The sequence below is a fragment of the Monodelphis domestica genome, chromosome X (assembly GCF_027887165.1).
Source record: "Monodelphis domestica isolate mMonDom1 chromosome X, mMonDom1.pri, whole genome shotgun sequence".
NCBI lineage: Eukaryota > Metazoa > Chordata > Mammalia > Didelphimorphia > Didelphidae > Monodelphis > Monodelphis domestica.
The window spans coordinates 21,437,943-21,510,031 of record NC_077235.1 but is presented as its reverse complement, the minus strand read 5'-3'; positions in this window follow the sequence as shown (position 1 = coordinate 21,510,031).

The following is a 72,089-nucleotide window of genomic DNA, read 5'->3' as shown; positions in this document are numbered from 1 at the left end:
AGAAGCCCAGACATGACTAGACACATGAATAACAGGGAGAAAAACCATTTGGCCTGGGGGCAAAGCGATTGTGCAGGTCAGTGGGGAGAAATAAGGGTGAGAAAGTATCTTGGAGTCAGATCACGAAGGACCTCGAATACCAAGAAGTTAGGGATTTCTTCTAGATAATGAATGGGGCATCATATACTGAAACCTTTTAAGCAGAGAATGAGAGAATTAGAACAGAGCTCTGGGAATTTTAATCTAGTAGTTGAGCAGAGAATGGATCAGAGGAGGTGAGAACCAAGCATTACTAGTCAAATAATGACATTTATGAAAATTTTCTTAGATATTACTGAATGCTACTTACATAATTTAATTCAATTCAACTTGACAGGTACCTGCTTTGAACCAAGGGATGGTGTCATATGCTAGGGTTACAAAAACAAAAATAATTCCTACTCTCAAAGATCTTACATTCTATTTGAGAAAAATTTAAAAGGTAAAAGTGCAAACTAATCAAGTAAATTCATACTGTCATGAATGGGCCTAATCTGAAAATAGAACATTAAACCTTCTGAGGAAACCAATCCTTGCATTTAATAGTTCAAGAGGAATTGGCTCCTGTCCTGCCTCTGCCCCTTCCACACATGCATACATACTCTATTTCTTCCAAACTTGAACACAAACATAAAGGAGTAGACATCTTAGTTAGCATCAATATTTTACACACATGTGCGAGCTTTGCTCTCTTCTCCTTTCTGTATTTATAAAGAGCTTATCACCATAATGCTAAGGCACTCTGACACATGGGAAATCAAGTATGAAACAATATAATAATAGAAAGGCAGAAATAATGCCTGCCTTTACATGACACTCTAGGTAGCTCAGGGAGAGTCGAGTAACTCATTCAAGACACTTCAAAAGCCTATGTTGAGGTCTGGATGCTCACATCCTTTCCTTTCTGTCATGATGGATTTCCAGAAGCAGTTCCAAAAACTCAACTAGAAAAAGGACTCTAGGATAATTCCAGGGAGATACAAATTACCAAGCTTAAGCCAAATGTGCTGCACCTGCTCCAGGAATGGGGAATCACTTCATGATTCTTCCACTGCAGGTAATAAAAAAACAACTAGGCCTAAAGTCAGTCAAGAAGTCTGGCTCACTTTGCATTTGCACAGCATCCTACAAAATGATTTTACCAGTGTGTAAGGGGATGCAGATGGGGTGGGTGGAAGCAATGGGGGCAGTTGGGAATACAATGTATATGCCTCATACTTCCTCTATCCTCTCATGGCTTTTTCAGGGGGCAGAATATATGACAACACAAGACATCATAATTACAATCTATGGGTCTTACAAGTACAAATGAATGTATTCAAAGCTTTGGTATATGCTTCAAACAGCATTGGAAAAGACACTTACGATGGAGGCACCCATGTAGGTGATACAGGGGACTGCTCCTTTTTTCAGTGGCTATATAACATAGTAGTTGGAATGAGCTACATCATTATAACTACCAGAATTGGACAGCTGCTTTCTGTCTTTTTGGCAATAGTCTAGGAGCTGAAAGTTCTGTTTACATGAAGTAAAGACACAGGAACTGAGCTAAGTGTTGGAGAAGGGCTATCCTTACTTCCTGCTCCTCTCCCTTCTAGGTCCCATGGCCTAATGAGATTCAGTTTTTATTTGTTTTATTTGCCCTTTTCAGTTCTAGAAAAAGGTGGTAGAACCACCCCACCCCCAAAACTTGAGCCATAGTGACCTTAGATCCAAGATTACATACTGGAAGTGGTTGCCAGTCCAGCAAAGTATATAGATGTATAAAGTGATAAAGGATGAAAAGGTTTGCAATTTGCAAAACTGTGCAAAAACTGAAAAATGCAAACCTAGATATGATTGACAGTGGCACGTGACCAAAGGTCACATGGGAACTAGAGCCTGAGGGATCTAGGTGAAGATTCCATCTTTCCCAACAGATCTTCTGGTCTCCTGAAGAAGCTGAGAGGAAGGCACGAAGATTTCCCTGTGTTCAATCTGAGTTCCTGTATCTGGCTGCAGGCAGCATCAGTCTTACTGAGACATCAAGACTTGCTTGGACATCTAACAACAACAGATCCTGGCTCTAACTGTTTTGGACTCCAGCTGTGAGATTTGGGTATTTGGTTAAGGTTTTGGTTTAGTAACCTAGTTAGTATAGTTTAGTTAGTTTTAAATAAGAATAAGCATAAGCAAATCCCTAAGCCCTTATTCCTTTCCCTTCCAAAACAATAAAATAGATTTTTATATGTTTTTTCCTCTTGTGTTTTGTGAATTTTAAAAGTCTCCATCTTGGTCTAGCACCCAAAAATTGTGCACACCCACACTACACGGGCATGTGCTAGTCAATGACAAATCAGAAATAACTAACTGCCCACCTGGTCTGTCCTAAGCCAAGCTAGAGCCAACCATTGGCATTTGTGAGACACAGGAAGTGAGGTAGGGAACAGCCTCTGGAATTCGCTCACTTCCTGTGGAGAGAGCAAGACGGGGGTTGGTGTTAGGAGCTTGAACAGGGAGGAGGACGCCCGCAGACAGCTTTCCTTCAGATCACTCACGTGAGTTAAGGACTGATTCTTTCCACCTTAGGCCCTTTGGGCCTAAAACTCCCTCTGCCTTGGTCAGAGGTTGAGTAGCCTCTTTCCCTTTTCTCTTCTCTCCTTCTCTCCCTCTCCTTTCCCTACTCCCAGTGTGATTAAACCTCCATAAACTCCATTCTGACTTGAGTGTTTCATTTTAGGAATTTCATAAGTAAATTCCTTGGCGGCCATTGTTCAATATTACATAAATCCTGTAGCCACACTTTAACCATTACAATATTATAACCTCTCCCAGAAAACCTGAAATTTCTACCATTATTTCTACCATTACAGTTTCCCTTACCCAAATCCTATCTAACAATGCCCACGTGAGACCAAGTATAGGAAGCTATCTAAATTGTCACCCTGTTTCCCCTTCTTCTACACAAGAGAGAGAAGTGGTAATGAACAGGATTATGCCCCTCCCCACAGGTCAAGAGGGATGTTTATATGTTTGTTCTCTCAATATCTTTGAAGTAAATATTCTTTAATCAGAGTAAAGTGGTTAAATTACTCTCTGGGGAGTAAAAAACAGGTGGGACTTGTGCCAACAGAAGAGAGACTAGGACCAATTAAGGGTATAAAAGAACCCTGTAGGAAGCATGAAGTATAACATACCTGACTCTCAAATAGTGATAATCTGATCAGTCACTGTTGCATACCAAAACCCAATTTGGGAACCCCTAGTCCTTTCTACCCTGAGGAGATATCAAATCAGCTACTGAACACATCTGATAGCCTAGATACTACACTAGGCCCTAAGAATACACAACAAAAATGATATGCTACAAATTTTCTCTCTTCTTAGCATCTTCTGACTTTCTCTAAAAGGGCTATGGCCATTGGTTAACTAAGCCCAATTCCGAGCATCAGCCAGAGTCCTCACAAGAGATGGCATATCTTTTGATAGCCAAGAGTTATCTGTTGCCATTGGTGCTTTTCCAGCCCCTAACAATTGTGCTATGTTGCTTGGGGCAGAACTTTATGTTTCCACCTGGATAAGAAACCCAGTGACGGTCATGGTTTGAAAACTGCTTGGAAATCTAAGTATTTTCTGTCTATTGTGCAATCCATGAAAAAGATCTATTCTAGGACTCCACTGGAATCCCACCACTTGTTACTGAGTAGTCTTGGGTAGGGTGTTAATGAAATTGATAATGCGGGATGTAGGCAAACTAAAGGCTATAACACATGTTCCAATTCCTAGAGGTCATGATGCTTGAGATGTGCACTTTCCCATCTTCTGTGCATATTATGTCTTTCAAAGAAGTAGTATGAATATGAAAAATCAAATTATTTTTAGATTTCATGTCCAGCTTCTATTAAGTTTGGGCCTAAGGAACATGCTGTCAAACAAGAATTTATGAAATAACAAAAGTTCATTCAGCAGCAGCCATCATATAATCCTGATTCATGACTGAATCAATTCTGAGCCAAACTTAAGATCATGTTGAAAGTAACCCATTTAAAACTCTGAATCTCAGGCTACTAATCTCTCCCTAGATCCCTTGTCTCATAAATTTTAGATTATCTTTTCTGATCCCTAATGAGAGCTATGCTTATTCAAATTAAATTTACTACTACCACATGCTAAAAGCATCTTGGAAGGAATGCATGCTTACCCAATACCAACCCAACAAACATCCATATGTGCATTCGCTCACTCATATGAACCCATTTAATTCTGAATGAAGCTAAGCAAATCCTCTCTATTTTTTAAAGTCATGCTTTCTTTTTTTAAAAAAACATTAATTTACTTAGTCATTTCCAAACATAATTCATTAGGAAAAAAATCATTTTCTTTTCCTCCCCCCCCCCCACCTCTCCCATGGCCAGCGCATGATTCCACTGGATATCACGTGTTCTTGACTCGAACCCATTTCCATATTGTTGGTATTTGCTCTAGAGTGTTCATTTAGAGTCTCTCCTCAGTCATATATCCTCCACCCCTGTAGCAAACCAGTTGCTTTTCTTCGGGGTTTTTACTCTCACAGTTTATCCTCTGCTTGTGGATAGTATTTTTTAGATACCTGCAGATTCTTCAGGGACATTGCATTGAGACTAATGGAGAAGTCCATTACCTTCAATTGTACCACAGTGTATCAGTCTCTGTATATAATGATATCCTGGTTCTGCTCCTTTTGCTCTGCATCACTTCATGGAGGTTGTTCCAAACTCCACGGAATTCCTCCACTTTATTATTCCTTTTAGCACAATAGTATTCCATCACCAACATATACCACAATTTGTTCAGCCATTCCCCAATTGAAGGGCATCCCCTCATTTTCCAATTTTTGGCTACCACAAAGAGCGCAGCTATGAATATTCTTCTACAAGTCTTTTTCTCCATTATCTCTTTGGGGTACAAACCCAGAAGTGCTATGTCTGGATCAAAGGGCAGACAGTCTTTTATTTCCCTTTGGGCATAGTTCCAAATTGCCCTCCAGAATGGTTGGATCAATTCACAACTCCACCAGCAATGCATTAATGTCCCAACTTTGCCACATCCGCTCCAGCATTCATTACTTCTCATAGCTGTCATATTAGCCAATCTGCTAGGTGTGAGGTGATACCTCAGAGTTGCTTTGATTTGCATCTCTCTGATTATAAGAGATGCAGAACACTTTTTCATGTGCTAATTAATAGTTTTGATTTCTTTGGCTGAGAACTACCTGTTCATGTCCCTTGCCCATTTATCAATTGGAGAATGGCTTGATTTTTTGTACAATTGATTTAGCTCTTTGTAAATTTGAGTAATTAAACCTTTGTCAGAGGTTTCTATGAAGATTTCTTCCCAATTTGTTGCTACCCTTTTGATTTTGGTTACATTGGTTTTGTTTGTACAAAACCTTTTAATTTGATGTAGTCAAAATTATTTATTTTACATTTTGTGATTCTTTCTATGTCTTGCTTGGTTTTAAAGTCTTTGCCCTCCCAAAGGTCTGACATGTATACTATTCTGTGTTTACCCAATTTACTTATGGGTTCCTTCCTTATGTTTAAGTCATTCACCCATTTTGAATTTATCTTGGTATAGGGTGTGAGGTGTTGATCTAAACCTAATCTTTCCCACACTGTCCTCCAATTTTCTGACCAGTTTTTATGAAATAGTGTATTTTTTATCCCAAAAGCTGGGGTCTTTGGGTTTGTCATAAACTTTCTTGCTGAGATCATTTAGGCCAAGTCTATTCCACTGATCCTCCTTTCTGTCTCTTAGCCAGTATCAAATTGTTTTGATGACCGCTGCTTTATAATATAGTCTGAGATATGGGACTGCAAGGCCCCCTTCCTTTGTATTTTTTTCATTGTTTCCCTGGATATCCTTGATGTTTTGTTCTTCCAAATGAACTTTGATATTTTTTTTCTAAATCAGTAAAAAAAAATTTTCGAAGTTCAATGGGTATGGCACTAAATAGATAAATAAGTTTGGGTAGGATGGTCATTTTTATTATATTGGCTCGTGCTACCCATGAGCATTTAATGTTCTTCCAATTGTTCAAGTCTAGTTTTAGCTGTGTGGAAAGTGTTTTGTAGTTGTGTTCATATAGTTCCTGTGTTTGTTTTGGGAGATAAATTCCTAAGTATTTTATTTTGTCTAAGGTGATTTTGAATGAGATTTCTCTTTCTAGTTCTTGCTGCTGAGCTGTGTTGGAAATATATAGAAATGCTGATGACTTATGTGGGTTTATTTGGTATCCTGCAACTTTGCTAAAGTTGTTGATTATTTCAATTAGCTTTTTGGTTGAGTCTCTAAGATTCTTTAAGTAGACCATCATGTCATCTGCAAAGAGTGATAACTTGGTCTCCTCCTTGCCTATTTTAATGCCCTCAATTTCTTTTTCTTCTCTAATTGCTACTGCTAGTGTTTCTAGTACAATGTCAAATCGTAGAGGTGATAATGGGCATCCTTGTTTCACTCCTGATCTTATTGGGAATGCATCTAGTTTATTCCCATTGCAGATGATATTAGTTGATGGTTTTAGATATATACCGTTTATTTTTAGGAACGACCCTTCTATTCCTATGCTTTCTAGTGTTTTTAATAGGAATGGGTGTTGTATTTTATCAAAGGCTTTTTCTGAGTCTATTGAAATAATCATGTGATTCTTGTTGGTTTGCTTGTTGATGTGGTCAATTATGTGGATGGTTTTCCTAATATTGAACCAGCCCTGCATCCCTGGTATAAATCCTACTTGATCATGGTGAATGACTATTCTGATCACTTGCTGGGGTCTTTTTGCTAGTATCCTGTTTAAGATTTTTGCATCTATATACATTAGGGAGATTGGTCTATAATTTTCTTTCTCTGTTTTTGGCCTGCCTGGCTTTGGAATCAGTACCATGTTTGTGTCATCAAAGGAGTTTGAAAGAACTCCCTCTTTGCTTATTATGTCAAATAGTTTGTATAGTATTGGGATTGGCTGTTCTTTAAATGTTTGATAGAATTCACTAGTGAATCCATCAAGCCCTGGGGATTTTTTCTTAGGCAGTTCTTTGATGGCCTGTTGGATTTCATTTTCTGATATGGGATTATTTAAGAAAACTATTTCTTCTTTTGTTAGTCTAGGCAATTTATATTTTTGTAAATATTCATCCATATCACCTAGGTGGGTATATTTATTGCCATATAGTTGGACAAAGTAGTTTTTAATGATTGCCTTAATATCCTCTTCATTGAAGGTGAGGTCACCCTTTTCATCTATAATACTGTTAATTTGCTTTTCTTCTTTCCTTTTTTTAATTAGATTGACCAGTACTTTGTCTATTTTGTCTGTTTTTTTCAAAGTACCAGCTTCTAGTCTTGTTTATTAGTGCAATAGTTCTATCACTTTTGATTTTATTAATTTCTCCCTTAATTTTTAGGATCTCTAGTTTGGTTTTCTTCTGGGGGTTTTTAATTTGTTTGTTCTCAATTTTTTTTCATTTGCATTTCCAATTCATTGATCTCTGCCCTCCCCAATTTATTAATATATGCACTCAGGGATATGAATTTTCCTCTAAGTACTGCCTTGGTTGCATCCCATAAGGTTTGAAAGTCTGTCTCACCATTGTCATTTTCCTCAACGAAATTGTTTCTATGATTTCTTCTCTATCTAGCTGATTTGGGAGTATCACATTATTTAATTTCCAATAAATTTTTGATTTGGCTCTCCATGTATCCGTACTGATCAATATTTTTATTGCTTTATGATCTGAAAAGGTTGCATTTATTATTTCTGCTTTTCTGCATTTGAGTGCCATGTTTCTGTGACCTAGTGTATGATCTATTTTTGTGAATGTGCCATGTGGTGCTGAAAAGAAGGTGTATTCCTTTTTGTCCCTATTTATTTTTCTCCATATGTCTATTAACTCTAATTTTTCTAAGATTTTGTTCACCTCTTTTACCTCATTTATTTTTTGGTTTGATTTATCTAAATTTGATAGTGGTTGGTTTAAGTCTCCAACTATTATGGTTTTACTGTCTACTTCCTCCTTCAATTCTCCTAGTTTCTCCATTAGAAATTTGGATGCTATTCTGATTGGTACATACATGTTGATTAATGATATTTCCTCATTGTCTATATTCCCTTTTAACAGAATATATTTACCTTCCCTATCCCTTTTGATCTGGTCTATTTGCGCTTTGGCTTTGTCAGATATCATGATTGCCTTCTTTCTCTCAGTTAAGGCCCAAAAGGTCTTACTGCATCCTTTATTTCTAACCTCCTCCTATGTGTTTCTTGAAGAGAACATATGGTAGGGTTTTGGGTTCTAATCCAATCTGCTATTTGTCTACATTTCATGGATGAGTTCATCCCGTTCACATTCAAACTTATGATTGTCACTTGTTGATTCCCTGGCATTTTGATATCTTCCCCTAGTTCTGACCTTTCTTCCATAGCTATATCCTTTTGAACCAGTGATTTACCTTTGGTCAGTCCCCCTAGTCCCCTCCCTTGGTATGCTTCCCTTTCTAGCCCCTCCCTTTTTATGCTCCGTTCCCCTCACCCCTCTCTTTCCCTCCCTTTTTATACTCCCTTCCCCCTCCTTAATTTCCCTTTCTTTCTTACCCTGTTGGATAAGATAGAATTCAGGATCCCACTGGATCTAGATGTTCTTCCCTCTCAGAGTTGATTTCACTGAGAGTAAGGTTTAAGTAATACCACTTCACACTCTCTTCCTCTCCTCATATGAGAGATCTTCCCTTCCCCTTCCCATGGGTATCTTTGTATGGGAAAGATTTTTCTATTTAGTCCCTCCCTATTTCTTGAAATAAGTCTTAGTATTGTCGACACCTCCCCCCTCCCTTTTCCTTTCTTTGCCCCCCCCTTTTCAACAAATCTTCTTGATGCCCAAATCTTTCCCTATGCATGATTCTTCTAACTACTCTTATGGTGCACACAATTTTTGAGAGTTACACATTTTCCCCACATATTAATATATATAATTTGATGTAAATGTAGTCCTTATAGAAGAGAGTTTGACTTAAGGAAAAAGATAAGATTTATCTCCTTTTACCTTTCTTTCATATTTACCTTTTCATGTTTCTCTTGCTTTCTGTGATTACATATCAAATTTTCCACTAAGTTATGGTCTTTTCTTAGCAAATGCTTGGAAATCTTCTATTTTGTTGAATGCCCATACTTTCCCCTGGAAGTATATAGTCAGTTTTGATGGGTAGTTGATTCTTGTTGGAGACCCAGCTCTCTTACCTTTCTAAATATAGTGTTCCATACTTTGCCGTCTCCTAGTGTGTTAGCTGCTAAGTTATGTGTGATCCTTATGGGAGCCCCCCTATATCTGAAGCTCCTCTTCTTGGCTTCTTGTAGGATTTTATCTTTTTCTTGGAAGCTCTTGAATTTGGCGATTACATTCCTGGGGGTTGTCTTTTGGGGATTTAGTATAGAGGGTGTTCTATGAACCCTTTCTATTTCCATTTTGCCCCCTTGCTCCAGAACATGTGGGCAATTTTCTTCTATAATCTCCTGTAGTATAGCATCTAGCTTTTTGTTTATCTCTGGTTTTTCGGGCAGATCAATAATTCTCACATCTCTTCTTCCTCTGTTTTCCAGGTCTGTGACCTTTTCAGTGAGATATTTTGTGTTTTCTTCTAATTCATTAATTTTTTGGCTTTGCTTTATTAATTCTTGCTGTTTTGCATGCTCACTGTCTTCCAGTTGCTTAATTCTGGTCGTTAGGGACTGGTTTTGCTTTTCAGCTTTGTCTGCCTTCTATTAGATGCTTCCAGCTCTTTGTCCAATTGTGAAGTTGTGTCTATCAGACTGCTAATCTTTCTCCCATTTTTCTTTCCAGAAGGTTTCCATCTTTTGGGTAAGCTCCAATTTGAGTTCTTCCAGAGCTTGTGGATAATTTCCATTTTGTGAGGCATGTTTTGATTTTGTTTGGGTTTCATCCTCTTTCTCTTCTTTTCTTTGGATACTCCCACCATAAAAGTTTTCAATATTCACCTTTTTCCCTTTCTTCCTGGAGGCTTGATTTTGGGCCATGTGAGCTATCCCTTTGGTGGTTTTATTCCCCTTTCCTTTTTGGTCTGGGGTCTGGGAGATATGGGTGGGTTTTCTGTGAATTTAGGTTGCCTCAGACTAGTTCTTCCCAGCCTCCGAGATTTCTTAGAATGCAGGCCCCTGTGCTTAGCGCAGCCTCTCAGCATGGCCACCCCTTTGCTCAGCACAGCCTCTCAGTGTGGCCACCCCTTTGCTCAGGGCAGCCTCTCAGCGCGACCGCCCCTTTGCTCAGCACAGGATTTTCCCATGAAACCTCCCTGAGAGGTCATTTCCTTGCAGTCTTTAGATCCCAAGGACCCTGGTGTGCCCCCCCAGACAGAGAAACTCCTCACTCACTCGCTGTCCCAGTGAGCTCTCTGATACCTTACTCTGGTTTGGTGGGGAGGGGCAGCTCAGTTTACATTTTTGTGCAAGCTTTTCTTCCTCCTTATAGTTTGGAAATATTCAAGCCCCACGTACCTTCATTTCTGTGGGGTACTGGAGATTCCCTCTGTTCTTCCAAACGTGATTTTTATGCTCTTTTGAGGTAGTCTATTTCATTCAGTGCTGGGGAGAGGAAGTGATTCGCATCTAGATTGCAGCCATGTTAACCTGGAAGTTCTGAAAATCATGCTAACATTATCCATCCTGTTGCACATTTCAACTGAAGATACCGATAATCAAGAGTTCAGGTAAGATAAATTAATTTAATCATTGCAATTTCATTCAGCAAACATCTAAGAAGTACCTACCAGGTGATGGGCATGCGCACGCGTGCGTGTGTGGTATGTGGTGTGTGTGTGTGTGTGTGTGTGTGTGTGTGTGTGTGAAGAAGGAATAACATAGATAATCCAAAACTGCCTGATTTCAAGGACCTACATTGGACTGGAGTTGTCATGGGTGTCAGTTCTCTTTATCAACTCTTTAACTCATATTTATATTATGATTTAAGTTCCTTGAGGGCAAGAACTGGTTTCTGTTCTTTCTTTCTAACGTTCTAATATCTAGCACAGGATCTTGTATACAATAGGCATGCAATATTTAGTATATCCATTATTCCACAGAACTAGAAAAAATATAGCAATATTCATCTGCAGTAACAAAAGCTGAAGGATGTCAAGGGAAATAATTTTTAAAGTAGGAAGAAAGGGAGTTCCTAGCAATACCAGATTTTAGACTGACTTACAAAGAAATAATCTTTAATTCCATTTGGTACTGTTTAAGAAACTAGGGCATTGATCAGTGGAATATATTAAATACAAAATATATAGAAGGAAACAAGTACAGTAACCCAAGGCTTTATAAACCCATAAATCTCAACTACCGAGGAAGAAATGTATTGTTTGACAAAAACTACTGGGAAAACAGGAAAGCAAGAGGGAAGAAATTAAATTTACATTAGTATCTCATACTATATACCAAGATCAAGAAATATCTCAGTTCAAAAATATAAAGGGAAATGATTCAATGTTATGACAATAAAAGTATTATCCATTTGATAAATGGTCAGAAGGTATGACTAGGCAGTTTTTAGGTAAACCCAAGATATTGTCACATTTAACAATGATCTACATACACTTCTCTTAGAGAAGGGCAAACTAAAACAATTTTAAGTGACCACCTCATGTGTATGGCCCTGGAAAACTGATATTAAAAAAAAGGAAAATGAAATGCTAGAGTGCATGAGAAGAAACAGGTATATTAATGCAGTGTTTTTGGAGCTGAGAATTTGTCTAGTATTTCTGGAAAAGAACTTGTAATTATGTACAAAACAAATTAAATTGTGCATACCCTATGATCTAGTGATATCACTGCTAGGTCCATACCCTCTCCTATAGATAAAAAAAAGAGGAAAAGAACTCACATATACAAAAACATCTATAGTAGTTCTTTTTGTGTTGGCAAAGAACTGAAAAATGAATGGGTATCCATCAGCTAGAAAGTGACTGAACGAGTTATGAAATATGACAATGACAGAATAGTACTGGGCTAGTTATTAGAAATTATGAAGGTGACAGTTTCAGAGAAACCAGGGTTCACTTGATTGAAATGATACAAAATGAACTGAGTCGAACCAGCAGAACAATGTACTCAACAGCAATTTTGTGAAGACAAACAACTTTGAAATACTTAGGAACACTGATCAACATAATGCCCAACCACAATTCCAGAGGACTTGTGCAGAAAAGTACAGCCCATCTCCTAATAAAGAGATAATGAGCCAGATTTCCAAATGAAACATATTTTTGGACACAGTCAATGTGGTGATTTATTTCACTTAACTATACATATTTACAACAGCGATTTGCATTTTTCTCAATTTTTCAGTGTTGGAATGGGAGGTTGGAAGTATAGATGATGGATTTTCATTCGTAAAAAATACATAATCATTCCCCAACAACTTGAACAGCAAAAACTGTGCCACTAAATCTTGCTAGCTATACACATAAACACATAGGGAAACGAACAACATAAGAGAATACCATACTCTTGAAAACATGAAAGATAAGATCCAATTCCTCTAGAAAATGGCATAGAAGGAAAAGGAAATGCTGTGAAAAGGAAAGAGGGTCCTAGTCAGTCAGTTCAGAAGAAGCAAGGAATTTGAGGAAGATGACGATTTCTGTTTTGAACATGATGAACTTAAAATGTCTATGGGACATTCATTTTAAAATTTCCAATAGAGCATTGCTGCTGTGAATCTGAAAACTAGGAGAGACATTAAAACTGGAAAAATAAATCTGTGAATCATCAGCGTACAGATAGGAGTTAATGAGTACAATAAGCAAATTAGTATAAAGGGGAAAAGACAAGAGGGTCCAGGACAATACCCTAGTAATTGTCAGGCATACTCTAGATAAAGATACAGCAAAGGAAACTGAGGAGTATTTAAAGAAGCCATATAGTAGAGTTAAGGGAAAAGTGAAAGGAAGTGGGAGCACTGACTGCAGATGACCCCTTAAGGAGTTTAGTCACAAAAGAGAAAAAAAGATCTAACATAAGTAGCAAGGAATCAAGGAAAGGATTTGTTTGAGTACAGGGGAGACATGATTATGTTTATAAGACAGTAGGAAAGTAGATGGTCAGTACATCATGAGAGAAAAAAATAAATGAGAGAAGAGGGGGCAATCTTCTGGAGAAGATGGGCTGCACCACTGTGTCCATCACTTGTACAGTTAAGAGACATTTGCCTTGTCAAGAACAAGAGACACCTCTTCATGTGAGATAGGTATAATAGAGGAGATATTGGAGGAAATCATATGAATGATGTGAAATGAAGAGGAAGGAAGAAGATGGAGCTTTCAATACACAGTCTCACTTTTTCTATATAAATATGAGGCAAGGTACTCAACTGAGATGGCAAGGAAACTACAAAGGCAGTTTTCCATGACAGATTAGTATCCCAACACAAGTTGTAACTCCACAAATAACACTGGGGAGCATAACACCAGGGAGCTAGTAAAGGGAATTTTATACTGGGTTTTACAAATGGATCTGTACAGCCACTTTCGGAGAGACAAGGCGGCTCAGTTACATAATATGGTTAACTGAGAGGTAAGCATAATTGGCAATGGGGAAATGCTGGAAGCTTTTGAAATATGTATAGAGATAAAGATACTCTTGATGCTCAATATTTTTTTAATAAAAATGCCAGTGAAATAGGAAAATGAAAAGATAAAATTATCCTTATTTACAGATTATATAACTGTTTATTTTAACCTCAGACAACCAGAAAGGAACATTATCAAATAATTAATAAATTCAATAACATGATACAATACAAAGTAAATAATAAAATATAAGTGTTCCTGTACAGCATCTGGAAAAATGAGAAGGAAATGATAAAGAAATTCCATTTGCAATAAGCACAGCCTAAATAAAATACATGGGTGTTATCCTTCCAAGACACAAAGAGGATTTATAAAAATCCAATTATAAAACATTTTTAGAGAATTAAAGATTTAAATGAGCCATTCTTCTCTCTTTTTTTAACACTTATCTTCTGTCTTAGTATGAATGGCAAGAGCTATTAGGAAATTGGTGATAAGTGACTTGCCCAGGTTCACAGAACTAGGAGGTATCTGGGGTCAAATCTGAATCCAGGTCCCCTGGATTCCAGGTGTGGTGCTCTATCCACAGTGCTACTTAGCTGTCCCTGAGCCATTCTTTTTTCATCTTTGATTTAAGTCAAAATAACAAAAACAATGACATGACCAAAACTAATTTATAGAATCAGCATTTTACCAAACTCGAAGAGGTTTCTTTTGGAGGAACAAAGAGTTTTGAATCTGTAGAGATATAACGAAAAAAATCAAGAGAGATATATCATATCCAGATGTCAAACTATATTATAAAGAAATACTCAAACTATTTGATAAATTTTTCAAAAATTTTAAATTTAGCAAGACAACACAGTAGTCTATCATTTGATCAAATGAAATTCCAAGCTACTAATGGAAGGGTGTGTGTGTGTGTGTGTGTGACACACATATATAAACTGGGAAACCAAAAAGCAGCTTGGAAAAAAATAGGTTTAAATAGACTGATACCTTATACAATACACCCAAGTAATTCAAATGGATACATGAACTGAATATGAAGTGATTATATTGGACAAGATGTATTTTCTAAACTACAGCTAAGAGAATTCTTAACCAAATAAAGGATTGAAGTGATCATAAAAGATAAAACAGACTAAGCCAAATGAATTTTAAAATCTTTTGCATGAACAAAAATCAATCCAGTTAAAATAAGAAATTGTCAAGTGACAGAAAAACTTCACATCAAATATCTCTCATATCTAAGATAGATAAGAAATTGACACAAAGATATGGGACCAAAAGTCATTCCTTCAAAGACCAATTGATCATGAGAGTCAAAAGATTGGAAACAAGATAAACTACTGCAAAATAACCCAAAAGCCTTAAATTAATAAGAAAAATGTAAAACCAACTGACACCGAGGTTTCACTTAATCAATAAAAAAAAATATTCAAATATGATTTTTAAATTTTAGTCAATTTAGAACATTATTCCTTGGTTACAAGAATCATATTCTTTCCCTCCCTCCTCTCAGCCCACCCTTCCCATAGTTGATGCACAATTCCACTGGGTTTTACATGTATCCTTGATCAAAACCTATTTTCATGTTGTTGTTTGCACTAGGATGATCATTTAGAGCCTACATCTCCAATCATATCCCCTTGACCCATGTAGTCAAGCAGTTGTTTTTCTTTTGTGTTTCTACTCCCACAGTTCTTACTTTGGGTGTGGATAGTGTTCTTTCTCATAGATTCCTCCAAGTTGTTCAGGCTCACTGCATTGCCACTAATGGAGAAGTCCACTACATTCGATTGTACCACAGTGTATCAGTCTCTGTGTACAATGTTCTCCTGGTTCTGCTCCTCTTACTCTGCATCACTTCCTGGAGGTCCTTTCAGTTCACGTGGAATTCCTCCAGTTTATTATTCCTTTGAGCACAATAGTATTCCATCACCAACATGTACCACAATTTGTTCAGCCATTCCCCAATTGAAGGGCATCCCCTCATTTTCCAATTTTTGGCCACCACAAAGAGCGCAGCTATGAATATACTTGTACATGTCTTTTCCCTTATTTTCTCTTTGGGATACAAACCCAGCAGTGCTATGGCTAGATCAAAGAGTAGACATTCTTTTAGCGCCCTTTGGGCATAGTTCCAGATTGACCATCAGAATGGTTGGATCAATTTCAAATATAATTTTTGAGGGATCCAAACTTGTGATTTCTGTTATAGAAAATTACTAATGAGGAAACTCCCTCTATGAAAGCAGACCTCCAACTCTTCAGCAATTTATAATCTCAGACAGTTGCCTAGGGTTTTGACAAGTGACTTGCTTAGTATAGATTGGAATATATATCAGATAATACTTGAAACTACACCTTTCAGAAGTTGGCTATTTATCGAGCACACCATTTTGCTCGTTAAAAGAATGATTTAAAAAATGGAGACAATCAATTTTGAAGATATGGGGGGAAGGCTACTGATACTATTTTTGTAAAGCAAAGGTCCCAGTAGATGTCTTAGGACATGATAGTCTTCAGTTCCTTACTCTAGTCCCTCCTTCTTCCTCTTTACAGGTAAAGCCCTGGCAAAAGAGCTGTTAAACTGTTGATGGAATTATGAATTGATCCAACCATTTTGGAAAGCAATTTGAAACTATGCAAGAAATCACTAAACTATCCATATCTTTTGATCTGGGTATCCCACTTTGGGGACTAATGACAAGGGGATCAAAACAAAATGAAGAATACTTTGAATTAATGAAAAAAATTATAAAGAGCTTACTAAATGCCAAAAACCATGTCAAACTCTGAGGATACAAAGAAAAAAGAAACCATCTCTGCTTCCAAAGAGATGACATTCTCATAGGGAAAGATAATAGCAAGTGGTAGCCTGGGAATGATATTCTGATACAGGAAGTCAAATAGACAAGAAGCATAACAATCGATGTGACTTTTCCCGAATCAATAAGTGTTTATTTGAGTGAAGATGTTAATGTAATAAAAGCAAAAACCATTAATAAAATTATTAAAAAAAACATAGCTCTAATTGAACAGGGGCATAAGGAGTTGAGGAAAAGAAATATACTTGCCAAAGGCAAGGCTTCGGGGAGCTGAAATTTCTGCAAAGCTAGCTTGTCTACTGAATTAGTTTGTTGACTTACATAACCTATGACAGGAAGTTTGATAAACTAGGCATATGTATCTTTACTTTGTTGGCTCATCTACAATTCCATATTTCGCCATGTTAACTGAGACAGAACCTGTTTAGTATAAACCCTACAAATGAAAAGTTTCTCACAACTCAAATGTTCAATTGAGGACAATTACATGTATCAGCATTAGAAAACATTCTGCTTGATGTAACTCTTTCAGTTAAGGCAGACTGAAATACAAAATGTAGATGCAGAGACCTCATTTGATCATTATTAGACTTATTAAGGAATTTGACCAATGGGGACAAAGGTACATGTGATTGTTCAAAGGTGCTTCTTTAATGTTTTTCTCAGGAAAAAAGAATAAAGAAAACTTTCCCCCTACCAGGTAAAGCAGTATACCATGCAGATCAATTCTTGATTTTCCAATCAAAGTCAGAATGAATAGAATGATAGAATGGATGAAAGGAAACATCTCCTGGAGTACCTGACAGAGTCAATTTGGTAACTGGTAGCAAGTCTGTCAACAATGTAAAATGTATGCTGCAGACAACTAATGGAGACTGTTATAAGGAAAGCAGGAGCAAGAGCTAATGCAAAGAGGAGCTGCTGCAAAGAGCAAAGTTCCAGAATTCTGGGGTTGTGAGAATTTGATTTTGGTTGGTCTGGTTGAAGCTAAGGGTTACAGTGAGTCCAGCTCCTTGGATAGACCTTGTGAGTTTGACTGTATCCCTTATCCTACGGCTGGTTCCTGTGTCCCTGTGTGAGTATCTTGTGGCTGATAGATTTCCAAAAAAGCTGCTCAAGACATCCAAGTGCCAACTGTCACTCAGAACTCTCCTCTTGGCCTGGTCCTGCTACCTTCAATTTCTTACCATCTTTATATATCAACTAGGGTGTGTGTGTGTGTGGGGGGGGGAAGAGTTAATTTAGCTAGTTGTAAGAATTAGATTTTTAGGTAGAGAAGTATTAAATAGTATAGGTTATCAACTTGATTTTGGGGGGAAATGTTATTTATAGTCTTTAGATAGATCATCCCAATTCCCTTCCCTTCCTTCCCTTTTCTTAAATAAACAATTATTTTAGTTATATATATATATATATATACACACACACACACACACACACATATATATATATATATAATTTCAGTATAATATTTCAAGACATACTACAGTCTAAGTGAAATGTCATGTCATAGCTGGGAATTCAGCTTCTAATAGGACCTTTTGCTGTACCCCAAGCTATCTTGCTTATTAGGAAATTCAGCAACCAATACTAAATTGCATTAGTCATTATTACAGGGTCTGCATTCTTTTTTTTTAAACCCCCATATTCAGTCTTGGAATCAATACTGTGTATTGGCTCCAAGGCAGAAGAGTGGTAAGGACTAGGCAATGGGGGTCAAGTGACTTGCCCAGGGTCACAACTGGGAAGTGTGTCTGAGGAGAGATTTGCACCTAGGACCTCCCATCTCTAGGCCTGACTCTCAATCCACTGAGCCACCGGGCTGCCCCCTCTGCATTCTTTTTGAATCAATCTTCAAAAGCAGAAGCTCACCCAATTCCTATTCCTTCAAGCAAAAGTGAGATAAGCTAAATATGTTCTCCAATGTCAGATTATTCATCAGGGAACAATTCTGGCCTATAAAATGCATTACAAACAAAATCTGTTACATGTGGGCTGTTTAATTTTTTTGAGATGATATATCTTGGTAGGTAGCCCATCTCAGTGGGTATAACAATTTAATTTTAATCAGTGAAGCAAAATGCTATTTCAGGCTTACATGGTTAATCTGATGTATGTTTATGCAAATCCCATACTGAATAATACTTCAGAAAATAAAACTCAGTGCAATGAATGGCATAACTTGGTAGAACAGTATGAAGCTGTAATGAAGTCTGGGTCAAAATATTGATCCAGTATGTCTAATGTACATAACAATGTATGGGTAATGAATATACGTGTGTTAACATATGTGTATGTATATCTCACTGTGTATATTTGTGTATCAGTTTTTCCAAATACAATTCATAGTATGGTGGAATAAGCAATGATTCTATACTTAGAAAACCTAGGTTAAAATCACACCTCTAGCACTTGTGACCTTGGAAAAGTCAGTCGCCTTCTCTAATTGTTAATTCCTTCATCTTGTAGATTCTCCTCTCTTCCAGCTATGCAACTAGGTTCCTATAATCTTGAGGTATTTAGATAATTCATTCACAATTCTTTTCAACAGAAAGAAAACATTCTGTTAGGTAATCACAGTAAGTATAAATATTAAAATTAATATACAATATATACTATAATTTACAAAGTTTTGTTAAAAATAACTAAAGCAAAAGAACTGCCCAAATTCAGCCTGGTTGCAGGTCAAAGAGAGCATGGGATGAGCATACATCCACTTAAATACCAATAACGTGATCTTGCCAATGTGGAGACTCAGGAGAGATTTTAGGGAATTTGGGGAAATACTAAGGACTTCTGGGGAATGAAGGCAAAGGTTCAAAACCTCCATTTATACATATCTCCCTGTGATCCTATTGGGAAACCAGTTTCCCCAAAAGGATCAAGGAAACAATCAACTTAAAATTTGCAATACTTTGTGGATAAAAGGAAAAAAAGAACAAAACCAATGATTACTAGGTTGACAAAGAGCCAATATGGGGGCAGTCCTCTTTGTCATAAGAGTATACATTCAAAACAAAGGCATTTCAACCCCCCCATATTCAATTCACATCCCAAAGTTCACTCTGGATCTTCTGGTACAGCATGTGGTCTCTGCAGGCATCTATCTTCATGGAACATTCTGAATTCTGGGAGGTAGCAAGTTTCTTACCCTAAAATTGCTCAAATTTAAATCAAAATTCACAATAATAACTTGGCCCCCCTGAGGAGAATAATAACACAGGGATCACTCAGGGATGCATGGCTGAGTTATGAGGTATATGAAGCAATTTGCAAAAGAAAATCAAAAACATGAAAAAATCTAAAAAGAGATGTGTGGATGAAATACAAAATGTAAGAGTCTTATGTCTAAAAAAATCTAAGTAAAGGAAAAACAAATCTATTACAGGTCCTTGAATCAGGCCCCAATTAAAATGATTTAAGAAATTATTCATTTACCCAATCAGTAGCCAGGACTACAGAAATTTTGCCACACCATGAAAGACAGAAAAGGAACTAGATTTCAGCAGGAAATGGGAGCCCAGATGGCAGCGAAAAGGAGATGCTTCAAAGAATGTGGTTCAAGGAAGTTCTGTATTTAAAGCATTAAAGAGTTACAATCTCGAACCTCAAACAAATTCAAGTCCTCTTGTCTTGGCTCAAAATTATATCAATCCCACTAGGATCTGGTCTCTTTGACCTTGTGCTCCAAAGGCACTATGCAGGTGCTTTGTGCTTCTTTAGCACTGTACAGTGGCTCTTTTGCATATTCCCTTCTTCTGGAATCAGAGAGAATCATGAAGCAAAGTCCCAAAATTCTTTTAAACAATTAATGGCATCATTTTTATAGTCTAAAGCTTTTGGGTATGCATTAATATTAGAACAAATGTATTTTAACCTTATATTACTGCAAAATCAAAAAAACAGATTAAAGAAAAATCTCAATACTGTTGACATGTGCTTCAAATATAAAGAGAAAAACTAAAACTCAGATACTCTATTGCACATGCAAGGAAAACCAATAAAAAATTAAATAAAAAATATGTAGCTTAAAATCAGTGACACACTATGTCAGCCACATGTGAGTACAAATAATTTTCAGAATAAAACAGTAACCCAGTAGATAATGCACAAAGATGTACCAAAGTCCCCCAAATTCACAATAGCAAACAAACCCACTATCATATTTCACATAAGTTGCTGTATAACATAAAAAAACCTATGAACTGATGGATATTTGTCACAATTATTACAGATATAGCAAATCTTTCAACCTTGGCAAATATGTTTTTAAACAAAGTAAAACTTATTTGGGCCTAGAACATTACTAAGGAATCTAGATTGCTCTGGTGGAAGTAAGTTAAACTGAAGAGTTTTACAGGAGCTTTTTTTGACTTTCCTGATTCATAGAAACACCTTGGTAGGAACATTTTTTGTTAATTCAACATTCTTTATAATATATATATATATATATATATATATATATATATATATATATTTTTAAATCATCCATTCAGAAACTACTAGTTACTAAAATTATTTCTGAAGATGCCTTAGAATTACCATTTAAATTCTTAGCTCATTAAATTCTCCAAAGGTTACATACAATTTAACCTGTTTTGTTGAAATCCATCCATCATCATCTATGTGACAATTAACAAAAGCAGTATGTGATCTCTGATGGATCTACTGACAAGGGTTTTGGACAAGATGTTCATGAGCTTATACAGTGAGATATTTTGATCTTCAGCAGAAGTAAAGGTACAAATTAAAGATCAATATTGGCAAAACATAGTAGCTTAAAATGATTCAGTATTACAGAAAGGTATCAACTAGATTAATACAGATAAACTTAAAAAATTTTAATATTAAAGCAATCAGTAAATACAATAATATAAACAAATGAGAAGGTACAGGCAGGCAGTGCAGGTAAAATCCATCTTTACCAACCCCAATAGCCTTGTTCTATATTATAGGAGGAGAATAAACACAAAATAGTTAGCAATAAACTTCCAGATCTCTTTTAAAGTTTTCTTCCCCTTCCCCAGTATTTATCATCCATTTGCATCTTCAGAGCATCAGAGCTCTGAAGTTTCTGATAGAAGCACTGGACAGAACCTTCACTCTGCATGTTGAGAGTATTTAAGACTTTTAGAATTTTGTCAAAATATTTCAGTTTGGTTTGTAGTTTAAGTAGCATAGTTCACTGCATATCCTTGAGGGGAAGTAAGCAGAATGGGAAATATCCAATGAAAATACAAGCTGCTAGGAAGAGATTCAAGCAGAGCCAACGTGTGATTGCTAGCTCAAGCAATTCAAACGTTTCTTTGAGAGTTTGAAGAATTGTTGAGAATAGCATTTCTTTTTCAAAAAAATAAGGCAGAATGGAAAGGAATCAGTTAAGAGACTTGGAAAAGTATTGCTCTTTCATCTCCTCCCTAGTGGCAAATCTTCCAGGGAAAACAATAGTCTATTTGCCAATGATAGAAAAAGTACTGCTCCTTGGTGTTTTGGGTCAAGAGAAAGCAAGGAAAAAACAGGTTTATTTCCCAAAGCTTACTAACACCCTTCTAAACTAGGAGTCCAGGATCAGCTTAAAAAAAGATCTGATTGAAAATTAGAAGGTGGGGAATTATTTTCTCCACGCTGAAAAATGGCTATGGCAGGCTAGAAGCAAACACATGGAGTGTGGAAAGGGATTGGGGTGGAAAGATTTTTATGTCACCCTCTGTGGGAAAAAATGGCTGGGATTGGCAGGCTCTTATAGCAGATCTGGCCTCAGCAAGAGGAGGCTCCATGCTCCTCCAAGGTGGGTGGAGAGCAGTGAGGAATTCTGGCTCAAGCAGATGGACAGAAAAGCGGCAGGGTGGGGCAGAATCTTTACTGTAAGGCTATCTGCTCAAAATTTTTTGAGAATTCGTAACTGCTTTGTGGTAAGCCAAAATGTAAAGACTAAAATTAATATACAATAACGATTACATTTTACAAACTTTTATTAATAATAACTAAAGCAAAAAAAACTGCCTGAATTCAGCCCAGTCACAGGTCAAAGAGAGCATGGGAGGAGCATACATCCATTCAAATACCAATAACGTGATCTCGCCAATGTGGAGACACAGGAGAGATCATAAGGAATTTTGGGAAGTACTAAGGACTTCTGGGGAATTAAGTCAAAGGTTCAAAAATCTCCATTTATACAGTAATAATGCTTACCACACAGTAACGCTTATACTTTGAACAAATAGTAACTTGACAAGTCTAAATTGGACCCTTCATCAGACTCAAATTTTTCTGTTGTAACTTCCTTACCAACCACACCACTTAGAATAGTGTTTTTTAAGTGAATGAAAAGATACGAAGCAAAGCAAAGGTTATTACTAACAGTGACTCAAATTAGATTTGAGAGTAAAAAGTTCCATTGACGCCAAAAAGACTGTTGAGTAGATAAGCAGGAAAGGAGGTGGGCAGGAGAACTAGCCAAGAGTAAAAAAACAACTTTTTAAAGTCTATCTCAGAATCCTGAATCTCTGCTTTCAGACTTGTTCTCTTTAGCTTTTGGTTCCCCCTCTCTAAATAGCTAGCTATCTCCACCAAAGATTTTCTCCAGTTCTTCATCACATTGTGAACATAGCCATGATTTCTCTTTCAAGCTAGAGAACCTTAAAATATATGGAGTGACTGACAATGTAACTTAGGTCTAAGGATAATCATCATATCGATGAGAATAATCTTTAGGGGTAGCAGTGACCCATGAAACTGTCCCCCTGAGAAAGAGTAAACAGTATCCACATCAACGTAATAATGGATTCTTTTTTCCACATTGGATACAAACTTTACTATGTTGTCCTGATTCCCTTTGTGTGCTAAATTACAGATTCCTTTTCTCCTCCTCTTATAAAAGACACAGGTAAAAGATTAAATAAATGTGTATCAGCAGCACAAAAATGGATCTTCAATATGACTTTCTAAATGAATTGACTTTTCTTCATATCCCATTCATGTCTGAATACATCCCTTCCATTTCTCCCTCCTCAATGAACCATCCTTTAAAGTATTTCAAAAAAACCAGCCAAAATGAATACCTGTCACTATATATAACATTCCATACCCACGTAGCCCTCTGCCTTTGCAAATATGTTAGAGATGAATTTTTCCAACTCTTCTCTGAGTGAGGCAGGCCATTAAAATCTCTTAGAGCTCATTCCGTTCTTCTATTGTTGACAATGCTGTAGTGGACGTTTATATTCCTGCTTCTATTTACTTCACTAAGCATCAGTTCATTGAGGTCTTTCTGTATTTCTCTGAACTTTCATGCTAGTCATTTTTTATTCATAAAACTATTCTATTAAATTTATGTTGCACAATAGGTTGAATCATTTGCCTAAATTGATGGGCAACCACTCTGTTTCCAGTTTTTTGTTACATAAAAAAGTGTTGCTATGAATAAGTTTACATCCAGAAAGGATTTGATCTCATTGGGAATGTATACGGTCCCAGAAAAGAATGAAATAGTTCTCCCTCCTCACAGGAGACAAAATAAAAACCGTTATGGGCACAATGTTGTATACATCATCAGATACTAAATCAGATGTTTTTGCTTAACAGCTTTTCCTTGTTAAAAGGGAGGGTTGAAAGGAGGTTGGGAAGGGAGGGATGATGTGGAATTCAAGAAAAGACTGATTTTTAAAAAGGATTCAAACTTTTTAAAGAAAATAAATCTATCTGAGATGGTCAAAGGGCAATTTTATCAGAAAAAAAGGTTAAACAGGCAACTTCTAAGTCCCTTCTAAAATAATTCTGAACTTTCATAATGCTTTTATGAGAAAACTAGAGCAGAGTGGTGAGAATACAAGTCTTGGAACTATAACACCTAAAGTTTGAGTTCTGGTTCAATCATTTAGAAACTATACATCCTTAGGCAAACCACTTAAACTCTATGAATCTCAGTTTCTAGGTCTGTAAAAGGGGAGAGACCGATTAATATTTGTACCATTTGCCTCATAAGGTTGCTATTAAAAATCACTGAAAATTATCAAGTGTAATACAAATATGAACAATTACTGCTGTTTATTCCATTCATTATTAAAAACAGGATAGAGGGTATACTTATATTCTACTAATTCTGTCAGTGTTTATGGCGGGACTAGAGGTTGTCTAGTCTTAGAGGATGTCTGGAAATGTCCTGCAACCCCAGCTGACTTTCAGCATTTTTTACAAAAATGATCTATCCTATTTAAAGCCTGTATTCTATCCCAGAGAAAGCATATCCAGTGATGTTCAACTTCTTTATATCATTACCATTATTGTCAATACAATGTCCCTGAACAATCTGCAGGGATCTAGGAGAAAAAACACTACCCACAAGCAGAGGACAAATTGTGGGAGTTAAAAACACTGAGGAAAAGCAACTGCTTGACTACAGGGGTGGAGGGGATATGACTGAGGAGAGACTCTAAATGAACACTCTAATGCAAATACCAACAACATGGAAATGGATTCGAATCAAGGATACATGTGATACCCAGTGGAATTGCGCGTCGGTTATGGGAGAGGTGGTGGAAGGGGGGAGGAAAAGAAAATGATCTTTGTTTCCAATGAATAATGTTTGGAAATGACCAAATAAAATGTTTAAAAGGAAAAAAATTAAATGCACACAATATTATTAACATTATATTTTCTGGATTACATGCTGATACAAGTATTAGTATTTATTCTCTGATATTTTGCAATACATATTCTTTCCCTTTCTCCCACCTCTTCCCAAGGAGGCAGATCATATGATATATTGTTTGTGTGTGTGTATATATATAATTATTATTATTATACAATATATATTTCCATGTTCATCATGGTGTGAAACAAGTTGCTTACACTAGAGAAAAATTCATGGAGGAAATAAAGGGAAGACTTGAATGCTTTAATCTGCATTCAGACTTCATCTGTTCCTTCTATGACAGTGGATATCCTTTTTTGTCATTAATGCCTTGGAGTTGTAATAAATTTTGCCGTGTCGACAGTAGTTAAGTCATTCTCAGTTGATCATTGTATATTGTTGTTGCTACTGTGCACAATTTATCCTGGTTCTGGTCACCTCGCTTTGCATCACTTTATATAAGTCTTTCCAGGCTTTTTTGTGATTATCTTGTCATTTCTTATAGATCAATAGTGTTCCATTACAATCATATACCACAACTTGTTCAGCCATTCCCCAAATGAGGGACATCCCTTTGCTTTCCAGTTATTTGCCATCCCCAAAAGAACTAGTATTAATATTTTTGTACAGTTAGATTCTTTTCTTCTATCTTTAATCTCTGGGTGATACATACCTAGTCATGGCACTGTTGGGTGGCTGTGCTGAGTTTTATGGCCATTTGGTCATGGTTTCAGATTGTTCCCCAGAATGGTTGTATCAGTTCACAGTTCCACCAACAGTAATTCAGTGTTGAATTTTCCACATCCCCTCCAACATTTATTATTTTTTTGTCATGTTAGCCAGTCTGGTGGGTGGTGAGGTAGTATTTCAGGATTGTTTCATTTGCAATTTTCTAATAATGATAGCATTTTTTTTTTCATTTTGACTGAAGAAACCTTTAATTTCTTCATCTGAGAATCGCCTGTTCATAATCCTTTGACCATTTTGCCAATTGGAGAGTCAGGTCCAACTTCTACAAGATCAGTCCTAGGCCTTCCCATCTCATATCCCTACTCTGAACCCAGATCTTCAGTGAAGGAGTCTTTCATTGAGAAAATCCAGTGAATCCCAGAAAAATGAAGACTCTTGCTTCTCTAAATGGACCTCACATCATGCCTACTTGTCATCTCCATGCCAAGCTGCTTCACTTTAAAGATATGATTCGATCCTCTATGCCTTTTTGAGGAGTATCAAGGTCTTTCTGAGGAAATATTTACTAAATTGTTTTTGTATCAATTCAATGTAGTAGGTCAAAACTGAGCTGCTGCCAGAAGCAGCACAGCAGGTTGAGTGCTCATCTTGGGCCTGTAGGTGGATGGAGGAAATGTGGAAAAGGAGGTACAATAGGAACTGAAGAGGAATCAAGGACCCAAGCCAGGCAAGAAGTGCCAACTTGATGAGGCCATAGGAGCTTTAGTTGCAGAGCCAAGTTCAACTGTAGCCACTTTTAGGATTCAACTCCAGAGCACTCCAGGGGCAGGTCTGGTACCTCCTTTTCTCAGAAGACCATCGATTCTTAAAGTATAAATAACTGTCTCATAAACTAAATAAGCTACCACAAGAGTTATCTACCTATAATAGATCGATTTACCTGTTTTCTCCTACCTTTGCTGGGTTGTTATCATGTCCCATTTGTCAATTAAGGAAAGAGACAAGTCACAGCTTTTTAAAAAAATTATTGGGACCTTTTTTTTTAAATATCATCTGTCTCCAGATATAATACCCTACCTCTTATAACAAAGAAAAGCATTTTGTGCAATGAGTGCATTGGAAGGTGCATACAATGCTTTGCCCTTATTCTGAAGCTTTTCCAAGCAAAAAAAAAAGGAAGCTATGATTGCTGATTTGTTCTCTGGAATTATTACTGGTTTGTCAATTCCTCAGTCTGGCTTCCTTTTAGTGATCTTTATATTTACCATACTGTAGTTATTACATATATTGTTTTTCTAATCTGCTTCCTTTATCTGCATCAGTTCAAGGAAGATTTCCTATTTTGATGATTGTTTCATGTTCATCATGCCTTACTGCACACTACTTCCTCATATGCATAGGACTCAACTTGTTCATACATTCCCCAGACAATGGGTATTCATCCTGTTTACAGTTCTTTGCTACCAGATAATCAGAGACCATGGTGCTAAGAGTAATAGATGAGTGTCAAATACATCACTGAGGTGTGACATGAATGGCCCAAACCCAAATGGCATAGTCTGTCACGTCACCCACCACTACTGACAGGGGACTGAGCTCAACCATGAGACATCAGATGTGGGGTTCTATGGTTGAATCTGTGGGATGCATCATTACTACTCAGAATCCCTCTTTGGCACTCTTTGCCCTAGCTCATAAACAGAATGGGACTCAAATGGGACCATAAGAGGCCTCAAAGTAAACAGGGCCACGTTACACAGGCTCCTGATGACCTGCCTTCTGAATAAGTCATAGGAGCTAAGGCCTCATCCTATATGAGGGAAAACTAGAAGACTTAATTCCACCCACACCTAAACTATGGCCAGCTTTTTTCAAGCTATACCTGCTGTCTCTTTTCCCTCTATCTCCTATTACACATTGCTACTCACACAAGAGTTAGAGCAGTTTGCCCAAAATAGGCCAGTCCTAATGAGAACAAAGACTTCTGAAATAATAACTCCTGTCCTCCTATACTGTACTCTGGCATCCACAATGTCCCTGAATGGTGCCCAGGCCCACATTCCAACTGAGCTTTTCTAGCCCCAGATTTGTTGCTAACAAGGACAACCAAGTGCTGAGCTAGTGATTAGCACTAGTCTTTGAGGACTCTGAGAAGATCTCTGAGAATAGGGTCAGATCCAGAAAATAAGTTCTTAATGACTAAACAATGAGAAACAGCTTATGATTCTGAGCCATGACCCCTGCTGTGGTAAAAAAGAAATAGTAACATTATAGGGTTCTGGAGAGACTTGGTGACCTTTCTCAGGTACAAAAGGTCATTGTGTCTACAAAATGGGGGGGAAGAGTGATTAGGAGGGAGAGGACAAAGACTTGATTGAATTTCAGAAGCTATACTTATTGCATTAGTTGCTTTAGATGTGCAATTAAGGTAATATGTATGCTATAGTAAAAGAAAAGGTGGATGACATGAATTAACATGGGGAAAAATAATGGCATTTTCAGGGTCTTATTTGGATTTTCTATTAAAGTGAATTTCAACCCTGTGAGGAGTGGGTCTACATTTCCCAAAAGTACCTTTGGAGCAATTGTTATGAGGCTGCCCTCTGCACAGTTGTCTAGTTGAAACATGATAGCCAAGCTGTTCAGAATCCCTGTTGGTTTGCAGCAGGACCAACAGAAGCCAAAATGAACGAGGATTCAAGGTAAAGGGCAACTCTATGAAGGGATCATTAGAAATGGAGGTCGGAGGACTTAAGGGCAGTATGTCCAAACCTTGTCTAGCCATTTCTGTTATTGGGGCATTGAAGCACACTTGCCTGGAAAATTGCTTGTGTAAAAAATTCATAAAGAAGGTGGTTCTTTTTCTCTTTACATTCACAAACAATAGCATGGAATGTAAGCTAGTGAAAAGTAGCAAAGTTAAAAAAGATTTCACAGAATAACACACTGGCTACTGGAATTTAAAGTGCATACACATACACACAGAGAGAAGTCATAATGAGGGAGAAGAGCAACATATGACAACTTGAGCCTTCAGCTTTAAATGATTAAAAAAGAAGAAAAAACTGTCCAATTCCAGCTGAGGCAATCTGGCCAAGTTATGGATTTTACAAAATCTTTAGAACTTTGAGTGAAAGTGAAAGTAGAAAAGCTATTTTGTAATCCCAGCACACTAAAAAAATCCCTACATCTAAATCTCCCCTTCTCTCTTTGAAGATTCATTCACTTTTACTGTGAGACAGACTGTTACTCAAGTCTCTCAAGGTTAGGGGTTGTGTTTAAAGGTTGTTCATTGCCAAGTCAAATTTTTTCCAGCACAAATATCTTTATTTCAATATCTAGTAAACAAATCAAAACTTGCTATTGTATGCTACTCGATGCACAAAATCTCAAAGTTACAAATTACGTACATGAGGAAGTGATTTATCAGTGCTGTACACAGCTCTCTAAGACCATAAATTACAGAAAGAATGCCAATCTCTACAGGTAAAGGGAGTCAGAGATGTGGCTCCTATCCTTATATATGTACAAACTGGTTCCCCAGTTAGAATGTAACTCCCTGAGGGTAAGGATAGCTTTATTTTTATCATTGTGTCCCTAGTTCTCAGCACAGTTGTAGGCACATGGAGGGGTTTTCAGAAATTTATTGACAAATTTTTTTCTACAAGAAATTACCTAGTTAAACATTCAATGGAGGTAGTTATTGAAGGCCATATGCCCTGCTGCTCTGTGGTCCTGGAAGAAGCATAAATGACAAAATTTAGGCTATTGTAAAGTCCTTCAAAGCAATAAGCATCAATATGAGAGGATCTTAAGAATGTGGCCAGTGAATAGAAACATTAAGTATCAAACTGCTGCACCAGTTCTAAGTATCACAGATCAGATGGGAGGAGGCTTTGTGAGGATACTTAAGGCTCAAGGATCTTGACGGCAATGCCAGGAGGAGACTATTTTGAGGAGGAAAAGTAGCACAGGCAGAGAAAAAATGGGACATGCATGTAGAAAACAGTATAAACCCAGTAATAAGGGCTTCTGAAGTCCTGGCCCTAGCCTAGTGGATTTGGCTGTACTTTTGACCACAGATGACAAAGGTATGCAAGATGAATAAATGAAAAGCATTTATGAAGTACCTATATGACAATCCACTTAAGATACACACAGAAAAGGGAGAGTCTCAGCCCTCAGGGAGTTTCTATTCTCAAAGAAGTAATGGTCAGGGAGGATTGATCCTACCTCTTCTAAAGGCAGTGCTAGTATTGATTTGATTGCTATTCCCACAGAAGTAGAAAGTTAGAGGACCAAGGAGGGAGCAAGGGAATGAGTAACAGTACATAAAATTGTAACACGTGTAGGCTGGGTCAATATGAGAGTTGGTCAGGGCTCCACCAAGAAGGGAAGCTTTATCTCTGGAGATATGGTACAAATGAAGAAAAGAAGGATCTTTCACCCTCCTAGAAGAGGCTATTTGGTTACCTCAACCACTAAATAGAGATAATGATGCTTATGCCAATCACAGCTGGCAAAGACACTGTGAAGAAAGAACTGAGAAAACTGCAAGACTACAGAGATATCTACTGTTGTTATTCTGCCCTGGGAGGAGAAGGCAGCCTTGGGAACATAGGATAAAAGGCCTCCTGGAGTACATTTCTCTCAGTGAACTCGCTGGGAGCTCTCCTTGGTGCTGACAAGCCTTATTAGTTTTCCTTACATTCTGGATCCTGCCTAGTTGTGTTGTTACTATGTTGATGTAATTGCTTATAGAGTGCTTATAGATTCAAATTACAGGCACTTAATTCTGCTTACTCTTTCTGTTCCAATGAGCCAGGTAGAATAGCCCATCTCCTGTCATGCCAAAGTTAGGTGGCTCAACCCTGCTTCCTGTCTGCCCATGTTTCTGCCCTACATGCTAATGATATTAGAACTGTGGATTTTGACTCTGATACAGCAACACCTTACAAGATACAGGATGCTTTGACCAGACAGAGGATGTTGACACATCCATACTCATTCGACTAGAGCAGAAGACAAAAGGAATCTGGCCTTCTCAAAGAGGGAGGGGACATATGCTGAGGAGTAACTAGAAATATAGTGTTAACAGGGTCCTCTTCAACATGGAAAACACTGAAAAGATACCTCAACAATTTTAAAAGTAAAATTTTTTAAATCTTTCCAAAGGAATTCTAAGAATTCGACTTAGAAAAGAATCATTTCCTTGGTCTCATAGACAAACAAAGGGGCTTTCAGATTTTGTACATGTTAGCAACTAAGTTTTTCCCATCTCACTGCCAATTGCTATTTAGAACAGTGTTATTATTGGGTAAATATGAGTCGTGGAACACTATGGTTCAAATGAGAATTTCCTGGTGGAGGCATGAGTAGATTATAATACAATATGTACAGTAACTAGAGTCAAGGATGACATTAAAAAGGTATAAGAGGAAAAAAAAAGGGCAATCACACTGTGAAAATGATGGACAGGTTGTGTGTTCCAATGGCATCCTCGGTGTCAAAAGAAAATGAGTGTTTTACATAATTGCACAGGAAGAATCTATGAGATTGTGTACCATCTCAGTGGGGGGGTTTGAGAGAATTCAAGACTTAAAATTCTTTTGAAAATGTTTGGAATTCTTTTTACATGTAATTGGGGGGAAATAAATGAAATTAAAAAAAAACTTATAAAGAAAATGAGAAAGGAACAATCTTGGAAGATGGCCAAGTAATAGGGAAGAGAAGATACCGTTTTTCCCTCACCACTCAATGTGTAAAAGCCCAACTTCCATGCAGAAAATAAGCAAGGACAGGAAGAGGAAAATGGAATGGACCGAGCACAATGTAATTTAAAAAAAACTGAAAACCAGGCCAGGGCTCCTAGCTTCCCATCCCTTGCATTCTACCTTCCCTTCCTCAAAAGTACTGACTACCCTGACCTGACAGACCTAGTCATAGATGAAGTTTCAGGGACAGACTTCAAAAGATAACCTTTCAGCAAGGTCTCAGACCTACTTAAGCCCAGGGCAAACAGAAGCTTAGGAACCAGACTAGCCCTCAGGCACAAATCCATTGAAAAGGGTGGACTGGGGAGGAGTGTGGAATCCAAGGAAGAAGGCAGAGGAAGGAAGGCCAAGAAATGCATATGTTTACAACTATTTAACACAGGGAAGCATGTAAAAGATAGGAGGAAAGAGAGGATGGATAACAAAGATAACAAAGAAATAATAGCAAAACCTAAGGAGAAGCTTCCCCAGGCAGTGTCCTAATAGATCCTTCAACCAATCCTTTCTAGGCTAGGCCTCAGGGAAGAATTTGAATCACTATATCAAAAGAACCCAGAGGTGAGCAGGGTATTGAACATGCAAACTAGCTAAAAATCAGTTAAATGCTTTCAAATAACAAGGAAATATTCAGAAACCAATTTTTAAAAGGTCAGCACTAAAAAAGAGAGGGGGGCATGAATGTGGGATGGGGGAGTAGTTTTAGTTCCAGAGGTAGTAGATTTTTTTTGTAATTTCCTCTAAGAAAAATAACAAAGTTAAGAGAGAAGCAATAAAGAAAGGAATCTAAGTAATAAAAGCTGAGAAAATTGGAAGGAAAATGGCGGGGTGGGGGGGCCTGAATTGGGAAAGGTTGGCATTAGAGATTATAATATCATAATACTGAGGAATTCCTGTGGACTGGGAGACATCAGGAAATAGGGGAGGTCCAAGAAAAGACCAATTTGTACCTAAAAGACAGAGAAGTTTTTTTTTTTTTTTCCAGGACAGACCACTGCAGGAGATACACAGTTTCATAAGAGTTGGAATTGGGTCCCACCAGCAGAAAAGTTAAAGGATACAAAATTTTCCAAAAGTTTGCAAACTATAAAGGACCATGATAAAACATGTTAGAAATGTGCAAATTAAACTTACTTGGAGGTTTCACCTCAAATCCAGCAAAATGACAACTGCCATCCCCAAAAAAAGAACACTCAGTGGTGCAAGAATTTGGGAAAGACACTGTTAATGAAAAGGAAAATCTGTCCAGCCATTCTGGATATTAATTTGGAATCTTACAAGAAAGTTATTAAGCCATATATACATTTTGACCCAGGGATGCCATTCTTAGGCATATGCCCTAAAGAGGTCAAAGAAAGGGGGAAAAGGTCCAATAAATCCTAATCCTAATCTATTCATAGCAGCTTTCTTTGTGGCAGCAAAGAACTGCAAATCATTGCACATCATTTGGGGTGTGGCTGTAAAACAAAACAAAATGCATTGATATATCCGAAATGATTAGGTAGTAGGCAAAGATGAGATATAGAATATGAAGAATCTGAAGTAGCACTGTGGAAAAAAGTCACTTGGAGTTAGAGAACTTGAGTTCCAATCCCATTTTGCCATTTACATGAGCATTCATCATCTGTAAAATGAAGGGGATAAATTTGATGACCTCTCAGGTCCTTCCAGCTGCAAATCTGTGATTCTATGAATTCAGAGAAATATGAAAAAATTTTCACGAAGACGGGGTAAAATAAACAGAACCAATAGAACATACACAAGAGTAGCAATTATGCACATGAAAGGATTGCTATGAGGAAGCCAAACTTGGAAAAATCAAAAAGGTTTTTTTAAATAGTTCCAGACAACAGATTATAAAATATATGTCCCTACTCAAGGCAAAGAGATTGGGGACTATTGGGGAACAAAGCTATATACATCTAATAAAATGAAACGTCTTTGCTTAATCATTTTTCTTTTGCCTTTTTTTGAGAAGAGTTTTGGATGCTCCTTCCCTTCTGAAATGATGACTTAAAAAAAGAAACCCATCAATCGAATGTATTTGTTTAAGTGAGGAATGCCTCAAAAGAAAATGAATGGGCAAAGACTTCCAAGAGCTTCCCAGGCTGGGCAGTTATCCTTGCAATGGGATAGATCAGCTGCACTGAAGAAGTCAGACCTTTCTGAGCAGAATAAAGGCATGAAGAAGGCAATGCCTAGACTCAGACTCTCCACTCTCTTACCCTTTCAAGTCCAGCTCCTTTTTGATGCCACCATTTTTCAATGTATCTTTTTCCTATAGCTCCCAATTCAGATGCCAATTTGAAGCTTTCATCCACAGCGGTTTTATTTAACGCAATTAGGTTTCCATGTCAGGGTACAGTCCAACGCAAAAAATTTTCCACATATATTTGAATTTCACATTTTGCTTAGGGTTCTTCTCGTCCCACTGCCATGAGCTAAGAGTAGGTAAATCTGTTCTAGTCCATTTTGTCTAAGCTCTCAAACAGCTTCCCAAGAATGTCTGTACTAACAATTAATTCTCACTCCCCACCCAAGTGTGGTTAATTCAGAGAATATTCCTGACTCAGGCTTCCAACTCCTTTGGTGGTGGCCTTGCCTCTTTTTTTGCACTGCTTGTTAGCACCTTCTCTATAGGGAGTGGTCAGGCAATTTTCCCACCAAGATATCAGAGAGAGGGAGGTTCCACTCCCTCACCATCACTGCAGTGGAGAACTAAATTTGGCTGAACTGATACTTCAGGGAGAGCAAATCCAACAAGTACAAACCACCTGCCAAGATTGAGCTTAATGATGCAAATGCTCTGCATTCCTAGGGACAACATTCCACACAGACGTATTTCCTATCACTCCCTGCTAGAAACAGGGAACATAAAAAAAGCCCTAATCATTCCCAAATCAGGCACAAATTATGTCTATTGCACATTTATTATTGGAATGTTCTTATCTAGTGCATAATCACCCAGTGCTGGAGAGCAAAATACAGCTATGGTTAGATGTAGTCTTTAATAGTGATGGAGCAAAAAGTTTTTCCCCAATCAGTTCTCTAAGTCTTGTTAACTCGTTTGCTTTATAAGATTTGCTGCAGGAGAAATCGATTCTCATGTTATGAAATGCAATTAAAACTCATTTTCCCCTTGATATTTAAAGGGTGGGGGAAATGTATTTTCTTTCTTGTGGACTGTGAAAAAGCCTAAAGACAGTTGTTTCCAGAAGAAATAATTAACTAATACCAAATTAAAGTTTTGAAAGCTAATTAAAAATCTGTTAATCTTCATTGCTTAGTGATAAACAAAACATAGTTTTTATGTTTGTACTAAAGTAATTTTATTGACAAAAGCTTGGCATCTTGAAATGCCAAAACTTCAAAATTAGTGAAAAGCTTACAGTGTTTTGATGAATTCTGAAATGTGTCCAGACCTTTAATTTTGTAAAGCATCTGTTACAGACCAACTCCTGGAATGCTAAACATCTCAGTATGTGTTCCCCTTAGTTTGGTAAAGTTCACTTTATTACATTCAAAATTTTGCTCAACATGACATGCTGGCAAGCCAGATTCCCAGCAAGAGACAGCAGCAAGTGAAAGCAGGCACATTGTATTGTTTTGAATGTTCTCCAAATCTGGGGGTGGATTATTGTGAGTTTAATTATATAGTGCAGAGAACAGTCACCATTGAAAACATCTCTATTTAATTTTTCAGTAAAAAGAAAGTTTCTCCTTCGAAAAACCAAATACTTCTTTTCTCTATCAACAAGGAGCAGTGACAAAGACAGTTCACATCCTGTTTACTCTAAAGACAGAACTGGTTAATGTTTTTCCTTCAAATTTCACTAGAGTTAAAAACAAAATGATATAAGTACTCCTAAACCTGATTTTCATTTGGGAAAAAAACCCATCTTGGAGGATGACTGATACAACATCTTCCAACTCTTTTTCCTCTTAGGTGAACTTTTTAAAGCAATATGGAAACCTGACTCATTACCTTCCACTAATGTCAGAAAATCATAGATTCATAGGACTGGAAAAAACCTAGAGAGATCAACTGATCCAGTTTCCTAGCTTGAGACAAATGAATATACAAAGCACTGTAGACAAATGATTGATGATTTTCTTGGCAACTATCTCCAAGGATGGAGAATTCATCTGCCCTCTGGACTTTCCATTTATTTCAGGGTTTTTCTCTCCTAGGTGGTCTTGATGTTCAGATGAAAGGAAGAAAGGTTTCAAGTCCATTTCCTGTTGAGCTCAGACAATAGAAGGAAAGAAATCTTCTGGAGACAAGAATAAGTATACTCATAAAACCTGTCTACATTTCAAAAAAAAAAAAGGGTTACATTTTCATGGCATCCCGTCTCTATTGTTGAAATATGGTTTTTACCTAATATGCAACTGTATTTGTCAATAACCACTAATTGGTGGGGTGACATGTTACAAATTCTGGAATTTACAAAATGCACAGTGCATTTTACACAGTTACAAAACCCACCATTTACAAAACAAACTCCTCAAATGGCATTGTCCTTAACTGTAGCTTATGGATCTTGAGCAGGGAAGGATTTCAGATTAGATTTCATCTAATCTCCTCATTTTACAAATTAGCAAACTGATATCCAGGGAAGTTAAGTGGCATGATTAAAATAAAACAAGTGAGAGTTGGAATAGAAATATAGGTCTAACTGGAAAGCAGGCACTCCAGACATTGAGTCAAGCTCTCATATTCTCAGCCTTATGCAAAAAAAGAAAAGGAATTGCTTTTTAGTATTACTTTCTGACAAGTAAAGGATACAGACCTGAATGAGAATTTAATAATGACATCCTGAGTGGATCAAAAACAAATCATAGAAACACCTACGAGACAGAAAATAACAATGAGGCAGCATTCTGGACAATAGAGCTGTGATGTAGCTATAACAATCCTCAGAAAGAAAAAAGTCTCTCTGAAAACACATATTATTAAGAGGTCAAAATTATTAGTAAAAGATAAAAGAGAATTAATGGACTGGGCATGTACCATTAAAAACTAGAAAAATCAACAAACATTTATGATAAACACAAAAGAATATTTAAAAATTAAAAGAATAAGATAGAAAAAAAACTTCAAGAATTTTTTTAAAACACTAAAAGTAGCTTTTTGAAAAGAACTAGGCTTTTGATAAATGTTTAGCTAACCTGTATTTTTAAAGAGAGAAAAAAAATCAAACTATCAAGATTTTTAAAAAGCAAGATGAAATCACAACAGAATATTTTAAAAGGCGCATCAGAACCTACAACACATAATTATATGCTGACAAAACTGAAAATTTGAAAGAAATGTAAAACCACTTACAAAATTATAAAATGTCCAAATTCCAGAACATGAACTAAATATCTTAACCAAATTAGTAGAAAATGAAACTGAGCAAATCACAAAGGAGCCACCAGGAAAAAAAAAACATTTTGAAGACCTTGGCATAGACAGATTTCCAGATAAAGTCAATCAGATAATTAAAGAAGCAATTTATTCTTTTTCTATAGAAATTATTCTCAAAAAAATAAAAAAGGAAACACTATACCACATATAATACTAACACCAAAATGAAAGATAAAACAAAGATGATAGAAAAACTTTTAACAAAATTCTAGAAGAGACCCGAGTAGTAGATCCAAATCATTATTCACTGTTGGGACTTACACCAAGAAACCAAGAAGATTTGGGGGGAAATAAGGGGAGAAAGCTAGCATACTTACATTAAGATCAAAAAAAGCAAATCTCATAATTTGTGGGAAATGTTGGAAGAACAGCATTTCTAGACTTTAAATTCTACTAGGAAGCAAGAGTGACCTAAATGATTTTGTACTGATTTAGATAAAGAAGAATGAATCAGTGGAGTGTGCTAGATATTTAATCAGCCAACAGACATTTATTAATAACCTACTTTGGGCTAGAAACTGTGCTCAGTTTAGAATGCAAAGAAAGGCCCAAAAAATAGTCCTTGCTTTCTAGGTAATCCCTGTCTAATGGGAAAGCTAACCATCTACAGAGAAGAGAGAGGCAAGATAAATTAGTTATTATCAACAAAGGGTAGGACAGAAGCTTGAGAGGGATTGGAAAAGATATTTTAACTGGCACTTGATGGAAATCTGAGAGGCCAAGAAAGAGAGAGGAGGAAAGCAAGATGCCAAGCCGAGGGGAAAGAGAGCCAGTAAAAATATATATATTCAGAGGGGCAGCTAGGTGGTTCACTGGTCAAAGCATCAGGTCTATATTCAGGAGGAGCTGGGGTTCAAATTTGACCTCAGACATTTCCTAGCAGTGTGACCCTGGGCAAGGGGTCCTTAGCCCCAATTGCCTAGCCCTAATCAGTCTTCTGCCTTGGAATCAATAAGTGGTATCAATTTTAAGACAGAAGTTAAGGATTTTTTAAATGTACAATCAGGAGATTGAATGTCATGTGTAATGAACAGCAAGGGAGGCCACTGTTGCAGAATCATGGAGAACATACTGGGGGAGTGATATAAAAGACTGGAAACGTTGGAGGAGGCCATGTTATGAAGGGCTTTTAAATTTCAAAAGGATAATTTTTTATTTGACCCTCAAAGTTCTAGGGAGTCACTGGAGTTTACTGAATAAGAGGGGTGAAATGATCTGAACTGTGTGCTGTAGGGAAGATCAATTTGACAACTGAATGGAAGTTGGGCTGGAGTGGAGGAGAGGTTGCAGAGAGCCCAACCAGTACATTACTGCAATAGTCCAGGTGTGAAGTGATGTCAGCCTGGACCAAGGTTATCCTAACTAGTATAAGGTGAGGGAAGGAAGCATATATACAAGGGATAATTTATGAAGGGAGAATACATGTGATTTGGCAATAGAAGGGATATGGGACTAGGTGAGATAGTGAAAGTCAAGGAAGAATCAGACAAAGCAAGGACACTGAAAACAGAAGAGAGAGAAGAAAAAAGTAGAAACAATTCATTCAAGACCACTTTTTGAAAAACTTCAGAACATCAGTTAGTCTATTTTTACAAGAACTGGAAAGCAAGCTGATAGAAATGATTAGAAGAGGGGATCTTCACAATTTTTTGTGTCAAGGGTGCTCTGGAAAACTGGTGAAGCCTGTGAACTTCTTCTCAGAATGTTTTCCCAAACATAAAACACATCAGATTACACAGAAAAGCAAAGGATATTCAAAAAAAAAGTTGTCATTGTTTTCTCAACCAAATTCACTGACTTCCATAAATTTAACCACTGTCCCCTTCAAGATTCCTGGAGTCCAGGTTAAGAATTCCTGCTGCATATTCACTCTGTGATCTCATTAACTCCCATGTAGTCAATGGCTAAGTTCTAAGCAACTGATCTCCAAATTTATACATCAGCCCAAGTCTCTCCCAGGAGCCTCTCTAACTCATGACCCAACTTCTGCTTGGACAACTCAAACTAGATGTCTTTTAGGCTTCTCAAACACCATATTTGCAAAACAGACCTCATTGCGTTTCCCCTCAAACCCTCTCTTCTTCTAAACTTCCTTATTACTGTTGCGGGCATCAGAATCTACCCATACCTGGAACCCAGATGGGTCACCCTGGAGTTCCTGACAACCCCAATCTTGCCTTTTCTGCCCCCCCTCCCCCGCCATCTTCTTCTCTCCACCAAGGCAGCCACTACTTTAGCTCAGGTCTTCTCACCTGGTAGCTAGACTTTTTTTTAAATTCAGAATATTTTTCCCTGGTCACATGATTTGTGATTAGCTAGACTCTTAGAATAGTCACCCAATTGGTCTCCCAATCTTGAGCCACGCCCACTCCACCCTTCCGCCGAGGTCAATTTTCGGAAGTATTATTCTGCCCGCGCCACCCTCCCTCTTCCTCCCCTAACAAATCCCAGTGGCCCCTTCTTACTTCCAGGTAATGGGCCTATTTTAATTTTCAAGTATTCTTCAACTTTAGTCTCCTCGGGACTGGAGAACTTCCTGGCTATTCCTCCCACAATCCACTCCCTCTCTAATCTCTGGGCGGAGGGAGGGCGGCAGTGTTCCTCCAGATCTTGACCCATTATTGCCCTGGCTTCCTTCTAGCCCAAGGACGAACGGCACCTCTGCCAGGCAACTTTCCTAGCCCAGACCCCCAGCTGCTTTTGACTCCCCTCGGAGATGATTTTGCACCTACTCTTGGTAGAGATGGGGCATCCCTAGGCATTTTCCTGGGCGTCTCCCCTTTTACCTGTCACCTCCCCGAGGGCGGGGCTAACTTGTGCTTTTGAGGGGGTTCACCCGGTGCCGAGAAAACACTCAAGAGAGATCTTTTTTCACTAAATGGCAGTTGAAGCTATGAATCTGCCAAATTGGGAAATCTGCTCGGAATTGCTAGGAATCGCCCTCCGGATGCTGCAAGGAGCTTAAGGCAGGACAAAAGATTCTAACGGGCGCCGAAGCACGGGGAGCAGCCCCTTCTGCTTACAGCAGCAGAGGTCTAGGAATAAAGTAGATGGCCCCATTCCGAGGGCCTCTAGTGCCTGCCTACTAGGAGACGGCTAAACAAACGGTGGTACAGAAATGGCAAAGAACATCAACAGGCGGTAAGAACCAAAAACGAATGTAAAGCAGGAGCTGATGCAGGACTCAAAACAAATCAAAGGAAAAGGAAAATAGGAAGGAAATCGAGTATTTGGAGAGCAAGCTCAAGCCTTGAAAAAGGGAGAGGAGCCAGGCAGCTCTGAATGCACGGTATTACGGAGAGGCGCACAGGTGTTGGGTAGTTTGCCTCAATTGTTCCTCCCCGCGCTCTCTTTGGGGGGCTCGTCTCTGCTACAAGGCTTGGCGAGGGGCGAGAGAGAGGCTCTTCTAGGAAATTTAGTGGAAAAGCAAAAAAAAAAAATAATAATAATAATAAAGGACGGGGGAGGAAGATCCCCTTTTCTAAAAAAGAATAAAAACGTCCCAACACAACCTACTACTCTCTCCCACCACATAGCGCCCTTGGGAACATTGTGCACTTACTAGAGTCACCTGGGTGGAAGGGAGCCTGGCAGGGTTCTTTGGGAATGGAAGAACTTTCTTTCTGAAACAGACAAGTGATCCTTCCCTCCTCTTCTTGGACCCAGAAAGTGGTTTTGGAAAAGGGCGCATTCCAGGAAGACACGGCATCCACCAAGGGCTGCCCGAAGCCAGGACTACTTAAAGACGCGGATGAAGCGCGCGCACACACCCCCAAGTGGCTGAAATCCCCGCTCCTTGGCCCAAGGCTCCCCCACCTCCTCTGGGGTAAGGTGGGTCTCTGCACGAGAAGAAGCGGCGTCCGGGGCCGATTCGCATCCTCCACTGGGACCCCTCCGGAGGCGATAGGCTGAGCTCCAGGTGTTTCCGCCGAGAACTTACAGGTGTGACTCCAGCAATCAGGGAATCCACGTGGAAACCCTGCAGCTGAGTGTGGGCCGGCCCTCTATCTGCCCTCACCCCGGTGCAGGCCTGGTGGGGGAGGGGCTCTGGGTGTGGCCTCTGACCCTGCCCAGCCGTCCCATCCCAGATCCACGGGGCGGGGGAGGAGCTAGCCAGTAGAATGGGCGCCAAGGCCTCGAAGAACCCAGGCTAGTGCATTGTTGTTGGCCCGGCAAATCATCTGGACGGCGCTGGCCTGGGTCTTGCCCATTGTCACCTTTCTGGACTTCGAGGGATTCACAACGAAACTGGGTGGCCCAGGCAGGGGCGATTGCCCCATGGGACACCGGGCCTGAAGTCAAGAAGACTCGCCTTCCTCACAGCCTGTCTCTCTATCCCTCTCTTCCTCAGTTTTCTCATCTGGAAAATGAGCTGGAGAAGGAAGTGGCAGACCACTTCAGGATCTTTGCCAAGAAACCCCCAAATGGGACTACAAAGAGTCAGCCACGACTGAAAGACTGAACAGCAACAAAAGAGCTTTACTCAAAACTAAAGCACTTTTAAGTGTTACTCTTACTATGATCATTATCATACTGGTTCTTACCCACTAAAGAGTTTCCCAGGACTCTTTTTGTTCTTTTTTTTAAACCCTCACCTTTTGCCTTAGCAATGTGTATTGATTCTAAGGCAGAAGAGTGGTAAGGGCTAGGCAATGGGGGTCAAGTGACTTGCCCAGGGTCACACAGCTAGGAAGTGTCTGAGGCCAGATTTGAACCAGGACCTCCTGTCTCTAGGCCTGACTCTCAATCCACTGAGCTACCCAGCTGCCCCCTCTTTTTTTTAAAGACAGCTTACATAATGAAGGGTGTTTTTTAAAAAGAAAACTGTTTTATTCATATTAAAAGTCATCTTCATAGGTTCCTAATGCCATCAGAGATTTAAAGTTGGGGAAAGGGCCTTAGTATTAAGTTTTAGTCAGTCTTCAGATGAGAAAAGTAAGGCAACTTGGCTAGAATTTGAAAAGCAGTAAGTGCCACAGCTGAGATCTGAACTCATATCCTGGGTCTCCAAACCCAGCAGTGTAACAGAACCAATTACCTCCTTCAGGCCTATGTTCTGCCCTGTCAAAGTCTTGGGCTATCTTCCAGTGGGTTAGCTTTCGCAAGTCCCATGCCATCTATGCCTTGCACCAAGTCATTGTAAGCACACAAAAAAGACACTAGGGACTTGAGGCACTCCATGAGAGGGACTTCCTTCCATGGTCACACTAAAAACACCAATTTAGGTCTAGTCACCCCATTAATTCTGAATCTACCCTACTGTACAAAAAGATGGAACAGCAGATCTACATCTGAGTCCAGCTTTAGGCATTTACTGGCTTTGTGATGTTGAGCAAATAACAGCCTCTGTCTCCCTCAGTTTTTTCACCTGTAAAATGGTGATAACAATAGCACCTAACTCATCTGGTCTTTGTAAGAATCAAGTAAGGCAATATTTTTTAAATCCCTTTAAAACTTGAATGCACTACCCAAGTGTTAGCTTTAATTTTGTTGTTCTTGTTATCTGTAATGAGAATGTACTTAATCTCTCAGGTTCCATATTCTTGACTGTTAAAGAAGGTTGAGAGGGGCTGTAATGAGATTCAAAGGTGATAAGATCAAAACTTACCAACCTAGAAGGGACCTGGGAGAAAAGAAAGTCTAATTCCCTGATTTTACAGATGAAAAACATGGATCAGGAGGGATGGCATGGCTTGCACTGAGCCACATAGATTCCTTGATTTCAAAGCCAACATTCTTTTCCTTCACAAAGTGAAAATGTTCTACGTAAATGTAGGGGATTCTAATTGGATGGCCTTATGAGGTTTCTATTATGGAGGATCAGGTATTGCCTACCCCTGTTCAAGAAACAGAAACTCTGAGGCACAGAGAAGTTTAGGCAACCCAGAATTCCTATAATTCCTATAACCCAGAACACCCGAGCATCCTCAGTGTATTGTGCTCATTCACTTCTCCAGAGCATCTGGCTGAAGAGGCCACAAATAGGTTATGACATGTCTGTGGGGGGAAAGGCTCAGTATCAGCTGTGAGGCAAACAGCAGCTCGCCCTAATGAATAAATAACTGCTTGTTTTCTACCCACTGGCTCAGCAGTTGGGAGTGTACACCTAAAGCAATGTACAGACCACATGGCCACCAATAAATCAGTGGAGGGTCATGCTCCTTAGGTTTACAACAGCTGCCAAACAAACTGACTCAACAGAGGAGCCAAGACCTCTTTCAGTCTGGTAGAGAGAATAATGGGCCTACACTTCTTACCTGAGAGCAAAGGTCCTTCAGGACCATGTGGATTTCAAACAGAAAATGGTCTTTTGGAGTAACGCTCGTCTATCTAGAAAATATGAAATTGGTTTATATTGTAACTATTGATCTATTAGCACATTTTCTAAAAAGGGGGAAACATACTTAAATTAAGCAATAAATTTAACATGAAGATGTGAGTACCCAGTGAAAGATGTGCTGGGTTTGGATTTAGGAGAGATCTGGATTGAAATACCTTGATATGGTCTTTGTAATAATAATAACTATAATAATAATATACCACTTATACAGTGCTTTATGGTTTACAAATCATTTCATATGGATTCTCTCCTTTGGTCCCTACAAAAATCCTTTGAAGTAGGTGTCATTATTATCCTCATTTTACAGATAGAGAAACCAAGGCTGAAAGAGGTCAAGTAACTTGCTAAGCAAGTCAGTTACCCTTTCTGAGTCTCAGTCTCTTTATCTGTAAAAGTAGGTTGATAATACCTATAGTCTTTACCTCAAAGAATTCAGATGAAAATCAAGTGAAATCATGTGTATAAAATGCTTTGCAAACTTTAAAGTACTAATCAGGGTGTCCCTAAAGCTTTATACTTTATTAACTAAATATTGCACTAAGAATTTTGGAGCATCCAGCATAATAAGCTATTACCATTATTTCTAAAGCAGGACTTATGCCAGTGATAAAATCATTTACATCTATTCCAGAAAACTGAATAGAAACTATTAAAAGCCACTTGTCACTGAAAAAGTAGTGCACTAATGGTTATCTCATGGAAAATACTGACGATCACTCTGCTTACTGGGTAGTTGGGAGGATAAGCCTAAGTTTGCATAATGCTTGGGAAGCTTACCTCTACTTAATAACCTATCCTTCTTGTCTTGGACTTTCCAGACCATCTGATTCACAATGTGAGAGAGTGGGAATAGTTTTGAGGTTAAGATATCTTTATTTGGTGACTATATGACGGTTTATTTAGAAAACCCAAGAGAATCAACAAAAGGTCAACATAATAGACAACTTCAGCAAAATATCAGGATCAAAGCTAAGCCCACAAATCATCCACATTTCCATGTTAGTGAATAGTTTAATTAAAGTAGATAACATCAAAAGCAAGGACATTCCAGTCAATTGATCTGAGAAAGTATAGTAGAAAGAGAAATTACAACCAGACCTCTTCGGTAGTTCTCAGATGTTTAAGACAATTGAGTTTTAAAAAATCTATTACTAAATTTAATAGATTCTCTTTCATCAAGGGAGACAACTTCTTAAGAAGAGTGGTGTTAGAGCTGGGCTCAATGCCAGCACACTTAGTTCAGTTTTGATTTGGGGATGAAATGATGTACTCAGAAGTCATTGCAGAGTTAATGAAAAGTAGGCTTTTACTTTGCCCTAACATAATATATAGCAATAAGAATACAGTGGTAGTTATCATCAGTTTTGGTAGAAGAGCCCCTTGGCTAATGAAACCATCTGGTCAACAGGTCATAAAGTTGGAACTGGAAACTGGCATGGTCTCAAATACTCACCAAGTATGAGAAACTCATTTCATACTCCATGTGGCTGAGACTTTTTATGTGCTTAGGTTAACTAGGGAGCTATATCAAGGAAGTCAAGGGCAATCAGATCCTGGGAATAATTTGTCTTCTTTTAAGTAAAGCTAATCTTTGTCATAGAAAGGAAGAAGGAGGAGCTTGGGCCAATTCCATGTTGAAAGCAAAATGCTGACCAACATTAATCCAATCCTTTCCTTTCCTTTCCTTTCCTTTCCTTTCCTTTCCTTTCCTTTCCTTTCCTTTCCTTTCCTTTCCTTTCCTTTCCTGTCCTGTCCTGTCCTGTCCTGTCCTGTCCTCTCCTCTCCTCTCCATTAATAGCTGAATCAAACCTAAAATCCAGATCTTCTGACAACCATTTCTCCCAATTTTCTAAGATCTCTCACAAATAGAAGTAGTCAAATTTGTCAGGAACACAAAAATAAATAGCAATATGAAGATGTTCTATTTCCGTGAAGAATATGATAGTAGAGCTCATTATAGAAAGCAGAATGCCAAGTAAATACATACTACCAGGAACTGCTAATAGGAAACTATAAACAGATGTTTATTAGCAGATTGTTAACTATGGAAGTCTACTGGGATGTGACATTTTGTATATAAGACCTCTGCTGCTACAGTGCTGCAATCCAATCAGGAGTGCTAACTATGCTGTCAGTGATGGCTTAACTCGCAAATGGCATAATAGAGAAGGGTAACATTATTAAAAGAGCAAAAACCAATCCCAAGGGCACATCCCAAGGGTGCCTTCAAAAGAAGAAGAAAAAAAGACATGCAATGATTTCTTAAAGGTAACACCAATTTTCCTTATTAAATACTCATAAAAAACATTGTTACTCTTATTTCATATGCAAATTTACTCTCACTGTATTACAATAGCTGTAATAAATGAAGATGACACCAAAAGACAATAGAATTCAAGTCAAATACTGACTGTAAATTAAAACTGTTGAAGGTGCCATGTGATGTTACATCTCATTACACATACATACATATACTCATATATATATATATATATATATATATATATACATGCATATTTATTTGTCAGAGTGAGTCACAGACCTTGAAGAGGGGTGGGGTAGAAGAAGACTCTTATTCCAAGTATGTTTTCTGTAACTTCTTAATAAATACCCCTTCTACTTAAGGTAGGCTGTCTAAATTATTCTCAAGTGACAGTCTTGAGGAAATAGGGATCACACTGGTGGGGGACTTGAATGAATGAATGAATGAATGAATGAATGAATGAATGAATGAATGAAATGTTTATTAAACATTTACAATGTGCAAAGCACTATATTAAGCTTTAGGGACATAAAGGGATACACAAGGTAGTCCCTACTCTCAAGTAACTGACATTCTAACAGAAGAAAAAAATATATAATGGGTTTTCCCAGCCCAGTCTGGGACCCGGGACGGTTTTCAGAGCTTTCAAGGTAGAATGATCCAGGGAGAAGTCTGTTTACTGCCCACTTAATCAGAACACTTGAAGTTCCTGACCCATGTTTTTGTCTGTTGGATTGTATATGGCTGAATGTCAGTTCAACTATACTACTGGACTCAATCACTGTTAGCCCACTGGGAGTTTCTGCAGGTTCATTACTGACTCCCTTCTGGTCTTGCTCTCTTGGCCTGATTATTACTTGTTCCTTGCTCCATATAGAGCTTGGACCCCTCCTGCTTAGGACTACTCTTCTGTTGAAAATATATCCAGAAATTGACTAACAGGTGACAGAGTTGCCATATGGTATCTCTTTCTGTTCCCATTGGTTGTTCAGAAGTACCTTGGGATCTCTTTCTGTCTCAGTGATTCCTGGTCTAGAGATTGGTCACAGCCATGTTACAATCCCTGGGTGCTAGAATGCTCCTTAATGTTGCCATCTTTATCATTGCTGTCTCAGTCGCCATTGCCCTATGCTCTTGGCCACCTCCCACTCCAGTGTTCATAGACCTTTTTGTCTTTCTTTCTAATCTGCCCTGGGCTGTAAAAATAACTCTCTATTACTTCCTTGATTTTAGGAATCAGAATGCTGTCTGGTACATTTTCTAGGTTGCTGTAGAAAACCTGTGTTAGCTGATCTGGGTAAAAAACATTGACTCATTCCACCATCTTAATTCTGACTCCCTGCCAATGTCTTTTTTCTGAAACATCTATTTATATTAAATATATGTGCATATGAATATAAATTCTCTTTCTCTCCAGATATACATTTATATGTACATATATACACATGTGTATGTATATATGTGTGTATGATCTACACACATAAAAATTCTCAAACCTTTCCCTAGGGTCATTCTATGTTTATTTTTAATTGTTTGAGTGAACAAGATTATCTTTACCGTAGATACTCATAAATATAAATTCTGACATAAGTGCAGATTAAGCCTTTGTTGACTTAGTCTGACTGCCAAACACCTGTTTCATTTATTCCTATTGTGTTCATTTTAACTGTGTTACCCTATCATCTACTTTCCAACACACGCCACCACTATCCTCTCCTGCAAACCTGAGCTCCAGAACGTAGCAACATTTCACAGAGCTGGATGGGACCCTGGAATTCTAAATGCTGAATTTTCTTAAAGGGCAACACTCAATGGTGGCCCATGCTGAAGACCCATTCCCAATGGACCCAGATAGCAACTTTGTATTACCTTCAGAACTCATTCTTGCATTTACTCAGTCATTTTTCATACCATACATAATGGGTTCTACCTACTTTCTCTTGCCAGTGGCTCTTTTGATCAGAATTCTGATGGGGTCAACCATATTAAATGCATACTATGAATCATTGAGATCGAACATAATTTAGAAAAAAGGTTCTAATTCTTGTGAAGCCAGATGACATACTCAATATGGTTTCTAAATCTTCATGATGCCAGGGCTGAGTCACCTACATATTAGCAATTAAAATACAATTGGGGTGGGGTTTGCTTGTTTTGATTTCTTTACACAGAAATGTGTGAAGGTGTAAAATGTCCTTAAAGAAGAAAAAAGTATGAAAACCGATTTTCATACCTAAATAGAAATCTGTGTGTATAGTAGAATCTATGCTTCCATGGCTCTGGGACCACTTAATACTTCTCTAATTTGAGGTGCTCTTTGAGGGTAATGAGCTATTTAAATTCATAGCCCATGAGCTCCCATAAGATGGACACTCTATTGCAAGACATACGTATAATACAGAAATCCAATGAACTATTTGATCAAAACATGAAGCAAGATAAATGATCAAATAATGCAATCAGATCTCCTGTGTTCATGACCTTCATACCCAGAGCACTTCTACCTTTCCATTCTCCTAAGACAATTAGGGAGTCAGAGATGCATGCAAGCTCAATGGATCACAACCTGTTGGAAAGAAACAAGTGATCTAAATTCAGGAACAGGTGTTGCAATGCTCAACAGTACTGCCCCTGGACAATCACCACCTCTTTAGTCTCAGGGCAACAACAAGGATGAGTTAGCCTTTTGAGAGCTAGAGTTCCAAGTGTCAGAGCCAAGCCCATTCTAGCTTCCCTATCTTTCTCCTGGCCTCTGGTTATGCCATGACTCTCTCCCCACACCATTAGCTGCCCCTCTTTGCACTCTGAGCTCACATGATTTTGCCTCTACCCTCCCTTAATATTTTCATAATCCTATCAAATTAGCCACATGGAAAGTCTTAACTGAGTGTGTGAGTAACTAGATGGTATAATAGACAGAGAGTGGGGCCTGAAGGCAGAAAGACCTGAGTTAAAATGCGGTGATAGACATTTACTAGGTGTGTGACCCTGGGCACTTCATTTAACTTCTCTTCATGTCAGTGCCGTCATCTGAAAAATGAGGATAATAACTTTTACCTCCTGGGGATATTATGAGGATCAAATGAGATAACAATTGTAAACTGCCTAGCACAATGCCTGCCACATATTAGGTACTATACAAATATTAGCTAGAAAGTAAAAAAGGTATATATTGATCCAAGGTTTGGAGGAAAGAACTCACTATTTGACAAAAACTGCTGGGGAAACTGGAAAAGAGTATGGCAGAAACTAAGCATTAGACCAACATCTCACACCATACTCCAGGATAAAATCAAAATGGTACTTGAACCACAAATAAAAGTTGACACCAAAAACAAATGATGGGAACATGGAAAGGTTCAGAGTTATGGATAAGAGAAGAATTTCTGACCAAACAAGACATAGAGAACATTATGAAAATGACATAGATAATTTTGTCTACATTAAATTAAAAAGGTTTTGTGCAAACAAAACCAATGCAACCAAGATTAGAAGAGAAACAATACACTTGGGGGAAATTTTTATATCAAGTGTCTCTGACAAAGGACTTATTTCTCAAATATATAATTGAGTCAAATTTATAAAAATACAAATCATTCCCCAATTGAAAAATGGTCAAAGGATATGAACAAGCATTTCTCAGAGGAAGAAATTAAAACTATTCATAGTCACATGAAAAAATGCTCCAAATCATTATTGCTTAGAGAAATACAACTTAAAACAACTCTAAGATACCACTTAATACCTACCAGATAGGCTAACACAACCAAAAAAGGAAAATGATAAATGTTGGAGGGGATGTGGCAAAATAGACTATTGGTGGAACTGTGCACTGATAGAACCATTCTGGAGAGCAATATAGAACCAAGTTCAAAGGGCCATAAAGTTATATATACTCTTTGACCCAGCAATATTAGAGAAAAGGGAAAAGGACTTAACAGTACCAAAATATTTTTTTTTTAAACCCTTACCTTCCGTCTTGGAGTCAATACTGTGTATTGGCTCCAAGGCAGAAGAGTGGTAAGGGCTAGGCAATGGGGGTCAAGTGACTTGCCCAGGGTCACACAGCTAGGAAGTGGCTGAGGCCAGATTTGAACCTAGGACCTCCCATCTCTAGGCCTGGTTCTCAATCCACTGAGCTACCCAGCTGCCCCCCAAAATATTTTAATAGTTCTTTTTGTAGTGGCAAAGAATTGGAAACTGAAGGGTTGTCCATCACTTGTGGCATGGATGGACAAGCTGTCGTATGTGGTTGCAATGGAATGTTATTGTACCATAAGAAATGATGAACAGAAAGAGTTCAGAAAAACCTGGAAAGTCTTATGAGAAGTGATGCAAAGTAAAGTGAATAGAACCAGGAGAATAATGCATACAATAGCAGAAATATTAACATATCATTATTAGCAAAGCAAGTTTCCAAGATATTCCTAAGAGCCCCATAATGAAAAATGCAATCCACAGCCAAAGAAGGAACTGTTGGGAGTCTAATTGCAGATCAAAGTCTGCCATCTTCCACTTTATTTCCTTCGTGAGTTTTTTATTGTATGTGTGATATATGTCTTCTATCATGACATGAGCAATATGGAAATATTAATTACATGAAAGAACTTGTATAACTTACATCAAACTATTTACCACCTCATGGGGAGGGGGGGAAGAGAGAGAGGGAGAAAATCTGAATCCTAATGTCAGAAAACAATTGTCAAAAATTACTTCTATATGTAACTGAAAAAAATAAATAGATAAAATTTAAAAAAATAAATTTTAAAAGATATTTATGATATACCATATCCAAAGCATGATGCCAAGAGCTAGTCAAAATAATAAAATACTTTTTAAGGTGGAAAAAACTAACCTGTAAATTGGATCAATACTATGATTTAACATACATTATTACTCTTAGGGGCTTGGAGTTTATTTTAGAAAAATAAAATAAGAAATTAAAATACAGACTATACATAAGTAGCTTTCAATACTACTAATAGGGAATAATAATATTATGATTATTATTAGTTACATGATCCTTTATTCTTTCCACATTCACAGGATTCTAATAATCACTACATCTATTAGTCCAAGTCAGTATTGGGAACATTTAAATCTACTATTCCAGATTTCCAGATGGACTTTTTGAAATGTTCCACCTTTTTCAAATGATACTCACACTTATTAACTCATTTCCCCCCTTTGCGACCACTGCAGGACAATAAGTAACTTAAGAGAAAGCTGTGCACATCATTTTCCAGCCCTTTTTTCCTACTTACTAAGGTCCAAGGGATGCTCCATTTCATGACATGGAAGCTCATTAGCTCAGAGAAACATAATTTGTGCAGTTCAGTGTTCTACTTTGCTACCTTTGTAGAAAGTATTCCTTGAAGACCTGCTTTGAGGTCATATCTATTGGTAAGGAAATTCAGTAAATTTCATTTAGAAGCCATTTCAAGGAATTGGGATAAAGATTCATAAATTTTCATTAGAAAACCCAGCCAAACAAGTATACATTGAGAGCACAGAGGGACAGACTTTTTTCATAAGGAAGCAGGGATCACATAGTAAGATTCTATGTTTTATCTGGGAAAGAAAAAAAATCAGAAAACAATTGGAGGGATTTTTCTAAGAAGCAAAGTCCAAGGGATAGAAGTTATTTGCATGAGGAAGTTAGTCCAAAGTGTCACACTCCGACTGACAAACCCTCAATAACTCCTAGTTGCCCTGGGAATAAAAAGCACAATTTCCTCAGCTTGTCATTGAATGTTCTTCATTCTGGGCTACCTTTTCATGCTTATTTCATAATACTCTCCACTTCATTCACTACATTCCAACCCAAATAACCCAATTGTTGTTGACCAAGACTCTTATTCTTGAGGGCTAGGAATGTTTACTTACCTATGTGTGCATTTGTATATGTATGTATGAGTGTCCATGTCCCTAACACTCCACAGAGAGACCTCTGTATATACATGCAGGCTAAAAAAATGTTTATGACTTAAAAAGCAACAGCTTTTGAAAGGGAGAATGACCATTAACATCATGCCAATTTCAGCCACCATTCGGATTTATCTCTCTTACAACTTCTTTTCATGGCTCTTAGTTTTGTCCCCCCACCTGAAATAGAATAAGTCAAATCCTATTCCAAGGGGCAAATATTTTAAATAATTGGTAGCATCTATAATGTCCCTTCCAAGCCTCCTTTCCTCCAAGATGCACATTCATAGTTCTTTCAACCGATCCTCATAAGAACTGTACTTACAATCCTTCATCATTCTTATTGATGTCCAGGAGATGTTCTGCCATTTATCAATGCACCGACTAATCTGTGGTGCTGAGAACTGAACAGCATCCTTATTGATATAGAGAGGATAGAAGCCAATTGGACTGTCACCTCTTGACTGCTGGAAGCTATACCTTTTTGAAAGCAGCCTAAGTCCCTATGAGATTTTTGACCACCAAATCACAATGTTGATTCATAGGAAGCCTGTAGTCCACTGAAACCTCGAGATCATTTTTTGAAAGAAAACTGATGATCTCGTTCTTACCCTCTCCAATCTTATATTTATTAAAGCTACTTCATAAACCCAAATATATGATTACATTTGTCCCTATTAAACACCGTCTTATTAGTAGAGTACTAAAAGGGGTTGGGGTTGGATGAACTGGAGGGAGAAATGTATCTATCTCATTTTTACCTGAGAAGCCACAATTGCAAAGACCTAATTAAGGGCTCTTATAAGGCTGTTAATGACCCCCTTCTAATGTCCCAAATCGTTGTCAATGCTTGTTAACTTGTAAAATATTTATGATACATTTCAAAGATCTTTAATACCATGTTATACTATTCTGAGTCCCTATCCTGTTTGAATAACCATTTGGGAGAAAACCAAATCTGTCAAGCTTTAACTATACAGGTACCAGTGGGGAGTAGGGGGTGGAGAGAAGGTTTTCTCCTGTCTCCCCATCAGTTATTATGAGTTCACCTATTATTCTACTACATAGTTCCATGGAAAATATAAGAAAGGATGGGCACAGTTAATGGTAGTAAAGTGATCTTTTTGTATATTTTAATGTTGTATAGTATATTATAATTATATCATATCATATAATTATATTAATATAATTAATTATTTATAATCATTAATTAATCACATCATTAAATTAATATTTAAATACTATTATTAAATTATAGTGTGGTTATGATTATATTATAAATGTTATATATTATAATTTTTATCTCCAGTACATCAAATTCAAGTTACAGAGGTCCAAGAAACAGAGGACCATGGAACTGAAACAATTTGTTCACAGCCAACTATCTAATTATTGACAAAGTCTGAATCTTCTTAAATTCCAAGCTCAATGCTCTTTCTACTATACTATACTGTCATAAATACATATGGGCATATATTTACAAACATTCATATATATGCATCATTTTATATATGCATATACATAAATATAGTATCTAAAACATGCTATCTAGATTTCTTTTTTTTTTAAACATTATTTTATTTGGTCATTTTCATACACTGTTCATTGGAAACAGATCATTTTCTTTTCCTCCCCCCCAACTCCTCCCCACCCCTTCCCTAGCCAAAGCGCAATTTGTCTGGGTATCACATGTGTCCTTGCTCTGAACCCATTTCCTTGTTGTTGGTATTTGCATTAGGGCGCTCATTTGGTGTCTCTCCTTGATCATGTTCCTTCAACCTCTATAGTCAAGCAATTGCTTTTCCTCGGTGTTTTTACTCCCTCAGTTTGTCCTCTGCTTGAGGACAGTTTTTTTTTTTCTCCTAGATCACTGCAGGTTGTTCAGGGACATTGTAGAGCCATTACTGGAGAAGTCCATTACGTTCTCTTGTACCACAATGTGTCAGTCTCTGTGTACAATGTTCTCCTGGTTCTGCTCCTCTCACTCTGACCATGATTGCGACTCCTGCCTTCTTTTTATCATTTGATGCCCAATAGGTTTGGCTCCATCTTCTTACTTTCACCCTATGTGTATCTACCTTTCTCATGTGTGTTTCTTGCAGACAGCATATGGTAGGGTTTTGGATTCTAATCCATTCTGCTATTTGTTTGCGTTTTATGGGTGAGTTCATTCCATTCACATTCAGAGTTGTGATTACTAGCTGTGTATTTCCCAGCATGTTGATTTCTATTCCTGGTCCTGCCTTTTCTTCTTTTGCTATTTCCTTCTATACCAATGTTTGTTTATAGACAGCCCCCCCTTCCCTCCCTTATTTTACTTCCCTTTCTACCCCCCTCTCTTCTTATTCCCTCCCTTATTTTTCCCCTGTAGTCTTTTTAAAATTTCCCCCCCACCCTCTCCCTCCCTTGTACTGCTTCCCTCCCCACCAATCCGTTTTTTACCCTTCTACTCCCCTATAGGGCGCAAATCTATTCTCTTCCCCAATGGATTGGGTTGTTCTTCCCTCTTTGGGTCAGTTTCAAAATACGTAGGAGTTGAGTATTTCCTGTCTCCAACCTCTTTATCCTTCCAGTGTATCGATGTTCTCCCCCCTCCCACCATGAGATTCTTTGTGACATATAAATTTACCCCCATTTGTTTCTTTTCCCATTTCTTTTAGTCATAACCTCTTTTATTTTTTAGCTCTAGTCATGTATATATATATATATACATACACATGTATATGTATTTATGTATGCATATATCTATATACCTATTTATGTCTTGTCCTTTTATCCTATACAGTTTGTCACTGTTCCCTTTGAGTGTAATTCTTCTAGCTGCTCAGGTGATAGCAACAGTTTTTAAGAGTAACCAATGACCTCTTTTCTTATAGGGATACATATCATTTCAACTTATTGAGTCTCTTAAAAAAATTTTTGTTGTTGTTTTGTTTCCCCCCCCCTCCTCTTTTTTAATTACCTTTTGATGATTCTCTTGAGTTCTGTGGTTGGACACCAAATTTTCTGTTCAGGTCTGGTCTTTTATTTATGAATGCTTGGAACTCTTCTGTTGTGTTGAATGACCATACTTTCCCCTGTAAGAATATAGTCAGTTTTGATGGGTATTTTATTCTTGGTTGTAGACCTAGTTCCCTTGCTTTCCGGAATATCATATTCCATGCCTTTTGGTCCTTCAGTGTGGATGCAGACAGATCCTGTGTTATACTCACTGTGTTTCCTTGGTATATGAATGGCTTCTTCTTGGCAGCTTGTAATATCTGTTCTTTCATCTGATTGTTTTTGAATTTGGCTATAACATTCCTTGGTGTTGTCAGTTGGGGATTAAATACAGGGGGTGATCTGTGGATTCTTTCAATCTCCACTTTCCCCTCTTGTTCTAGGATCTCGGGACAGTTTTCCTGGATAATTTCCTCTAGTATTATGCCCAGGCTTTTTCTTTTGTCATGGTCTTCTGGTAGTCCAATTATTCTTAAATTGTCTCTTCTTGAACGATTTTCTAAATCGTCTGTTTTGTGAATGAGATGCTTCACATTTTCCTCAATTTTTTCATTCTTTTTGTTTTGTTTTATTGTGTCCTGCTGCCTTGTGAGGTCACTTGATTCTAGTTGTTGTATTCTGGTTCTTAAAGATTGGATTTCATCTCTGGCTTTTTGGTCGTCTTTTTCCTTCTGGTCTGATTTTCTTTGAAGATCGTCTTTCATCCTCTTTACCTCGTCTTTCATCTCCTTTGCCTCATTTTCCAGCTGGTTGATTTTGGCTTACAAGACACTATTTTCTTGTTTTAGTTCAAGTGCCTCTGTTTCCAGAAGACTTATCTTAATTTTTAAGTTCTTTTCCCAGTTGTCTTCAGCCTCTCTTAGTTGTGTTTTGAGTTCTTCCACAGCCTGTATACAATTCGCTGGGATTTCTGGTTTATCGTTTGCTGATCTCTCCCCCTCTGTTCCATTTGCTGAGTAGTAGCTGTCAGTTGTAATTTCTTTCTTCTTTTTCTGTTGTTTGCTCAAATTCACCCCTTCTTTACTCCCCGTATTTGTCTGTGCTCTTGTTCCTCTCATTTTCTTTGTTTTGGGGGGACTTCTATCAGTCTCCCCTCTTGGAGCTTTAACAGAAGATCTCTTGGTGTAGTCTCTGGGGGAGGGTTGTTGGGGGTTTGAGCTTCCCTATCCTCTGGAGGCTTTTGATTGGCTTAAAGTCTGGCAGTCAATGAGGATGTGTGGGGAGCCTGGGCTTCCCTGCGTTCTGGAGACTTTTGATGGGATTAGATTCATTTGGTTCTTTCAGAAGACTCTGCTTTCTAAGGGGGGAGGGGTTGTGGCCTCCCTGGGCTCTGAGGGTTCCTGATGGGATTAGGTTCAGCTTGTTTGTACTGAATGAGCCCTAAAGCAAAAAACCTCCTCCTCCACAATCTGTGTTGAATGCCTGGAGACTTGCCCAGGTTGCTTTCAAGGTAAGCCCTTCGCTGGCCCTGTTTCTGTGCTTTCAGAAGCTCTGAGGGTTCCTGATGGGATTAGGATCAGCTGGTGTGAGCTGAATGATCCCCAAGCCAAAAAAAAAGAAAAAAGAAAAAAGAAAAAAACCAACCTCCTCCTCCACAATCTGTGTTGAATGCCTGGAGACTGGCCCAGGTTACTTTCAAGGTAAGCTCTTTAGAGCAACTACTTTGCAGGCCCTAAGATTTCTCTCCTTTCAGTAGCTCTGAGGGCTCCTGATGGGATTGGGTTCAGCTGGTGCCCTGAAGCTGGGACCTCCCTTGAGACTCAGTTGGAAGGACCCAGTCAGGGGTCTACAGGCTTCCCCCTTCTCTCTATGTTTCCCTGCCGTCTGTGTTGGGCATCCGAGAGACTGGCTCAGGTTGCTTTCAAGGTGAGTCCTTCAAAATAGCCACCCTGGGGCCCTTTTGCCGACCCTGAAGTTCCCACTGCTGCAGTGGGCTCAGCACTCTGGGTTGGGGTGATGGGTCCTGGGACCTTCCTTCTGCCTGCCCCTTAGATCCGAGTGATCTAGGGTTTTGGCTTTTGGGGAGCCGTACCTTTTGATCCAGGTCTGGGAGGAGGGTTCCCCGGGTCTGTCCTGTTGTTCAGCTTGAATTTCGGTGTCCTAGGAGCTCTCAGTTTGCGATAGGTAAGAAAGGGTTTCTGAGGTCTGAACTTTCGCAGCTTCTAAGCCACCATCTTGACCGGAAGTCCCCTAGATTTCTTTGAAGACATTTAATTATCCTGCAAAAAATCCATAAGGAAGTTGTCCATCCTTAATAATTTAAGTTGTAAATCTCTACAATTTATGTAGCAATGGGTTTTTTTCCTAGTTTAAGAATTTTGTATATTATAATTTTTATCTCTAGGACACAGAATGGCATCTTGAGGAATATATTGGATATAATGTCAGGAAGTCATGGGTGCAGATCTTGCTTCCAATCAAGGACTATTTATTTTTTCTTTTTATCCCTAACACCTGGCATAGCTCTTGGCACAGAGTAGGTATTTAATACATGTATATTCACTGACTGAGGTTTCCTAGCTGTGTAATCATGGCAAATCATAATCTCTCTGAGTTTGATTCTCCATCTGTAAAATGGGGTGGGTAGGTAACTCTAAAAAGCATTTTGCAAACTTTAAAGGCATACAATAAAGTCAATTACCAATATTGACTGATACCTTTTGTTTACATGCAGCAGAGACTTCCCAACAACACCCAAAAGATACTCCTTGGCCACCAGGGACAGAGAAGCAAACCCAGCTCACAACATGATTAAAGGGATAGTATATGTCACTTTCCACTTTTGTAACTCACCAAGTGGAACCCAAAAAGAAAGAAGTATGAACGCTTTCATGTTCATAGCATAACCCTAGCACAGTCTACTGCCTTTGCCCTTAGCTCTGCTGTCTTTCCATATATTCTTCACTTAAATCAGAGTGGTTACATCGTTTGTCATTTTGGCTCGACATTCTTCACTTTGCACCATTAATAGAATCCTGCTCACGTTTCTTTGGACTCTTCATGTTCATAATTTCATATAGCATATTACATTCACATGTGCCAGTGTGTTTGGCCAGCCAATCTCTAGTCTTGTAATGAATCTTTTTATTCCAGTCTTTTGTTATTACAAACAATGTTGTTATGAATATATTTATACATACATCTCACCAAGCTGTCATTATCTTCCTTGGGGTATAAAACTAATAGTAGGGTCAAAGAGTATAAATAATTTAGTCACTTCTCTTGCATAATTCCGTACTCTTTTCTAGAATGGTTGTACCAATTCACAGGTCTACCAGGGGTAAACTAATGCTTCTATTTTCTTTCCCTTTCATTTTTTCTGAATTTCACACACATGAAATAAAACAACTACTTCCATATTCACTGTACAGCAGGAGAGGATTGGGAATCCTCTTTTGGGGAGAGAGAGAATATGGGAATCTCTTTTGAAGGCCTTGCTTTTCTCTTTAAAGCTATAATAAATCCATCACATAACTTTAAAAAAACTTTTATTTACCCAAAACTGATCTGAGGGTACCAAGAAAAAGAATAGGGGTTCAGGCTAGTGTTAAATTCTCTCACCACTAAGTCAATTAGTTGCCCCCAATATGTAATTTTCAAGCTTTCCTGCTTACATGTGAGTCCTAATAGGCCTTGCTTCTGTTCTCTTCTCATTACTGGAGGGTGAGGGAGAGCTATATTTATTCCTCCTCTCCTTCCCATCTCACCTTCTACTAGATAAAAAAGGAAAATAAAATTCTTATAATGACTATGCAAAATCAAGCAAAAGAAGGTCTCATATTGTTAAATTCTTAAAGCTTATTAAATGCTTACGGACTGACGGAATGACAATGCTCATATCCAGAAATGTATGTCTCATTCCACACCTTGATTACCTCCTCTCTGGCAGGTGGTGCTTCCTCTTACTCTTCACTTTTTCTAGTCTACCCAGGGTTCTTTTTTCCCAAACATTTAATTTTTTTTATCTTTTCTCATTTTTGCCAACGTTAATGCCATGAGATATTTAATAGTTTGTAGCTCTGTCTTTATTAATGAGTTTCTACAATTTGTTCAGACCTGTTTACACTGTATTTTTTTAATTCACAAAACTGTCCCCCAATTTTATCTTTTCTTCTAATTCTAGCAGCACTAATGTTATTTGTACAAAATTTTTCATTTGAATTATCTATTTTTTCTTTTGTATCACACAATTCTTCCCATATTTATTGGTATAAAAGATGAAACTTTTTATTCTCTACTAAGAGTTTTATTATTTGTATTTTTATTCCTTGATCCTTTTTCCATTTGTAACTGATTATGGCATATGATAATAAATGTAGGTTCAAACCCACTTCCTCTTAACTGCATTCTAATTTTGCCATCAATCTGGTTGAATCACACATCCCTTCCTTAGTAGTTTTTGGTTCTTGAGTTTATCAAACACTAAGTTCCTGTGTACATTGGCTTCTATTCTGCATATCAAATCAAGCATAATAATGCAGTTTTCTATTTTTTATTAAGTATCAGATACTTTTGGTAATTACTGCTTTTTCATGTACTTTGTGATCTGATAATGACCTTAGTTCCTGAGTTTCTTCTTTATTTCTCTAGATTTCCTTAACCTTTATTCCCCTGCATAAATTTTATTATTTTTGTCCAGTTGTATACACTATCCCACTGGTAATTTAACTGATAGAGCATAAAACCAAAAGCATGGAGAGTACTTTGGATATTATAATTTAATTATTATCTTGGCACAGTTTAGCAAAAACAATATATACTTTTTTCTGCTTTTCTGCAAAAAAAAAATGTTTTGTAATAGTATTTTAAAACCTTACCTTCCATCTTAGAATCAATGTTGTGCATTAATTCCAAGGCAGAAGAGTGGTAAGGACTACACAATGGGGATTAAGTGACTTGCCAAGGGTCACACAGCTGGGAAGTGTCTGAGGCCACATTTGAACCCAGGACCTTCCATTTCTAAGCCTGTCTCTCAATCCACTGAGACGCTTTGCTACCTCCCATAAAGTATTTATAGAAGCTCCACTGATATATGGGTAGCTTTATTCCTAGGATTAAAATGTATTATTTTATTATTTTCAATGTAATATCTCTTTCTAGATCTTCTTTCTGTTTTTTTCCAAATAAGAATAAACAAGAATAGATATGATTTTGTGGATTTATTTTGTATTCAACTTTACTGAAGCTATTTATTGCATTGATTAATTTTTGGTTTAATGTTTTAAGGCTCTCTATGTAAACTATGATACTGTCAAGAAATAGCAATCATTTTATCTTCTCTTTGTCTCTGCATATTTGCTTAATTCACTTTTTTCTCATTATTATACATAATATGTCTGTGGACTATTCTAAACAATAGTGGATCAAGTTCTTGCTCCATCTTGATCTTGTATGAATGCTAATTTTTAATTTTGATTATAAATAATGGTAGCTTTTGGAACCATGTAATACTTTTGATTACATTAAGGAATGGTCCTTTCATGTCTTTCTCCATTCTGAACTGAAAAGATACAATCTGTTTTCACAAAGGCTTCTTCTGACTTTACTGCTATGTCAAATGACAGCCAAAACTATTTTAGTTTTAGAGAAATACAAAGGGAAGGGCTAGGCCAGTAAAAATGATGTTGCATGCCAAACATTGGTCCAACCATATCTGAGACATTGTATTCAGTAAGGGAAGAACCATAGGAAGGACATTGATAAGCTAGATCTAGAGGAAGGCAACCAGTGTGGCAAAAAAGGCTTTGAAGTCATGTTATCTAAAGACTAGCTAAAAATTCTGGTTATTTACTCTGAATAGAAGACTTGGGTGGTGATGGTAGATAATTTCAAGTATTTGGATATCTAACTTGTGAGTGAGGGATTGATTAGACCTGGCCTGTTTGGCTCTGGAAGATGAAGTCAGGATGAACGGATGGTGAAAGAAGAAAATTTAGATGATAGATAGATAGAAAGATAGATAGATAGATAGATATAGATATAGATATAGATATAGATATAGATATAGATGTAGATATAGATATACCCAAAAGAAATCTCCATAATAATTAGTTATTTAAAAGTAAAATTAATTTCCTCGGGATCTAGTGAGGTTTCCTAACTAAAAGAATTTCACAGATGAATGATAACTCATTGAGAATATTGTTGATGTGATTTTTGTTCAGGAGTGCTCCCTCTTTTATTCTCAATTGTACTTAGCTATGATATGACATCTACAAAACAATAATTTTGTCTCCTACTCATAGCATGTGAATAGGGAGTTACTAAGTAGACTTGACTACCTTTATTAAATTATTTTTGTTGATTGTGTTTACATTCAAACATCATTGCTCATTTCTGGCCTCAAGAGGAATGATCAGAAATCATTAATTCTGGTGAAATTCTAACCATTTTTTCTTCAGTAGGAATATTTTCAATTATCTTGCAAGATAAGCTTGGGTACAAGTCAATTAACTTTTAAAAAATTATTCCTGCCTTCATAATTAATTTCTTGTCAATGATAAATACTCCTTTATTTCCCAAACCCTGTCTTTTTTGTAGGAGCTTGAAAAATCTTCTGACTCCAAAGCTATGAAGCATGAAGGCTACATTTCTGGCTGACTTAAACTCACAGTCTTTCTCTGCCAGCTTCCTGTGGATCATCACAATGAGCACTTTGTCCATAATTTCATGATGTCTGGAAATTTTTCATTTCCTGACGTATGGCTCTCTGGATCCTTGCTTCATTACTGATTGTCTTTTTTAGTTCTATCTTTGAGAAATGCTACTTTTGTTTATAAATAGCTATTTTCTTCCATTTATAATAACTTAATTCTATTTATTTTAGTATTATAATATTTTGTTATGTTTCTGTTATTATCTTTCCTAGAATTCCATTGCTTTATTAAAACTTCCTTCCTTTTATTCTAAACTATCCAATGTCTGCTTTGTCTTCTTGACTTTTCTTTAAAGAGGTCTTATATTATCCTTTATTTTATTAAGCTTTTCAATCAGTTGTGCTTGTCATTCCTTTCTTATGTACAGAAGACTGTTTATAACTGTTACCCTTATGTTCTCATCTTCTGGAGATCCTCCTTTTTCTCTTTTACTTCATGGTATTTCTTAATTATGGCAGAGGCTTGTTTTTGTTTAATCTATCTGTTTCTTAGTCTTTCTGTTTTTTGTTTCTTTTCTTGTGGAAATTTCTTTGAGAGGAGTTATTTCCTTGTCTTTATTTTTCTGTAATTTTACAGTGTATCTCTTGCCCTTTTGTCATTAAGAAAGGCATCTTGACTTAGATAAAACCATTTGTCATTCTATCACCTTCATTGGAGCACAGATATGGACCTGAAAGTGACCTCAGACATTATCTAATCCAACTCCTTTTACTTACATATAAGAAAATTTAAAATATTAGAAATTAAGTCACTTCCCCATGTTCTCACAATTGTTATGATTTGAATCCAAGTCCTACTTTGACTTAAAATCCAGCATTATTTTAATTACATCAAACTTCCTTTATTTTTAGATGCCTCCTTTTCTTTCTATACTTGAGGGGCTGTTAAATAGATACTCAAGAACCAATGAAAATGGAGAAGTTAGATGAGTATATAGATTTCAGGTAGAGATGGTTGCCCATACTGATTTCGTTTGTACTGCAAATTGAGATAGGCAATATAACACATTGATGCTACTGGAATTTCTAAGAATATTATTGAGAGAGATTGTAGAAATGTTCATATTGTCTAGTAGTAAATAAAAGAGACAGGACTTTTCACTGAATTTCCCTTGGGCTCTTCTACTGTTGTCCTTAGAAGAGACCCCCCCCCCTCTCTCTCTCTCTCTCTCTCTCTCTCTCTCTCTCTCTCTCTCTCTCTCTCATGCATTAATCAAATGGAATGATTTCCAATAACTATCAATATGTTTCCATTCTTTTGAGGAAACATTAGATGGTTTAAAACCTCTACTATGCAAGGATACACATTTGCTCCTCATCCATCCCAAGATTAACATCAAGGGTGACAGGGAAAAACATTATATTTGGTAACATTTTTTAAACTACAAATGATTATCTGGAAGATGTTTTCCATGCAGATATTGATTTAACCATTTCTTGATGATTTTATTAATCTTATTTTGTTCAAGTGCCCTGACAAAATGGCACGAATGATGGTTTTTAATTTCCTTTTCAGGCTGGGCACTTTTGCCATCTAGTGTTACCACTATTCCTGATGTTGCAGGTGGGCAGAGTATGCACTAGAAAACCAACTCCATGACTAGCATTCAGACTTCTTAATTCATCATTTCATTTTCTCAGATGTTTCTACCCATTTTCTAGTGCAGTTTCTTATTAATATGATATGGCATCATGGTTCTTTCAACAATGCCTATAAAGAAGCTCCTTTGAGAAGAATCTTGCAAGTAAAGAGAAATCCCTTTCCTCTCACCTAAATGGATAAATAGGAGAGAAGAGAAAAATCCAAAGTGGAAGAGATAAGCACAGCTAAGTTGAGCTGCAAATATAATAATGGTACAAGGATAGTGTGGGGTTTAAAATCTCGGTAAAAAAGAGACCTATTCCTGTGGTTCATCTGACTAGGGAACAGATCAGGAAAATAATAGAAGTGTGTCCTCTGTGCCCTCTCCTTCTGACACATTGTTTTAACCCTATTCCAAGTGCTCAATTTTTTCATAGTACCTCCTGACCTCTAGGGTCTTGCAGGTACTGCTTTTACTTAGTGAGTCCTCCCCAGGCAGACAATCTCTCAATTATCCTTCCTCCATATCTAGTCAAAACTTCCTGGATGTAGATCCCATTCCCTGAGGTCCTGCTGTGTGTTAGCTAATCAGAACATCTAATTCATCCTCAGGTATTATAGAATACTAAAGGCACTATCTCTTTATTTGGGGGCCTGCTATTCCTGAACAGAGGAAGTTTGTTATAGCTAGTCCAAATTGCACCCATGAAACTGATTACTGTTCCATGGCAGTCTTCATCTCAAGCTGCAGCATCTATGTAGTCTTCACCTTCCACCTCTAGCTTGCAACAATGAACAAGTTAACTTCACTTCTTGACAAAGGACATGTCAGTCAATTATTCTATGACCCTACTGATCATCTCTATAACTGCCCAGTTGCATAATAACCCTCCCTGGCCATCACTCTCTTTAGTAGTATATAAGCGCTCTGAATTGAGGGACTAGTTTTCTTTTTGTATACATCTCTATCGCTTAGCACAGTGTCTAGCACATAGTAAGAGTTTAAGAAATACTTTAAAATTAATAATAGTTCACATTTGCTCTTTATATACATATACACATATAAATATTATATATGGTATATTATTTTCATATCATAGTCCTGGATTATAAAGACTATATTAGGAAGAATTCCTGAGCCAGGTCCAAGACCTGGTTCCATTCAGTCTATAAATTTTTGCATTCTCTTTGTCCTGAGGAATGTGGTCCTTTTATCACCTTGGGCTGTCAGGAAAGGTTCTATAATGATAATTTTCCTATGCCAGGTGAAACCTGCCAGTTTGGGGAAGGGTTGAGGGTCTGATGAACCATTTTTTAATTAGCTATCACCAATTAAACAAGTCTTAGGATGCTCAAGGAAGGGACTGAATAATGAGCTCCCCAAAATGTGTTTGTATATATATATATATATATATATACATATATATGTGTATATATATATATGCATATGCATACATGGGTCAGGAATTTCTATTTGTCTTGTGATGACTGAGAGTCATTTGACCATAATTAGGATGTCATGACTGATCAATTAATAAATTATCTTAAAATTAAGGAAAATCTATCTCTTAAAATCATTTTAATTACCCAAATAGATACCTATATCTATATAAATCTCTCTGTCTCCATCTCCCTCCCTCTCTCTTTCTCTCTCTCTTCCTCCCTTCCTGTATCTTTCTCTCTCTGTCTCCCTCCCTCTCTCTATGTCTCTTTCTGAATTTCTCTCTGTCTCTCTGTCTCTATCTCTGTCTCTCTCTCTATTATATATATATATATATATATATATATATATATATATATATATATATAACTGCACTTGTTTCTCAGGACAGCCCTATGAATTTGATGCTGTAATGATCTCCATTTTAAAGGTAGGTGAACAGACTCAGAGAGGTTAAACAACTTATTCACATTCATACATTCAGGGTGTGATGGGGGCAGGATTTGAACCCTCAGCTTCCTGATTTATAGTCCAGCGTTTCTAACCACTATACCTCAATGCCTCAATGTTCTTTGAATACGAGCCTTCAATGTCTTAAACTAAGAGAAGGAGTAATAGTGGGAATGTTAGGCAGATGGCAAACTGGTGGGGGAGTTATTTCAGGAAGAGAAGGGGCTTTTGACACTTCTCAAATCATCACATTGGCAGCTGCCAACTTCCTCTAAGCCCTGGCAAGTACCTTTTGGCTGAGCTCCTGTACTAAGTACCTACATCTTCCCACAGCTGAAGCCAAGCAGGGGGTTGAAGCAATTATTAAATCAGGAGGAAAAATGGACTTAAAATATCAGTGTTTCACACTGTTGTTGTTATTACTGAAAAAAGAGACATTGCTACTTTCAGTATGGTACATTTTACTCACAGCATTATTCTACTCTATAAATAAATATCCCCATATTCATGGAAAGCTGTTGATCTTGAATGGAATCAATCAGAAAGTAACTATCTGGGAGGATCATGTTGTCTTCTTAAACCTGAAAAACTCTTAACACTGCCACACAGAGGTCGTGGCGTGGCCATGGAGCCTTATTACCATAGTTCCTCACAATGATTGTGTGAGATAAGGAGACAAATATCATTCCCATCTTTATAGGAACAAATAGAGGTTCTGAGAAATGAACTTCATTGCAATACTGAGATACAGACTTAGCAAGAAGAGCAGCTGCCCTGAAAATTCAGGTCTTCTGCTTCCAAATCGAAGGTCCTTGCCACCATGTGCATTTCTCTAAAAGGGCTTAACACAGTGATGAAATTTCTGGAGCAGAGTTGAGGGCCTTTGATCCTGAAGGGAGAGAATACCAAACAGTGGTGCTAGTCCCCATTTTCAGCTCGTTATTTTAAAAGCTCTCAGAAGCTTCCAAACATTAGCAAGATTTATATATAAAACTCATCCCAAATCAGGAACTCAAATGTTGGGTCCTGTAAACTTTTAAAAATCTATTTTTGGGGGGGCAGCTGGGTGGCTCAGTGGATTGAGAGTCAAGTCTAGAGACAGGAGGTCCTGGGTTCAAATTTGACCTCAGTCACTTCCCAGCTGTGTGACCCTGGGCAAGTCACTTCACCCCCATTGCCTAGCTCTCACCACTCTTCTGCCTTGGAGCCAATACACAGTATTGATTCCAAGACAGAAGGTAAAAAAAGGAATAGGATCATATAATTTGTCCCAGATGTACAAGTTAAATGCAATTATGAATTTTTATGTCATAATATAAAATAATGTCCTTCTTTCCCCTTTGCAACAATAGTTTTTCTAATAGTTAAGCTTCCTCCAGCAGCCTGCTGTGAAATTTCCAAAGCCATCTTTCCTAATATGCTCTACTCCGATTTGCGCAGAACATTTGGAATGCAAAATGGAAATCCTGTAACACCCAAGTTTACAACAACAAAAGTAACAGATGAAAGGACGGTATATCCAGTATTACCTTTGAAAGCAAGACCAACACCACGAAAATAGAAACATTCTTTTGATTAGACAATTTAGCTGAAAACGATGCTCATTTTAAAGATCTGAATTCATAAAGGGTACTACAGGATTGATCAGTGAAATATTCTGAAAATGAAGCAAGTCTTTGGTGCTCCCTAAAAGGGCCCTTTTAGAAATCACAGGCAATTTCTTTGACAGCTGGTTTTCTTGGAACAACTGCACACAGATGTCAGGAAGGGTTTCAGCTACTCATATTCCTAAAGGTTTTTGGAACACTAAGGCAGCAGGCCCACAGGAGCCCTAGTCAAGTGAGGGTAGCTAATGGCAGAAGAGGAAGGTATATATGGATGGCCCTTACAAGCAGAAAGAGCCAACAATGCCCTTTGTGGGAAATAGATAGCATTTCTCGGCAGACATGTAGTGTAGGAGAGAACCCATTCATGCCACCGCCTTTGGGAATTTTGGCTAATTACTGCCCCATCTAGAATGGTCGAAATAACAAGTTGCTTGACGTCATTCATAGAACTGCCTCAACTCAATGTTCAGAGTTGTCACGATTGGCTGTATCTATTGGACTTTCCTTTCAGTGATAGATAAATCCATTTGAGAAGCAGATTTCAAATAAACATGAGAATTCGAACTTCCAGCTCTGCCTCCAGGTTACCTGATGACCTTGGACAGTGGACCTTATCTCCGCATCAACTTGCTTTTCTGTGAAATTTTGGCAGTTTCCCCAGCTGCTTCCTGGGATCAGGTCTTATGATCGATGATCTATGCTAAGACTTTAAAACAAAGTCAGAGCAAGGAATATTAAAAATCTTCTTAGTCTTCCAGACCTGAAACCTTGGGCTGATTTCCAGCTCTGCCCACTGCTTTAATTCCCACATTCATTGAGTTGCTAAGAGTTATCAGACATTTCCAAACCATGTCACCTATACTCTAACCGTTCTCAACTCTCTCTACCGGAACTAGAACTCTGCCCCTGCTGGTTCATATGATACGTTATCTTGCTTGAAACTAGGCCATCATGCAGCTTCCTTGGGCATTTCCAAACCATGCTGGGGTGCCCATATCCTACCAGCTCCTCTTTATCTTTTGTCCTCTCCTATTAGCATATAAGCTCTTTGAGGGCAGGACTGCCTTCCTTGCCAGCAATTCCCAGTGATTAGCACAGTGGCTGGAATACCATAAACACCTAACAACTGCTTTTTCAATTGTTCTTTCATTGCAAATGAGAAAAGTATACATAACACTTTTCAAGTTTTACTGTGCTATTTTGTTTAATCATTGTCTGACTCTTTGTGACCCCATTTGGAGTTTTCTTGGCAAAGATACAGGAGTGGTTTGTCATTTTCTTTTCCAGATCACTTTGCTTTTGATGAGGAAACTGAGGCAAACAATTAAATTACTTGCCCTGGGTCATATAGCTAGTGTCTGAAGTCAAATTTGAACTCAGGTCTTTCTGATTTCAGGTTCAGCATTTTCTCTAATGTGCTACCTGGCTGCCTTATTCTGCTATACAAATAACCATTGCTTTTAACTACATTCGTCCCTTTTTTTCTTCTTCCCCTGCCACCTTGCTATTTAAAGTTCTCAACATATAAGTTTTAGATTAGTATAACACACTCCTAAGTCATATCCCTACCTAAAATCCCTTTACTTTTAAATCCATCCTTTCCATAGATACCAAAATCACCTTCCTAATGCCTAGGTCAGATCATTCCACTTCTTTGGTTCAAAAAAACCTTCAGGAGATCCTTGTCTCCTCTAGTATTAAATACAAAGTCTTATCTGACATTTAAGGTCCTCTACGATTTGGTTTCTGCCTACCTTACCAGGCTCATTTCATATTATACCCATTTACACATTCTTTATTATGGCCAAATTGGATGGCTAGGATTGTTGCTTGGTCTTTTCCTGTCATTTGTATTCTCTAAGCATTCATTCAGGTCAAATACCATGGCAGGTCTCCTCACCTCAATCTGTTGCACTCCTTTAAGGCTCAGCTCAGTTATCATATCCTTAGGAAGCATTCTCTAGTTAAAAGAGGGGAAAAGTGAAGGAGAGTAATAGTAAAATGTTTCTATTCTCCTCACATTTCCCTATGGCATTTTCCAACATCTTTCTTGCTTCTATCACAACCTACCTTGTTGGGCTTATTTCTAGACACTTCATGTGCTCTTGCTTAGGAGAATGGAAGCCTCTTTGAGAAGAGAGACAAAGTGATGTTAAATGACAACAACAACAATTTGTCCCGAAGGTCTCCCACACAGCAGGCACTTAATATTTTTGTTAAAATAAATGGATTCCATTCTACGCTCTTGGCCAACATCATTCAAGAAAGGGTATTCCTTTTTGACCCTACAAATGAGTAGGATGATTCCACATTTAGCTAGCAATATAAAAAAGGGTAAATTCTTAACCACATTACAATATCTCAATGTGTTGGTCCAGTTCTAGATTTCAAATAAAAAGAATATCACTATCTGCTTTCAATTTAAGCCTATTTGACTTGAGTGCACTAACAATACACAGATCGCTAGTGGTACACACAGTAAATATAGTTTTCAGGAGAGATCAGATGAATGAACAATAGGTAAAAAGTTCCAAGGGGAAAATTTAGGCCCAACATCAGAGGAAAAATCCTAACAATGAGATCTATCCCCAAAGGGAAAATGCTTCCTGATGAGGTAGCATACATCCTCACTGGAAGTTTCAAGCAGAAGCCACATGACCATTTGTTGGGTATGCTGTAGTGGGGATTCTCTTTTGTTATAAGGACAAGTCTAGACAGTGTCTAGAATGCCTTCAAATTCTAAAAAATTAGGACTCCTTTCTAATTGTCTTCCCATCCTACCCAATTTTTCTAGCATCTGTTGTGGATTCTGACATCACATGGGGATCGTACCAGGACAACCAGACTCATCCAGAAGTATAGATGAGGTCCCTGTATCAATAAGTACTAGGGACAGTACTATTATGTACTTAGGAGGACAAAGGAAGCTAAAGCCTTTTTCAGATGCCCCAGTCTAGGAAAGGTAGAACTATGATACCTTTCAAAATCCCTAATCAGGTATAGGCTAGAAGAACACAGACACAGGAGATGGTAGAATTCAACTGAACAACTTGGAGGAATCTACGAGAAAAACCACTATCCACATCCAGAGGAAACACTGTGGGAGCAAAAACACCAAAGAAAACCAACTGCTTGAATACATGGGTCACAGGGATATGGTTGGGGATGTAGATTCTAAATGAACATCCTAGTGCAAACAACAACATGGAAATAGGTTCTGATCAAGGACACAAGTAATACCCAATGAAATTGCATGTCGGCTGTGGGAAGGGTGGGTGGAGGGGAGGGAGGGAAATAAAGTGAGTATTGTAACCAAAAAAATAAAATAAAATAAAAAATATAAAATAAAAAAAATTCAACTGATGTGAGGGATTGCATTTATTATTCATCAGTCATTCCAGCCATTTCTTTCTCCAAGTCCTATGGAAAGAGGCCCAATCTAGCTATACAACATCACTGGGGAAGAAAGACAGTACTGAGTAATAAGTATTTTTTAGACTAAAAGTTTGAAAACAAGAATAGAATACAATAATTCTGATTTGAGACCAGATGAGAGAATTCACTTCCTTCCTTTCCTTAGAGAGGTGTGAGATTATAGGGGCAAAATGCTATCAGTCAGTGTAGCTGTGGGATCTGGGTTTGCTTACAATGGCAGCTGGGAGTGGAGAGAATTGGAAAAGACTGTAAGGTGAAAAAAGACATCAGTATATCTACCTTCTAAAAAATTAGTCCTTCAGGGAATGCTATCCACCTCCAGAGAAAGAAATGCCGGTGTCAGATGGATGTGGATCTAAGTATACTATCTTTCACATTAGTGTACTTGTGGTTTTATTTGGGAGTTTGGGTTATGAATGAATTTGCTCTTATAACAGTGACCAATTTGGAAGTGTGGTTTGCATGATAATAAATTTAAAAAATTGAAAAAAGATTAGTCCTTATTCTAAACCGATATATGGAAGGGCAGGTTTCTAACTGTGGAATTCGTTTCAAAGATCATTTTTCTATAATGTTGCATTTGGCATAGTAAACAAGATGTTCCATAATGACATGAGGAGCCTTCCTCTTGGGGATAAGGTGAAGGGAGTGGTTTATGCCTTTGAGAGGTTGTATCTTTGAATATATAAAGATAGACACATGTATCTCTATATCAAGAGATACATATATACTGTGTCTGTGCTCTTTAGAAGCATAGTCACTAAAGCCATAAATGAATATGTTGCTTTTCAGCAGGGTAGCCTTAATTTCTGGGTCTCTGAGTAACAGGTTCAGAAAGGGTCTACTTACCCTTCAATAAATGCAAAATAAACAGACCACCAGCAGAGAGCAGAACACTTTTTTTCTATGTGAACCCTCCTGAAATGTGGGGTATGCGTAGGCAGCATTCTTATCTCACAATCATCCAACATATATTAAGGGCCCACAAAGGGCCAGGCACACAGGCTAGGCATAGGGCATACAAAACCAAAAACAAACGACTGTTTTAGTTGCTGTTATATCATAGCTACAGAAAAGAGAAATCTTGACCTTCTGGAATATATGTTCGTACTCCTGAAGGCCAGTTGTGGGGCAAAAACAAGTCCTTGAAGATTTGGCTCTCCCTGGCATTTCTCACCCTGGGCCTTCCGGATTTTGACCTATGAATACTCTTTCCCAATCTTCTATCCAATTTGGACATCTTGCCTTCCAAAATTACAAAGCTAATTATCTTCCTGTAGAGGACACATCAGAAAATGGCCCATTGCTTCCGTATCATTTAAAAAGTATTATAAAATCTCTTTTTCAATTTTCTCCTTCCCTACTGAAAACAATAACAACAATAGATTTTAAATAAGAAAACAACGATTTCTATATTTGATAGACAGTAGGGAAAATCACATTTACTCATGCCTCAGCAGGAAGTGGGGTGAAGGGGAGCTTCCTTGAACTTCTAACGTGACTGTTTGATATTTGGCATCAAACAGAATTCTGACATAGACCTGGTAGTCAATTCGTTTTGACAACTGGTGATGTGCCTAAATTTAGACAGAATGAGGCCTTACTGTGCATCTAATCACTTTCATTCCCTGTTTATCCTTGCTGAGGTGACATCCAAGCAGGAGAGCATCCAAAATACAGCGATCAATGTAATGAAATATTAACTTGAAAGGAGATGTTTGAAATGTAAATGGAAAATAACCAAAGGATACCTGTTGCATATTCTCTCAGTCTGGTGATTTGCTTGGAAGAGTAGAGTTGGCACATAAACCGATTAGATTTTCTTTTTAAACATAGTAATAAGAAAAAAAACAGCTTTCAAATGCAATATATTAATTCAAAAATAATTCAATCAGGGCCTCACTGTATTTTTTCTTTGTAGTCTTTATGAGGAAAGGACATGTTAAGCAAATTCATAATATACGGAAGATTGTGTGTGTGTGTGTGGGGGGGTGTTTAACCTACTTAAGAAACTGAACTATTTTAAAATGCTTGATCACCATAATTTTTTATGAATACGTGCTGCTAACTATAAATACAGCTTGTTTATGACCAAATCTCTACTGCAAAAAAAAACCCTGGCTACAACTTAGTTTGATTTACTACCCTTATTTAAAAGTATGTAATTATAGAACTTTACATTCATCACCAGTAAATTTCATCATGGTAGGCTCAATGTCACAGTGAAGCCTGTCAAGATCTTTTGGGATCTAGACTTGATCATCCATTGCATTAGCTATCCATGCAAATTGGCAAGAATGCCATCTATGATTTTATTTAAGTTCTGGTCCCTGGACTATTCCACTTGAGAACTTCTGCCAGTCTGCCAGTGAACCATTAGCAACTATTCTTTTAGCTGTGCCATTCAACTGAGATTTTC